This window comes from Pogoniulus pusillus, chromosome 22 (genome assembly GCF_015220805.1).
Source record: "Pogoniulus pusillus isolate bPogPus1 chromosome 22, bPogPus1.pri, whole genome shotgun sequence".
Classification (NCBI taxonomy): domain Eukaryota; kingdom Metazoa; phylum Chordata; class Aves; order Piciformes; family Lybiidae; genus Pogoniulus; species Pogoniulus pusillus.
Genome location: NC_087285.1, coordinates 14,548,219 through 14,620,307, shown reverse-complemented (window position 1 = coordinate 14,620,307; position 72,089 = coordinate 14,548,219). Strand labels below are relative to the sequence as shown.

At 44.3% G+C, this 72,089-nt stretch overlaps 1 long non-coding RNA gene across 2 annotated transcripts; it reads right to left on the bottom strand.

The window, feature by feature from the left end:
- Nucleotides 1–63,507: 63,507 nt before the first annotated feature.
- On the bottom strand, nucleotides 63,508–68,179 carry LOC135185008 (uncharacterized). Of its 2 annotated transcripts, none has more exons than XR_010306321.1 (3): nucleotides 68,092–68,179; nucleotides 63,865–64,099; nucleotides 63,508–63,702 (listed from the first exon to the last, which is right to left on the bottom strand). It is a non-coding gene; the product is annotated as an uncharacterized LOC135185008 (long non-coding RNA). The 2 variants fall into 2 exon arrangements; XR_010306322.1 differs by lacking the exon at nucleotides 68,092–68,179 and adding an exon at nucleotides 67,852–67,944.
- Between the last annotated feature and the right edge of the window lie 3,910 nt (nucleotides 68,180–72,089).

The window sequence follows — 72,089 nt, the reverse complement described above, 5'->3', positions numbered from 1 at the left end:
GCCTATCACTGAACTATCAAGTTTAATGATGAAGAAAGGGATAGAAATGCACTTTTGACTGAGCTCCTTATCAAAAGGCCATGATCTTTGTCAAGATTGACAACGCTTGTATTCATGGGATTTATTTATGCATGCTGATATGTATAGTCTGGGGACAAGCTTCTTCCACGGCTACTTCCTTGAAGACAGATGTCAGTGCTGTTGAGAGAAAGGTGATGGTGTGGCCTGCAATACTCTGACATGCTGTCCATCTTGTCATCTTGAATATTCCTATGCTGAAATAGCTCCATACAAGGCACAACCAGAGAGCTACGCTGTTATGCCTGTTTATGGTCTGTACTGTGGTCCTTTGAAGTGAAGATGCAGCCATTTTCAAGCAGAAGTTGGTATAGCCACTGACCTAATGTTGTTCTAAAACCTTTTGCCATTTCAAGTAGGTCATTACAACCCAGGAGCCAAAGGCCAGTAGGGGTTAACATCAGCCTGACACCTTGTTTCAGGATCACTGATATTTAAAAATAGCAGAGGACCAGAAAACTAGAGCTTGTAGAGGTAAAACAAAGAAGGGTAAGTCTGTCCCCTGAAAGAATTCCCCACACCCATGAGCAGAGAGTAATGTGTTTGAAAGGTTTAGACTTCCAGAGAAGGATGATGAAGCTGGTGAGAGGCCTGGAACACAAACCCTGTGAGGAGAGGCTGAGGGAGCTGGGAGCATTTAGCCTGGAGAAGAGGAGGCTCAGGAGTGACCTCATTGCTCTCTACAACTACCTGAAGGGAGGCTGTAGCCAGGTGGGGGTTGGTCTCTTCTGCCAGGCAACCAGTAACAGAAGAAGGGGACACAGTCTCAAGTTGTGCTAGGGGAGGTCTAGGCTGAATGTTAGGAGGAAGTTGTTGGCAGAGAGAGTGATTGGCATTGGAATGGGCTGCCCAGGGAGGTGGTGGAGTCACTGTCATTGGAGGTGTTCAAGAGAAGACTGGATGAGGCACTTAGTGCCATGGTCTAGTTGACTGGCTAGGGCTGGGTGCTAGGTTGGCCTGGATGATGTTGGAGGTCTCTTCCAACCCAGTTGATTCTATGATTCTATCTTTGCTAAGTTATTTCCTATCTTACTATCTACAGAGGAGCATTAGCCTGACTATTATGAAAATACTTTTGACAGAGTGGCCAGGCACTGGAATGCCCTGCCCAGGAAGGTGGTTGAGTTACCAACCCTGGATGTGTTTACAAGTAAATGGATCCAGTGCTTGAGGATATGGTTTAGAGCGAACCTTGTAGAGCAGTTATTGATTGGACTCAGTGATCCTGAGAGTCTTTTCTAACCCGAGCATTTCTGTGATTCTGTGAGCACTGAACATTATCATGGCCTGCTCTAAAAACCCTTGTCAATGGCAGCTGCCCATAGTTACTTCCAAAACTGTTTAGTCCCAGCCAGAAGTTAACGTGGCTGTCGATGGACAGGACTGGCTATGGCTGGTTAGCTACTAAACAGATGGACAATCTGCAGTCTATGAGGCATGAAGACTGACTAAAGAAAGCACATATTCTGTGAGAAGAAATGCTTTGGGTCTGAAGCTGAAGAGATTTCTGACTAACTCACAGCCAAGTATAAGAGCTCAGCCTTTAGCTCAGTACCACCTAAACACGTTTGTATCCACCCTAATATACATGCATAAACACAAGTTGTAGAAAGACCTTTCCCTGAAGCATGACAACAGCTTAATGTCATAATTTTGCTATTAGTGTAAATATGAGATTAAATTCCCATCTCTCCTTTGATTTCCCTCTCCCCCAAGGTTTCTAATGTACCTGCTAGCAATAGCTGTAGTTAAGCTAATGAAGCCCACCAGCAGAAGCTCTAAAGCAAATCACCCACACTAAGCTATCTTGTGATATTTCAAGGCCCTTTAATACTTCTCTGCTAAATATGCATGGAGACTTCTGACAAAAGCTGCCATCAGGAGAAAGTAATGGCTAACCAAGGCAGAATTCATTATTTCAAGCCTATAATGATCCAACTGCAGGCCAGTGCCACTGCTGTGCACAAAGCCACTTTCAGCCTGGCTGTTAGGAGTGACTTGGCTCCATCTTGGCAAGGTACAGTGGTTCCTGGAACAGCCTCCATGACATACTGCTCAAAATATGAATTCATTGGCCTAAATTGGTTGGATACCAGAGTGAGTAGCTTCAGAAAAGAAGGAAGGCAGATAGGGGTTTTATTATGGCCCCGTGGAAGCAAATTGAATTCAGTCTCAGCAGGTACCACTAGATGTAATGGTCTGGGTTGTTTTGTTTATACTGCTGGAGGGAAGTGCTTTACCCTCTCTGGCCATTAATCAGGTTTAAAGAGCCCATTTCATTAGTTACTCTGCTATACAGATTTTTCCCCTCTTGCAGAGTATTTTAAATAATATGAATCAACATTCAACTTGAAAACACTGAAACACTGGGCAGGAAAATTTCAAATAAGTGCATGAAAGGATATAAAAAGGAGGATCAATTTAACTGGAAAATGCATTACTCATGTAAGTCCTAAACAACTGCTGAGTGTGGAAAGGCTGATAAAAACAAACAAATCAATAGAATTAATTAACCACCATGCAGTGTGGTCTAGCAGAAGGACCACAAGGATGGGAATAAATCCCCTTGTGATTTCAGCCTGTACTCCAGGACTGAATAAGTAGTATTTAGGCCTCAATTTCTTTTTAAAGCTGTCTGAAGGATTTAGGTGTTCACATCAATAGCACTTAGTTCCTTAGAAGCCTTCCCTTCCCTGCCACAGATAAGGGTATCACTCCATCATCGTGCTTCCAAAGTGTGCCCAAGGCAGGCAGTGAAAAATCAAAGACATCAAGGGCCGAGGATTTGAACTGTGTTCCAGTGGAGGCAATGGCAATCTCCTACCTCCCCATTAAACAGGAGCAGAATGAGTTCCATCTTCAGCTCTGAAAATGTAATCTTCAAAATTACTATTGCTTGGTTCACAATTTTCACCAAGAAAAGCATCTAGTTGCAGGGAAATCCTGGTATCCTGCAGGATTTAGTGCTTGCACCCCTTGTAAAATCCCTTTTTAGATGAAGCTTGCTTTGTATTTCGTATCCCTAAAAGTGTCCAGTTTCTATGAGGTTGGCAAGGTAGTACTGAACTTACCAAAACCCCTCCCTGACAAAGCCTGCCCAGCATTGGCAGAGCAACTCATTACATAGCAGCTACGACACTGTTCTTTTGTAGAGCGCATGGATATCCAGGGGAAGAGGCATCACAGCTGACTTAAAAGCTGCAACAGACTTGCCTATTCTACTGACTTACTCCTGGGTTCTTTTACACTAATTTGACAGAATTTTCATCTGGATTTTTAAAGCCTTTGCAGCTTTAGGCATAAACTTCCAGAGAGTACAAAAGCATGACCTGTCATAGCGGTGCACTTGAGAAGCAGACTAGTGAAAGATCTCATCTACTAAGCACTGTCCTATTCATCTCTCCTTCTTTCAATCCCATCTTTTAAAGCAGCCCTATTTCCTCACCACCAATAAATCCATTTCCAAAGTGCTATATTCTTCATGCTGTGTTTATTCAGCTTGGCTTAAAATGCAATTTCCCCAGAGCTGGGATTGGAGCTTAAGGTCTAACGCTGGGCAGATCTAGCATGCTGTAATGTCTTCTAATGTATACCAAAGTGCATGCACAGAGCCGAGGTCCGACAGAGGCTGTAAGCGACTGAGCCGATAAAGCATCAGACAATTTGCAAGCTTGGCAGCAGATTACTCCTACATTAATCACCTCAAGATACCCCATTTACAGTCCAAGTTCTGTGTGTTTGTGCTGTTCTTTTGATATCCTGGATGGTTTTTTTCACTAGTCAGTCCTTTGCACTTTGATAAAACAATCTGTAATCATCTCCCCAAGTCCTCTAGCTTGACCCCAACTGGCTGATTCCTGCAAATAAATAGAGGCTTTACATTTAATCTCTGCCTTGTCCTGCTTTTTTTCCAGAAAAGAAGCACAGATCTTTTTTTCCAGACAACAGGAGATGTCTAGAGCAGCTCTGGGTGTACAAGGCTGTACAAGGCATTGTATGATGCCATGATTCTATGAAAGCAGTGATGCTACATGAGGCTGAGTGATCTCACATGACAGGTTTGCAGCTGTATCATAGAGCAAATCAGACAGAATTTTCTAGATTCTTTTTTCAAAGCTAGCTTTGCTCAAGATCTTGCTGGGATAACCTTTAAGCTAAATCATCTGATGCACTGCAGCATTTCACCACTATAGGAAGGTAAGAATCCAGTTGTACATGCCAGAGAGCCTAACTTATGCCTGCTGAAGGTAACTAGAAAGATGGGCCGTGGTGTATATTGAGCCAAATCTTAGACCTGTCTAAAATCCTAGTAAGCTTATGTCTTGTGTGCAGCTCTGCTTTAAACTGTTGGCTTTTTACATGGGATGACAGCTTGACTTACAGGTGGTTGTTCAGCAATTCACTCGTATTTTGAGCCTTTATCTTTGAAATATACCAAAGCCAGATTCTGCTTTCTAACAGAGTAGACTCATCTCTGTGAGCTGTTAACCTCATAAATGCAGTTTACACTGATTTGAGTAGAGATATGCCAGATAATCCATAGTCCCATGGCCTAAGAGCATCCCTAAAACATCCAAAGCTCCAGCAGTGGAGTCTTGCAACCTTCGTTCTGGATGCCTAACACCATATAATAAACTCATTTTGCTTCATTCTGAGTTGTGCCTAATCTCCGTTCCTAGCCAGTAATGCAGATACCTATTTGTGATTTTTTTTTGCATACATAAATGAATGCTGCTGATTAGTGTGATCAAGGCTGCAGGAAAGTGGGTGGTATGAAAGGACTGCTTTCTTCAAAGCCGTGTAAAACATTTCTTCCCCTGACGGTCATTAAATCTAAAAGGTGGGAGTGCTGGTGCTCAAAAAGCCTAAGCAGGGTTCAAGCCTGTGCAAAAGTAAAAGGAAAAAAATGCTTGTTTTGGCACTGAAAGATCTCATCTGGGTTTTGAAATGAGAATTTCTGCAAAGGGGCATCCGTGGCATAAAGCAAAAGGGTTGGAGTGCATTTTCAAGTCTAAAGAAAGCAATGGTTGCAGAAACACACAGAGGATGTCTATGCCGTCCTTTGGAGAATGTCCTGGGGCTCGTCACCCAGACAGTGGCTGTCCTGGTGTCACTGCCTGCAGACAGCAGTGTTCCTGAGGTTTTATGAGGATATCACATACCTGGAAGCCTAGTAGTATTCATTTATTAAGTTGTTTGGTGGGATGTCAGCTTGTCTGGAGCATGGTGTTCTCAGCCACCCTGCAAAGTGCCTGCTCCCAGGCAGATAGCTTATGGAGTGCACCAAGCTCATGGCAATTTACACTTGCATACCTTCACTTGAAGAGATTAAGGACTGTAACACTCTGGTTTGGTTATGAATAGATATTGAGTGTCTTTGTAAGGAACAGGAACTGTTACCACAGTTAGCACTTTATCCAAATGATTTATGTTTGAAAGTTTACATAAAATAAAGAGTTTAACCTGGCTTTTATTAATGTTTCTCTAGAGTTAAAATGGTGTTGGACACAGAAAGATGGGAACATGTATGTGCTTTTAACTTTTCCTACGTGCCTGCTTATATTCTAAACCCTACTGATAGCCACAATCTCTCCAGCTCATATCTTTGTTCACTCCTCTCTTCCTGATGAGCCTTGTGCTCCCAGATCAGGCTGCCCAGTGTGACTAAGATGCTCCTTGAATGCCATGCAAAGCTGGTACTTCTCATCTTGCAATTACAGAGTATACTTAGAGAATTAGGGGATATCACCAGGCCAAGGCTGATTTCTGGATTCACACCGTCTGTGCCCTTTACAAGGAACAGATGAGCAAGGGCTGCTTGAGTTTTGGCTGGCTAAAGGTGAAGAGAGATCTGCAGAGATTCAGGCAGATGCTCAGTCAGTGATTATTTTTTTTTTCCCAGTAGATGGGTCAAGAAGGCCTATTGAGTTGGAACTTTCACATCTTGCACATGAAGTTAATCCTATTCCGAGGGCGTAAGTGAGGGAGGAAGAATCTTCTAATCAGAGGTAACTGAAGTGAATGTGGCAATGGGAGCAGCCTTCAAAGGCTGACAGAACTGCAGACCGCACATTGAGTGGTCTGTTGGACTTTCATCTTTCTGGTCTCTCTGCAGCTATTTTGAAGCAAAGCAAAAGGGTCACAGGAGCTGTACTGAGCTCTGACTTCACTGACAGCCTAATCCTCTAGTACCTTTTTCCCTTCTGCTATGGTGACACTTGCCCTACCCCAGTCCATATATGAGTCAAAGGTAAATGAATGCATTTGATAAAAAAACTTCAGTGATCTTCTCCAAGCTAAAGATCAAAGGTAACTCTGCTTGCAGCACTGAACTGCTAATCTTGAACAAAACTATACCAGCATCAACAATGGGATTAATTAGCCTCCTTCTGAAGCCTTTCAGACACAAATGTACAGCCAGTTCACTGTAATTTCAGCTTTTCCTATTCCTTCCCAATGCCTTGTCAATCCTGCACCCCTTCTGAAAAAGGTATGCTATTTTCATATCAACTCCAGCTCTATTTTGAGAGAGGGGAAGGAATAGGTAAGCAGGCTGAGCAACCAGGCTGTGTAAAGCACAGATAACAGAACAGGCTTTCAACAGTCTCCTTTCAAGCTTTTGTGAAAACCAGAGATAACAGCTGAGCAAACTCTTTGCAGGAAATTTGTAGCGTGCAGGGATGGAGTGTGCTGTTTCTCCATGATGGGATGTCAGGAGAGGTGCTCCCTGGATGACTGTGCCCATAATAGACAGGGCTATCCACTCAGCTTTGCCTCTGGATTTTTTCCCCTGAGTGGTTTCCCAAAAGCAATTTCTTCAAAGACTTTACTTAGCCATGTCCTTCAAGAGGCTATAGCAGTTGTCTAAACCAGCTACTGGAATCATTAACTGGTTTATAGACAAAACATTGGTTAACATGAATGTTCATGCAAAGCCACACAATTTACCCCCTCCCCCCCCATTTTTCTAGTGCTTGTGATGAAAACTGTCATTTATTAAAAGAACATTCATTCCTGAGTGTTCTCCAATACTGAGTCTCTGTGTGCACGAGGCAGGAGCTCAACAGCTGAGTTTTACACATTCCCACACAGATGAATGGTGTAAACTACAAAACACACACAACTGCATGCAGAATTGACCCAGTTTCAAATGTGAAGCCCAGGAGTCATGTTCAGATTTAAATCTGAAACATGAAGTGTGGCATTTTCTTAGTTCACTTTATCCAGGCAATGAAGTGGAGGGACAGGGAGTCAGGGCTGAAGGTTTTTCTTGGGGGAGGGAGTGGGGAGAGGGAAGTGATACAGGAGATGCCTGTCCTATCTCTCTCTGAAAACCTACTTTGAAGTGGCTTCACTTCTTTCCCCGAAATACACCTTCCCATGAGACCTATGTAATAAGCAGAGGAGCAGCACAATGGATGCTCATCTCCAGAGACATCTGTTCAGATCCTATCTTGAAATCATAATTTAAAAAACCTTGTTCATGTTATCCTAGTACCCATGTGTGCTTCATAAAAACAGCAGACGACTTGCAGTCTGTTCAAGCAACCCTTGTGCCTGCAATGAGATAGGGCAGAATTAGGGCAGGCACGATAAGGTTTGCTAGCATGCTGGCAGAGCTAGTGCTATTTACTTGCTGATAGACCCCTGACATGAATAAATAGTTTTCTATTGCTCCCTTTTGTAGGTTAATACTGCAGCTTTTCCTTTAGCCATTTTTTCATGCAGCCTGAAAGTCCTTAATATCTTTAAACTCTCCTTCTCTTTGCTTTTGGGGAGTTTAACAGAGCACAGTGGTGTAAGCCTTGTTTTCAGAGAAATTAGTTAAGAAACGGGGGGGGGGGGGGGAAGATTACTAGTTGAAGTCCAAAATCTTGGAGCTTCAGAAAGACAGAAAAAGAGGGAATCACATTTGAGAATCACATTTCTCAAGGTTATACCAAGTGCACTAAAGGAAAAACAAACTGGCTAATGAATAGTACTTCTCCACTTGACATTGGAATTTCTCCATTAGAACTGAGGTAACTTTAACATCAGTGCCCACATTAAGCATCATTGTCATGAGTGAGGCTTTTACTCTTTGTACATGGAAGCTTTAGAATTTACAAGTCGCTTTCGTACAAAATAACCTCATTCAGTCTCTCTCCATACTTGCACTCAATTGCCAAAGCACTGGTGAGTATATAGCAGAGATCTGTGTGAGGATCTGCATCCTGGCCTTAAGACAGCTTTGACCTGAGGCAGCTGAGGTTGTGCAGCCTGCAGAAGAGGAGGCTCAGGGGTGACCTCATTGCTGTCTACTACTACCTGAAGGAAGGCTGTAGCCAGGTGGGGTTGGTCTCTTCCCAGGCAACCAGCAACAGAACAGGGGGACACAGTCTCAAGTTGTGCCAGGGGAGGTCTAGGCTGGATGTTAGGAGGAAGTTGTTGGCAGAGAGAGTGATTGGCATTGGAAGGGGCTGCCCAGGGAGGTGGTGGAGTCTCCATGCCTGTAGGTGTTCAAGAAAAGACTAGATGAGGCCATGTTTTAGCTGATTGGATGGGGCTGGGTGATAGGTTGAACTGGATAATCTCTTCCAACCTGGTTGATTCTATGATTCTATGATCTGAAAGGGAGATTCACCTTATTTAGGAAAAGTATCTCGCAGTGGCAAAGGCAGCAAATGCAAATTGCTGCTGTCCTTATTTGTCCTGCTCTGTTTAAAAGTCCCTTCTATAGCACTCACCTTTGCCATCTTTCAGAGTAGCATCAGCACTGAACTTGGTCTAGCAACCCTTAAAAATGAATACTAACTGACTTAAGTGTGAAGGTATATATAATTCTATTGCACTGCTCTGGCAAAGTAAATGTAAGCACAACAGGTTTATCCCCATTAGGTAAGTCACTTAAGTTCATTCTTAAGTGTTATGTTTAATGAGCTCTAATCACTTTGCAAAAGCTTCCTGTGTATATCTGGGTGAGCCAAAAATAAATCCAGCAGATACTGCCTTTTTGCTAGTTTGCTTTAAAGCTGGTGCTTTGAGAGCACTATGTTTCTCACTACTGACTCTGCTGTTTTCACAGTGTGCCTGTTTAATAACCAACTGTAGAATTAGATATGTCATCAGTCCAGCAAAGCCTGTTCTGCACCTCATAAAATATCAGCCTCCTGTTGAAAGTACTTTGTGCAGAATGATTTCTATGGAAGTAGTAATCTTGTGATCCTGGATGCTGAAGAAAGTAAAGGAAGCAGAGAGGCAATAAAATGTCTTAACCCTGCAACTATGTGGCCTTGTGGCTCAGAGGCACAGGAGCTGCTTGTGGGAACCAGGTGACACTCGGGTCCCCAGACCTGAACAGAGTTTCATGCTCTATCTCAGTAAGATTCCATATGCACAATATAAAGATTTTGAAGGACTTTTTATATTTAATTTTAAATAATTACTGGGGAAAGGTCATATGTAACTGTGACAGAGCTTATAAACTTGAGATAAATGTCTTGTACAGACAATCTGAGTGATAAACCAAGCTAAGCCCTGTAGAGAAGATACTGTGCCCAGTCTCTGAAACTTGAGGAACACCTTGACCCCTCTGCAAACAGGAACAAGTTAGTTAACTTCTGCATTGAAGTTATCTGCTATTCCTGGGAAGCCTTTTTCTATCTTGCTAGTGTTTCAAAGTTACTTTATGTAGAAGGCAGGCAGGCTGAGGAGGAGGAAAAAAGTCAAGTGATATAAAGAACGCAGGTGATATGATTCAAACAGCAGGTTAAGCACTCTTGCAATAAGATTTGGGATGACATGAGCTGGGCAGAGTTGTTTGTGCTTCTATTAATGCAATCTGCTCTTTGATCCTGACCTGGTATGATGAGAATTTCACCTATAAGTGTAATACCATAGATACTGTACAGATTTAGATTAATCCTGGTGGTGAGGGTCAAGTGAGAGCCCTTCTGAAAAGATGAGACCTGAATGATGGGCAGAATCAGGCGTTCTCAGCAAGGACTGAGAGAAGTGAAGCTTTGATCAATGTCTGCTAACGAGGTATTGTTGGCATCAGCTCCCATAGCCTGATGGCTGCCTGGAAGAGCTATGCCAATTCAGATTTCAGTGAGGAAGTTTCCTACTGACTTGAGGGACCTCGCTGGTGTTTCAGAAATCTGTTTGAAAGCTAGCTGGTGCCATGGAAACATTTGTGTACTTATTGTAGCTACTGCAAAGGGATGAAGGCCTTCCATTTTTTTCCTTTTCTTATTGCAATGCTGATTCAATCAGCAGACTCTGCTGCAAAGCACTTAGTCCAGTCAACAGCCTCTGAAACCCAAGGTGGTCGTTGGGTGCACTCAGAGTTGGCCAAAGCACACTGGGCCCATGCAGATGTGGCTGCCCCATCTAACTTCTTTAGAAAGCAATTGTATTTGCATATCAAAAAAATAATTGTGCTTAATGAGAATGACAGATACTTATTACTCCTCATTTCAAACACAGGACTAATTGTCTGCTGTCCCTAGTAAGCAATTTAAGAAATGCTGGTGTAGGAAGACTTAGATAATGAAGCTCTTTTCATCTGACACTTACATGTAATTTGCTTTCACATCAACTCCCCTGGGAGGTGGCACAAGCTGTGACAGTGCAGAGAATATTTTAATGGTTTTGGCAAGGAGTCAAAGCAGAAAACTTCCTACATTTTAGTCCTAGGGCCCCAGTGGCTAATATTTCAAAACAACAGGGAGTCAAGGGGATGTGAAATGCCGCGTAGCAAACTGAGGTCACTGTGATCAAAAGGAGCTGGTGGGAACAGATTTGCACATCTTAAATACCTGCTCATTATGCTCTTTTACTGTAATAAAAAAAAATATAGAGAGAGAGGGAAGCTGTAGGAATTGCTGGCTTTTCATAGAATCATAGAATCAACCAGGTTGGAAGTGACCTCCAAGATCATTCAGTCCAACCTAGCACCCAGCCCAATCCAGTCAACTAGACCATGGCACCAAGTGCCTCATCCAGTCTTTTCTTGAACACCTCAAGGGACGGTGCCTCCACCACCTCCCTGGGCAGCCCATTCCAATGGGAAATCACTCTCTCTGTGAAGAACTTCTTCCTAACATCCAGCCTATATTTTGATTGACTCCATCCTAGCTCCAGGAGAAAAGAAAACTACTTCCTTCAATGTGTCAATAGATAGGTTGTTACTTTGCCATATTTTTTTATATTAAGATATGTTTTCACAGAGCCCCATTACAGAAGTCATCAAGCTTTTCCATGGCTGCTTAGGCCAAGCTGGGATTTAAAGGGAGTGTGAGTTGATATTAAACAGTACAATCTCAAAACACAATCACTTTGTCTCTACTAGAAAATATACATTTTCCCCTGTTGAAAGACATCTAAGTGTTGTCCAGCTAAGATGGAGTAAGAGTGGTGCTTAGTAAATGACTAACCTTACTTGGCTTCAGACCTTCAAGCATGCCTTGTAGGAGTATGGAAGAGATGGACCTGGTCCTTAGCGAAGGCTTTGAGAAGGGCAGGCATTTGCTGCTAAGGCTTTTGTGTTGGATGATTTCTGTGACCAATGTGAAATAAGAGATAGTTGGTCAGTTTTAGCTTCTTAGCTTTGTGGTAGCAAAACACAAGCAATAGGAATTAATCTCTAAAACTGTGCTATGCCATCTTCCCTTGTTACAGTGCACCTTACAAGCTCTAAGATCAGCTAATTTCATTCAACCCTTACTCTGCAGCTGCTGTTAAATTGAGTCCCTGAAGAGAATGTAAGTTTGGAGGTATAAGAGGGCAGAAGAGAGAATATTTCTCTAATTGTTATTATCTGCCACTCGGAGTCACTAGAGTAGAGGAGTAATTAGGGAATTGTGATGTATTTCAGTAGAAGCATCACTTCCCTCCCTCCCCTCTCCTTCTTGTTTTGGTGGGATCCATATTTCAGAGTTTGTCACATTTATAAGCTGCAGGAAGAATCTCATATGCAATAATCCCAACCTAATCATATCTTAACTAAGCCCTTTCTACTGAGATTTATGATGACTGAAAGAAGGAAATAGTAAATAACCATAATAGCAGTCACAGTAAGACTGTGGGTCTGTACTTCATGACTTCTGTAGCTAGCACCCCTTTTGCAGCTGGTCTGGGAATAATTGATTCTTTTTTTGCTGCTACCCAGGAGGCAAAGCTCCCAGTGCACTGCAGCAAAACAACTGATTTGGGATCCCCAAAACATATGTTCTGGTTATACCACGGTAGGGAAGAGTGCCAGCATTGTCCTGAAAGAACAGATCACATGAGAAAGCTGAAGGGTACAGCTTGACTGGCGGCTCCCCAACAGGCAGAGACTGCACAGGAAACTAGGGGGGGTGGGGAAGGAGTACAATTTGGGCAGCCTGATAAATAGAGTGTGCAATCATTTGGGCTTAAAACATGAAGCTGATACAACCACTCATTTAAACAGGCAGGAAAATGCCTCCATGAGCCTGTACTACACAGTCTGTTCGACTCAAGGGATCAGGTGAAAAACTTACACTGCACTGACCTCAAAGCAAACTACTTTTATTGGGAAATCACAGTTTTGGACCAGCAGTCTTTGTCCAACAACCTTTCCTCAAAGTGCAGGCTGAAGGATGCCAGCAGAGGTGAAGGAATGACTTGGGGGCAGGAGAACAACAAGTAATGCAGCATGTTAAGGATCTGTCAGCCACACTTAGTTTCTCAGAATGAGAAGAAGGAATATAGTCATAAATAAACATTTTAATAGACATTTTGTCATCATGTAGTTCTACTTGCAGAACATATGTTCTGTATGCATTGCTCTAGGCAACTTAAGCATGTGGATGCTATTTTATCCTTCTTTTTAGATCAGAATGTAAGGTGCCATCTCACATGGGATGATGGTTGATGATCACCTGCCAACTTGCAGGTCAAACCATGGGAAGGGAACAGTCAAAAGGACTGGACTGTTTCCACTTGCAGGTGTTGACTAGCTGTATTTCTGAACTTGAGCTCTTTTATTCTAAGAAGAACAATGAAAGAAACCACTTGTGTCATTTTCTTTTCCTCCATCATATCTGAAAAGCATCAGTTACGTTCATGAACTGAGAGACTCCTCGCATAACTGCTTCACTTGGGGAAAACAGCACATTCCAGAACCAAACTGGGAAAGTTTGATTTATTTTTTTTCCCCAAGAATTAATTAGCCTCAGTTTCCCTCACTACTGCCTCCAGGAACAAATAGATTAGGCAGAGCTACCACACAAATGCCTTTTATCTTGTTACACATTGCTCTTTGCAGCTGCCTGCTAGATTCGTGCTGCTGAAAGCTGAACTTTTTATCTTCCAGTTGGTAAGAATTAGTGCTTTTCTGCTCTCAGGCTGCACAAGAACTCTTTTCTCCAGGCTACCTTAGAAAGACTGAACTTCCACAGTATCAGTATGTAGCACTGATAAATTCACTATCTATGGTTTTCCATCTGTTAGCTGCTCCTCAGTCTGGATATCCTGCTTGGTGTTTGAAATTCATTGGAGAGAATCTTGCAGTGAGCAGACTTCAAATCATTACTGCTTTGCTTCTTGAGTTTGATGCAAGAAATAAGGACAGGTCAAGAAATAAAGACAGCTTCTCATGCTTAAACATTTGATACAACAGAAAACCACTAAACACATACAGTGGCACAAGGCCTCATTCTTTAGCACTTGTATGGTAATGTGAAGCACTTGCTATGTCTCTGACACAGCCCTACCTCTCCTTTAAACAAAGTATGGGTTAGTCTGGTACTTCTCTGAGAGGTCCTCTTTGTTCCTGTTATTTAAGCAACACCTCAAAGGGTGCTGCTTAAACAGGGAAATAGATGACAACAGTATCAGAAGTCAGAGCAGAACAAGTCAGGATGGCCACACTTCAGTGAAACTTGCTGTCTGTCCAGGTTCAGTAACATCCTAGGGATCCTCATATTTCTATGTTCTCCTCCTTGGAGCTGGATCAAGGTATATACATGTACATTAAAGCTCCTTTGAATGTGGTGTGCCTATTTACCCTGAGCTCCAGGAGGTGCAGAGCAGCACACAGAGACAGGCTTGAGGTTGTCCACATTCTAATCTACTTGCTGAAGTCCACAGAAAGGGCTTGTTCAGCTGCTGGACACTGGCAGACCCTAACTGTCTTTTGGCTCCTTGGGAGAAGAGGTTAAAGCAGCTCAGACTCATCAGGGCTACATGATTGGAGGGATATTTCTTTGGGAAATGTTCTGCTGCATTGGAATATGAGTGAAAAACATTGTCTGGAGTGGGAGGATCTCTGTAGGTATTATCTCATTTTTGGACAGCAGACCCAAAGAGCTGGGGTGGATCAGATGGGCTGATGCCCTAGAAGCCCTCTGAGAAAATGATCTGACTGAAAAAGCACTGTATTCAGAGTGTTCAGTTGTTACTCTGAAATCCTGCTGCTTGCTTCATAGATGGTCCTGCTGTTCATCTTTCCTTTGTGGTTTTCCCTTTAGCTTTTCTTCTAAGATCTGATGTAAAGTCGATAGCAATTTTCCTGTTGAATCTAATAGGGCTTTATATCAGCACTTAATTGATTTTACTACCCCTTTTCCTAAAGCAGCCACACACACAGAGTAGTAAATATAGCTGATAATTTAATCATGCCCCCAGATCACCACATCTAGATTCTTTAAGATCTGAGGGATGTCATGCAGGAAATGTGAGGTTTCAGTTTCCTCTGACCTGGGTGAGTCCATTTCCTTGCCAAAAGCAATTAAAAGTTGACTGTTTGTGGTTTTGCCAGATTTCTCCTGGATTTGTCTGCTGAATGCAGCAACCCTACCTGACTATATTGGTCGTGGGACATGTAGATTAACAAAGTGAGAAGGTGAAGCATGCACGAGCCTTAATATTAATCTGCCTGGCCAATATGAGTGGCTTCATGCAGATCTCTTGCTTATGATTTCTTCTTATTGTTCTTATGCCATCCCTGGAGATATTCAAGAGAAGCCTGGATGAGGCACTTAGTGCCATGGTCTAGTTTATTGAATAGGGCTAGGTGATGGGTTGGCCTGAAACATGTCCAGAGAAGGGTGATGAAGCTGGTGAGAGGCCTGGAACACAAACCCTGTGAGGAGAGGCTGAGGGAGCTGGGGGTGTGCAGCCTGGAGAAGAGGAGGCTCAGGGCAGAGCTCATTGTTGTCTACAACTACCTGAAGGGAGGCTGTAGCCAGGTGGGGGTTGGTCTCTTCTCCCAGCAAGCAGCAACAAAACAAGGGGACACAGTCTCAAGCTGTGCCAGGGCAGGTCTAGGCTGGATGTTAGGTGGAAGTTGTTGCCAGAGAGAGTGAATGGCATTGGAATGGACTGCCCAGGGAGATGGTGGAGTCACTGTCCCTGGAGGTGTTCAAGAAAAGCCTGGATGAAGCACTTAGTGCCATGGTCTGGTTGATTGGACAGGGCTGGTTGCTAGGTTGGACTGGATGATCTTGGAGGTCTCTTCCAACCTGTTTGATTCTATGATTCCATGATTCTATGATCTTGGATGTCTCTTCCAATCAGGCTGATTCTATGTTTCTATTCTATGGATCACTTTTTTTTGGGGGGTGAGGGCATGGGGCTGTGGGAGAGCATTCCCACCTACTTCTGCTCTAAAAATGTTAAATCAGCAGCATAGCTTTCTGGAACTGTATTTTATATTTTTTACTTTATTTCTCCCCAAATCAATATGCCTTTGCAGCTAAGTCTTATTTCCAGGTGATAAGCAGACAGTAGCTGCAAAGCTGTTGTATTGAATGATGCTTAGGGGTTTTGATAAGGTGGCACAGCTTTGGGTTGGTTTGGGGTTTTTTTTTTTTGAGAGAGAGCAGTGAAATCCTGAAAACCCTGAGGTGATTTTCTGTCAAACAATAATTGAGATTCAGACTTTGTAGTGGAACCAACAGGTTTTTTGCTGAATATTTGAACTGAATAGGTATTTATTTTTATGCAGAAAAGGTGCTGTGCAACTCCTCATTGCAAAACTACATAAAACATTCTCATACCATCAGGTTATACTGGTGGACACTGCCCACCATTTGGGAACCTAAAGCCTTCTCAGTGGTGATTAATCCTTCAGTTTCTGATTAACTGAGTAGCTACCATTTGGGGAAAAAACCCTCATGGAAAAAGAGAGAGAAATTAGAAGGGGCAGGAGGAAAGAATAAATAATAAAATGTCAGGCTGGTGTGAGAAACTCCCTGGGGAGCTGGCAAACATTTCTGCAATTAGTGGTGTGAAAAGGGTAGATTTGTTAGCATTTTCCATGCGTTGTTAAAAGCAGCAGAAACAAGAGCTGCCCTCTGCTCTGTCTCCTGACAGGGGTAGTTTCCTTACATTTGGCTTGTTGTGTTTCCCAGCTGGTCACTCTATCTGACAGACTGGCTTTGTTTCAAGCCTGGCTGGGAAAGGTGTCCTGGACACTCACTCTGAGCATCAGCTTTTAAAAAGTTTTCCTCCCCAGACACCTGTTTGGCAGCCATGGCTGAGAGGAGATCACCTCTGCCCCAGCCCAGATAAGCTAATCCCCTGTTTGCCCAGCAGAGCTGGACCTTGGTGATGGCTGCAGGTGCCTTGAGAGATGGTTGTCCCACACCTTTTCTGTCTCTTCTGTATATTACATTAATCCTTCACAAGCTTGCCCTCAGCAAACTCACACAGAGATAGGATATGTTGGTGAGCAGTAATCTTCCCTCCTGCTCTCATAGCCAATTTGGTCTGTCTGCATTATCTCCATCCTGCAAACAGGGATGTTAATACCCACTCCTAGAAACAAGGCTGGCCATATGTACCTGCCTCCAGTGCATCTTTCCTTGTGCCAGAGCTGAACCTGCTCCAGATATATTCTCAGTCCCCTTTTCCCCTGATAACAGGCCAAGCACCAGACTCTCTGCACTCATTGCAGCCTTCTGATCCTCCACACCATAAATAATTAGATTTAGTTTTCAGTCCTCAGCACAAGGCATGCAATATTGTACCTACTGCACTCCACGTTGCCCTTTTCCTTCAGTCTGGAGTGCTCTGAAGCACAGCTAATGAGAACTTAATAATGACACCATCTGGGCACTAAACCACATCTTCTCACACAATTTGTCCCTCTAACAGTGCTGGTATAAGAAAGTGATACATGCACAAATATGATATAACACAGAATTGCTTTACTGCTGGAGCTTGTTGTGCTGGTACAAAGAACATGCTGGAGTGCAGCTAGCTGCTGCCACACCGGGTTCTGCACTGGTATGCCAGTAAACAGGCTACACAAAGCACAGGCATCTTAAGCTATAGGGAGTAGCTGTCTAGGAAAAGCCTCTCTGTATTTCTGCAAGGCAACAACAAAGAGCTGTCTCTGGACTCCACTGCACTCATGTAGCCTCTATGGACATCATCTGTAAGGAAAACAACTCAAATCCAGTCCTTCCTTTGGAAAAATACCACCTGGTGCAATAGAAGGGTCTGTTCTAGCCTCACACTTCAGATCCCCTACACAGCTTTGCAAAGTGGGTCCCAAATTCTCACTGGATAAATTGGGAGGGAGGAAGATGTGAAATTCAGGTTTACCAAAAGATGGAGCTAGAGGCTTCCTTCCCCAAGAAAGATGCTACCCAGCTGGCACCCTGGGTACCTACTTCTGAGCCCTAAAGCAGCTCTGGAGTCCTGCTTGCAACAGATAGTGCTAGAAAGCTTCATATTTCCAAGCTGCCAGGCTCTAAGGAGCAATTCTGTTAAAACCAAGTGCTGGCAGCCATAGAGCCATTGTATTTGTACTTTAGCAAGACAGGGCAAGACATGTTTGGCCTCCTGGATATATATATACATATACATATACATGTTAGAATTCAGATTTATTCAAGCAGGAGGGGAAAGCATCCTTTGTGCATTTTTTTTTCAATGGAAGCACAATCCCAAAAAATAATTAGGTGAGTTCAGCTTGAGGAGGAACTGTAATTTGCTTGCAGCTCAGCAGTTAAAGTACAAACTGGTTTATTATGCAAAATGAAAAGACACTACTGGAATAACCCTGTACAATTAGGTCTATATTGCTGCCAAAACAATGTTTTCTTGATTAGCCCCACAGATGTCCTAAAGTAGGTGTAAGGAGCATTCCTCCAGTGTAAGGAGCATTCAGAGATGTAGGTGAGACAAGGCAAGTGGCTCCTTATTGTATCACAGCATCACAGTATCACCAAGGTTGGAAGAGACCTCATAGATCATCAAGTCCAACCCTTGCATTGAACTTTGCATGCCACTGGTTTGGTGGATTTGGGGTTTTTTGGTTTGGATTGGGGTTTTGTTTTGTGTTTTTGCTACTCTTCAGAGAGGAATAAATTTTACTTGTCACAGCCCAGCTCCTCCATCTTCAAAGCACCTTGACAGTCTAGGAAATCCGACTGAATTTCTTCTGAAGTTGGCCAGCTTTGCCTTCTCCCTGTGTAATGTGATTTATCTGGCCAAGGTAGAGATGGATTGACAAAACTGCTGTGTGGAAGAGGGAAGCTTTCTATATCAATGCTTTTTCAATATAGATCTTACAAGCTGACAACAGGGCTTAATCTTGGAATAAGCAAAGTTAAGTTTCAAACAGTTGCAGTTCATCTTAGTTCACAGGCTTGGAGTCACATGTTTTACAGGCAGGCTGTATTATAACAAACTAGTAAAGCTAGCAGCTTGAATTTTCAGGGCTGTTGGCTGTGATACATGCTCTAATACATTGCTAGGTTGTTGGCTCCATGTGCAGACCTTAAAGGCAAGAATGTACATAAGCCCTTGCAAGATCAGATCTTGTTAGGCCTCCAGCTCCAGTTGTGCTAGGAACTGAGTATCTACTGCTTAAGCTGCCTTTAAAATCCTATCACTTTCTGCATTCTCTATTAACATGCTGAGACAAAACTGACAACAAGATATATTTGCACTGAACTGTTTCTTCCACGTTATATGTGTTTGCACTGAGAGCAGTGGAGTCTTTCTTAATGTGGCCACTGTGTTCTTCTCTAGGTGCAAATATCATTGCTGTACTGGTGCAGGCAAAGATGGAAAGAAAAGTTGGTGTCAACCTTAATTCTATATTTCTCAAAGGCTTAAATTGGTTTAAGATAGACCTTTCACACCACTGGGATGACTTTTGGATTTCAGCCTTCAGGGAGAAGAGGTCAGCCTGAGTTTTACAACAAGTAATTTATTTGAAAGAATGTTGTCAGGGTTCAGAGGCCCAGAACTTGAAATATTCTTCTGTTTGCAAAGTTCACATAATTCTTTGTGTGCTGTTTCTACCAGAGCTTGTCTTCCTAAAAATAAACCAGCAGATGTAGCCCAATATGTCTGAGCTCCTCTAAAATACACGGAGAGTATGCAGTATCTGAGGCATATTACTATGAAGAACTGGGAACAGTGTTAAACTTTAAAGTGTTTATAGGCATATGAGCATTAAAATCTGGCAGCCTGTGAACCTTCACACTGGCATCCTGGCCTGCATCAGGAACAGTGTGGCCAGTAGGACAAGGGAGGTTATTCTTCCCCTGTACTTAACACTGGTCAGGCCATACCTTGAGTACTGTGTCCACTTCTGGGCCACTCAACTCAAGAGAGATGTTGAGGTGCTGGAACGTGTCCAGAGAAGGGCAACGAAGCTGGTGAGAGGCCTGGAACACAAACCCTGTGAGGAGAGGCTGAGAGAGCTGGGGTTGTGCAGCCTGGAGAAGAGGAGGCTCAGGGTTGACCTCATTGCTGTCTACAACTACCTGAAGGGAGGCTGTAGCCAGGTGGGGTTGGTCTCTTCTGCCAGGCAAGCAGCAACAGAACAAGGGGACACAGTCTCAAGTTGTGCCAGGGGAAGTCTATGCTGGATGTTAGGAGGAAGTTTTTCACAGAGAGAGTGATTGGCATTGGAATGGGCTGCCCAGGGAGGTGGTGGAGTCACTGTCCCTGGAGGTGTTCAAGAAAATACTGGATGAGGCACTTAGTGCCATGGTCTAGTTGACTGGATAGGGCTGGGGGACAGGCTGGACCGGATGATGTTGGAGGTCTCTTCCAACCTGGTTGATTCTATTCTATTCTCATGTGAAGATACTTCAAGCTGAGCCTCTCTGCTGATACTTGTGGACTTGAATCATAAGTGCCTGCACAAGCACTAGATGTGTGGTGTGCAGACACGTTCACTAACTGCACGGTTTGGAAGGATATTCACAATTTCTTTTAGTTTTTATCTGGTAAGCTTAGTCATGTTCACTGGCAGAATACTCAGGAAGAGAACTTTTCCCTTTCTATTAAATGTCAGGAAGCAAAGACCGCAGTAAATGTCTCATTGACTGCTCGCAGACACAGCATTGAATGAGAACTGGTCACTGCTCAGGCAAACCAGCTAACAAAGTGTGTGGCAAATTTAGTGATGCCATCTACTCCACAGAGGGTAATGGCTAAGAGTTGAACTCTAAAGCAGTGTGGACAGTAAACTGAAAGTAGGGACAATTTAAGGGTGGCTGTGAAGTATTCTGTGGGCAGCCCTGGCAGCCCAATGTAATTGGGGAAGCTGCGTGGTCACGGGTAGGAGGAAATTACTGCCTGGCAAAAATGTGATGTGCCCCCACACTGAATCTGGAAAGAGTTGAAGAAAACAAGCCTGACCTTCTGGGACACATAATAAAGGGAGATAAACACTTAAGGAGGAAAACACATTTGGAAAAAAAAAAAAAAAAGAAGTGAATAAAGAGCATCTGTGATAGCAACAGTGCTATTTCTGGTGGAAATGTAATAAGCCACAAGATGGAATGTGTATCATCTTTGCACTATGAAGCAGGCTGAGATTGCTTCCAAGGTACAGCAGAGAGATTTGCACAAGCACATGAGTAAAAGCAACGTTGTCTGAGCTCCATGCTCAATTTCTGCTATTCAGTACATAAAATTATCTAAATCCTATCTTGCAGTTGACAGACACCAGGGTGAGGTCAGTTCATCACAGTGGAGCAGCGGAGGAAGGGAAGGGTTACACTGATATATACAGCTCAGACAAGAGCAGATTTGCCAGGCTTTCAGCTGATCATTGCTTCTCCTAGCTCAGGATGTTAAAAGCAGCTCTGTGTGGGCGACTGTGTGGGAGGCACATGAAGAGATGGAGACCTTGCCTGGCTAGACTGCAAGGCAGAGGGCCACCATGAAGTTGAGTAAGGCTCTGCTTTGCTTCCAGGGAGTGGAACCACTACAGTGACTAACTGCAGGGTCCTGGATTGCAATTCAAACTCAACTATGTTAAAGACAATTTTTTGTAGGAGGACGGTGATCGACCAATGAGTTTGGGCAGAGAAATTTTAAAAAGAAGAAGGATCAAGTGTGAAAAAGGACTGAGGTCTGCAAGGATGCAGAGGGGTAAAAATACCCCAGATAGGTGATGAAAACACATATTCACCTGAAATTTGCATTGTTGAATCTGATCATCTCACAGCTAGGGATGAAAAGACTCTGAAATCATTACACAATCCATTCTCCTGCCTCAAAGCAAGATCAGTTACACCTCTGTCACTCCTGGCAGATTTATGTTTGTTGCTGAAGGTCATTCAGCAACAGATCCTTCACAGTCTCTGCAGGAAGGCTTCTCTGCAGCTTTACTACCTATTGAAAGCTTTTCTTAATACCTAACCTAAACCATACTGCAGTGATTTGAGTCAATTCTCGTTGGCTAGCACAAACACAAACAAAGTCTCCCTCTGTCACTGTAGCATCTTCAGTATTTGAAGACTGTAGCAATCTCTCCTTTATGCACATCAATCTTTTGTTTGAGATGTGAATTTTCTAGAACATACTTGGTTGTCTCTGCGCTCTCTCCACCCAATCCATTTCTTTTATCTGAAGTCTAGCATGAAAACTGTGTGTGAACACTGATTACTTCAGCTACAACTCTTTCAGGAGTGACTAGAAATAGTTTAGCATTCTCACAGACTCTTTGATCTGCGTGTCCCTTATTGAGGTTGGTTTGTTCTACCACGGTGAAAACTATTGTATTGTTGGGATCACCTATGGCTTCCCAGTTCCTTCCCAGCAGAGCAGCTCTCTGCTCTGCTGTGCCTCTTGAACAGTGTGTTCTAGAAAGAGAAAAATGTGCAACTTGTCACTTAGGGGTGAGGATGAAACACCTTCTTTGCATCTGCAGGCACTTTTCTTCACTAAAACCTGAGTCTTCTTCCATCAGATGTTCATGGCATCACCCAGAATATCTCTAGTGACTAATTGAAGCAGGTTCTGCAAGAAATATGTAACTACTTTAAAGCTAAGAAATAGGCCTCCCACTGATTAGCTGAGTTTTGTGGTGGTAGCAGTTATCCCAGCAGGAGACAATTAAAGCCATTCCTGTGGGTATGTACTGTGGTGAGGTGGGAGGAGGATTCCTCTAATGCAGCTGCATCCATGGGCACCTAGGGATGGGTGCAGGAGACTCCAGTTCCCTCTTTAGTTGGTGGAGAGAAAAAAAGCTTTTATGGAGGGAAGTTCCAGGTATTTTAGAATTGGAAAAGCATTTACTTTGGAAAAGATCCTCAAGACTGAGTCCAACTGCTAACCCAGCACCACCAAGCCCACACTAACCCGTGTTCCTCAGCACCACATCTACACTTTTTCTGAGGCCTTCCAGGGATGATAACTTCACCACTTCCCTCAGTAGCCTCTTTCAGGGTTTGGCAACCCTTTTAGGGAAAATTTGCTTTGTGATCATAGAATCACAAATTCAACCAGGTTAGAAGAGACCTCCAAGATCATCCAGTCCAACCTAGCAACCAGCCCTAGCCAATCAACCAGACCATGGCACTAAGTGCCTCATCCAGGCTTTTCTTGAGCACCTCCAGGGATGACGACTCCACCACCTCCCTGGGCAGCCCATTCCAATGCCAATCACTCTCTCTGTGCAGAACTTCCTCCTGGCATCCAGCCTAGACCTCCCCTGGCACAACTTGAGACTGTGTTCCCTTGTTCTGTTGCTGGTTGCCTGGCAGAAGAGACTGACCCCCACCTGGCTACAACCTCCTTTCAGGTAGTTGTAGACAGCAACGAGATCTGCCCTGATCCTTCTCTTCTGCAGGCTGCACACCCCCAGGTCCCTCAGCCTCTCTTCATAGGGCTCCCTTCCAGGCCTCTCACCAGATTTGTTGCCTTTCTCCCCTGGCACAACTTGAGGCTATTTCCTCTTGTACTGCTCATTACTTGAGGGAAAAGGCTGACACAACCTCACTCTAACCTTCCTTTGGGTAGTTGTGGACAGCAATAAGGTCTCCCCACAGAGCAAGGTTAAGCAAAATTAGGGCATAATAAAAAAAAAAAAGGAGTATGAAGGGTTAAGAAGGAAAGGGGGAAGGAGTCCTTTGTCTAGGTATTAAAGGTTTAACCCAGTAAATCTCCCTCTTTCCTCTTATTTCTGGGATAAAAATAAGAGCACTTGGAAAGCTTAAGGGCTGGATTTGAGAAGACAGCCATGAATGTAAGGAATCTCAGAGACAACTGGGGTCTATAGAAATTCCTGAGCTGCTTTTTCTTAAGAACAAACAAACAAACAAAAACCCCCAAAAACTCACCAAAAAGCCAAAAAAACCCACAAACAAACAAAAAAACCACTTGAGCAGAGCCTTATGATGTGTCTGCATTTTTAGATGACTGCAGTTTTCAGAAATGCCCCTATAGTGAGAGCTCTGTTTGCTTAACTTCAGCCAAATCTTTCACTGGCAGGAGCAAACGAGACATTGGTTCTGTGCTTGTTGTGCAGATGCTTTCTGTGATCACCAGGAGTACCTGGGGGAAGTGGTCTTTCCAAGGCTGAAATTGGTGTCCAAGGGTAATTAAGCCTCTGGAAGAGCCTGCCTCTTCTCATAACCATTATAGGGAATCTGTGCCCCTAGCTGAGATGAAGGAGATAGTAGGTTTTCTGTAGGTGAAAATGAATGCTACCATTCCATGAGTACCTACAGCTTATCTGGAGGTCAGCTCTAAAGTCTTGTTCTGCAAAATTCCTCTTAATCTAGCTTTCAGGTTTGAAGTGGGGCTTAAAGACTAGCAAACCTGAATTCCCTCAGACTACCAGAAAGCCCAAACAGATGGAATCATGTCCCAGACTTCTAAATGGGAACCATTACCAGCTCCAGAATGACTTGGCTTTGAATTCAAAACTCATGAAAACTAGATGAGGGTTCCCAAATGTAGTGTTGATTTCATTGCTTTCCCAAGTGGATCCTGTAGAGAATCTGTGTTGGTTTTTTTTCTATAAAGTCTGCATGTCTGCAGTCTCTGCAAAGTTCAGATGTGAGCAGAGCAAACTGAGCATGGGCTGTGCAAAATTCTTGATGCACCATGCTTCTCCACATGGATCACTACAATATAAAGGCAGAGCAAAGTGATGATTGCCCTAAGCACTCTTGCCTTTCAGAAGTGTTTTCCCTAATATCTGCTTCTCCTGCAAAGGATCTTGGATTGGGATCTCCTCTATGGACTTTCACACCGTAGCTGACAAGCACAAGAGAAAGTCCCCGCGATGTGTCTGGGGATGTGTTTTGCCCCCTGGAGAAGGGATGTCAAGCTGTATTCTTAGCTTCATGGTGTTCAGCAGCAGCATGAAAGATCCAGGAATCAGGCTCTGCCTGGCAGGGCTCACTAATGTTTGCATGGATTGGACAGATTGGAATATAGCTTTGCAGCTGTATTAGATGGTCTTAAGGACTAACTTTCCCATTACAGTGAGAAAATGAAGCTGCTCAAGAGACATTCACAGAATGTATACCAAGGAGCTGTTCTCAAACTCAATTTTATGGCCAGAAATGAATTTGGATCAGGTTCCTGTTAAGACAGGAAACACTTTGCTTATTGCAAGGAGAAAAAAGAAAAAGGGGAGGGGAGGAGGGAGAAAAAAAAGCATGCCTGTTCCATAATGTACTTTGGGTTATTTGCATTTTATGCCAGCAATAAAACACAGCAGATTTACAGGGAATCTGCCAACCTGTTTATTGGGCTAAAAATCTGACTTCCCCCTGCTGCTTTGTAATAAGCAATAAATGAACAAACATTGTTCCCCAAGCTGTGCCCATGCCAGCCACTACAACCCAGGATGCTTCTCTGCAGGGAGAGGCTGAATAAGAAAGAGCCTTCTTTGTCTAGATCAGATGTGCTGGCGAATGTAATTTTGGCCAGAACATTAGCAGGAACTAGTGACAGCTTCAGTGCCCTCACCTAGAGAAGTTACTCACTCTCAGGACATTTGAGGTGATAGTGAGAGGGTAACCTGGGTTAGTCACCTCATCTGGTCTGCTGGGCTGTTGTGGTGGTAGGCCTGATAGGCTAAAAATGGGCTTATACAGCATCAGTAAGTTTGCAGATGACACCAAGCTAGGAGCAGGTGTTGATCTGTTGGAAGGCAGGAGAGCCCTGCAGAGGGACCTGGACAGGCTGGATGGGTGGGCAGAGGCCAATGGGATGAGATGTAACAAGGCCAAGTGCAGGGTTCTGCACTTTGGCCACAACAACCCCAAGCAGTGCTACAGGCTGAGGACTGAGTGGCTGAGAGCAGCCAGGAGGAAAGGGACCTGGGGGTAGATAGAATCATAGAATCAACCAGGTTGGAAGAGACCTCCAAGATCATCCAGTCCAACCTATCTTCAGCCTACTGTCTATCAGTACTCTCAGGTCCCTTTCCTCCTGGCTGCTCTCCAGCCACTCAGTCCCCAGTCTGTAGTGCTGCTTGGGGTTGTTGTGGCCAAAGTGCAGAACCCTGCACTTGTCCTCGTTAAATGTCATCCCATTGGCCTCTGTCCACCTATCCAGTAGGCTGAACATGAGCCAGCAGTGTGCCCAGGTGGCCAAGAGAGCCAATGTCATCCTGGCTTGGATCAGGAACAGTGTGGCCAGTAGGACAAGAGAAGTTATTCTTCCCCTGTACTCAACACTGGTCAGGTCACACCTTGAGTCCTGTGTCCAGTTCTGGGCCCCTCAATTCAAGAGAGATGTTGAGGTGCTGGAAGGTGACCAGAGAAGGGCAACAAAGCTGGTGAGGGACCTGGAACACAAACCCTATGAGAAAAGGCTGAGGGAGCTGGGGGTGTGCAGCCTGCAGAAGAGGAGGCTCAGGGCTGACCTCATTGCTCTCTACAACTACCTCAAAGGACATTGTAGCCAGGTGGTGGGTGGCCTCTTCTCCCAGGCAACCAGCAATAGAACAAGGGGACACAGTCTCAAGTTGTGCTGGGGTAGGTATAGGCTGGATGTTAGGAGGAAGTTGTTGGCAGAGAGAGTGATTGGCATTGGAATGGGCTGCCCAGGGAGGTGGTGGAGGCACCATTCCTGGAGGTCTTCAAGCAAAGCCTGGATGAGGCACTTAGTGCCATGGTCTAGTTGACTGGATAGAGCTGGGTGATAGGTTGGACTGGATGATGTTGGAGGTCTCTTCCAACCTGCTTGATTCTATGATTCCATGATTCAAGTTAGTAAATCAAACTGCAGGTAGCCTCTGTGACTGAAGTTCGGTCCTAAGGACATGCACATGAGAAAACATTGAGGATATAAAAGAAAGATGGGAAGTAAATTAGTCTGAACAATCTGTCAGGCACAAGGTGCAAATACTACAATAATGTCCTGTTCAAAAGGTGCATGCTGCTTGGGTCAGGATCAGTGCAAGCAATGAGGTTCATTTGCACATACTGCATGAAAGGTAGCTCAGACTTACCCTGCAGTCTGAGTCAGAGGCACAAGTAATTGAACTAAAAATAGTTCAAGGAGTCTGTAAAAGGTAGTCTGTGGTTGCCATGTAGCTGAAAGGCAAGTGTTAAGTGAATGGGACATTTTAACATCAGCTGCTCTTACATCCTGCAAGGTCTGCTGAAAATGAATGCAATGGCAGTGCAAATATCACAGCTTGATGTCCTATCTCCCTGTGTCCTGGTTCTGAGCATCACACAGATGCATGGATAAATCAGTATAAACACCAACAAAACAATTGCTTTCATGAAAACTACTAAGGTATTGCTAGGACAGGCTGTTCTGTTCATGTGTCCTCAGAAACATAGAACAATACAGAAATGGAGAAAACAATGTGGAGAAGTTTCTGTGCTTGCATCACGGAGAGGGGGAAGGAAAGAGTGAAATGTGTGGAGATAATCCTTTGAGAGATAGGAGAGTCTGAGACACCACACAGAAAGCAGTCACACACTAACTGAGCAACATAATTGTCTCCAGCAATAAAGGCAATATATGAAAAGGGACTGAAGAATGGTGACAGACAAATGAAAGTGCAAAACAAACCCAGAAAACAAAACAAAGATTGAGTCAGCCAGTGTGGGTGTGCACGCAGGTGTCTGTGTTTGCATGCACAAATATAGAACAGGAAGATGCTGATCAAATAGAAAAGACTTAAAATCTGCACAGCATTCTGAAGCTGGAGGGATAAAAAAGCAATTGAAATGAGAATGTAAGTGGAGGAAGCTGTAAATTAAAGGATAAAAGGGGAGGAATAACAATTGGAAATTACAACAGTTTCAGCATTTTTGTGAACTCCAGTGACAAGGGAGAAGAGAAGCTGTGAAATCTTAAAACCGAGAGTTTTAGGACAATACTTGGAAGCTCTTTTGCCTCAGAGAGGCATGAAGGGACTGTAGAACTCCCTGGGATAGGGAATGCAACTTCGGGGCACCCTCTGGCCCTCATGGCTCAGCTGTTTTCATGCAGGTTAGTTCTGCTAGCGGAAGGCTAAAGGCAAAGATGAGTGTGCTAAGTGTCACCAGCTCGTCTTCAAAGCTCCTTGCTGGTCAATTAACCTCCCAAACTATTATACTGCTGTCTGTTGATACACTGTAAGTATTGTGCTGGTGGTGTTTGGACATACAAAAACTTTGTTCCATCTGAAGAGTTTTTCCATGAGAAGGTTTGGAGCCTTAAAATTTTGTTGATTTGTGGTCAACTGCTTGCACTTGCCCTTCCCAAGCACATCAGAAGGTATTTATGCTGTTTCCCCAGGAAATGGAATGAGAGCATATCCCCAACTGGTCTTTTTTCTTTGCTCCTGGGATGAAACAGAAGTGCCTGTTACAGAAAGGCACTTTGGGTCACTTGCAAAACTACTGTGATCCATAAAGCTCAGAAATGTCTGTGGCCTGCTGAATAGCAGGGTAAGTTGAGGAAGACAACACAGCCCTTCAGGGGTGGTCTTCTACCTGACTGCTGTCTCTGTGGTGAGTGGCTCCATCTCTCTGGTCCCTTTGCAGGCTAGTTGAGTGTAATGCAGCCTGAAAAGGAGCCTGTGTCACACTGGGATCTGTGCAAGAATTACAGGACTAAGCAACTGCATGAACATCTCTGCTCTCATGAGCACATTTTCTTCAGGTTGGATGCTCTGTCAGGAACTGCTCAGTATCAGCTTGGCCTAATTCATCTGTTTAGGCTGTTGATACGAGTTAGAGATTGGATCTGTTACATGACTCAACTCTTCAGGAGCTGACAGACACAGCAGTTCCCCAACTCCCTGAATTATTTTCAGATGCCTTAACAGTGTTCAAGCACAATACAAATTGTGACACAGGAAATCTCTTTACAAAACACTGAACCCAGCCTCCTCCTAGTCTATTACATATCCTGTCTCCACAGAATACCCTTTGAGACAACATAAATCATCCCAGGAAGCTTATTCATGCGCCTATCTCTGATTCAGAGGAGCAGCCTGAACACCTGAATTAACACAAATGTTTGGCATCTTCTCACTGCTTTTCACTGTGCCAGATCTCTCAAAGCAGAACTGGAAGTGACCTGTGTCTAAGGGAAGGACACACACTTGCATGGACAAAATCAGGATGAAGCTCAGTAGAATGCTTGTCTGTTCCCACTTCTGTGCTGAGGCTCACTGTCACCTTGCTTTTGGCAGCACAGCCTTACATCGGGCTACGCTGCAAAACAGGTCACTGAAATGATCCAGGCTAAAAATAACCTGCCAAGAAAAAGAAGGAATTGCTCTTACTCTGATCATTTTCAGCAATGTGGTCTCCTAAGAAGCAGCTTCTTGATGGGGTAGGGCACGCAGGAGAGAAGCTTTTAGGTCTGCTTGTTACCAAAGTGAGCTTTTCTGTGTGACTGCACTCTGAGCAACCACCACTTAGTGTGCAGCAACACCATCCACAAGACCTTTTTTGTCACTGCATGGTTAATTAAGTGACCTTCTGAAGCTCAACAGGATGTGAGAGGATGACTCATCTATAGCCTCACTAATTTCAGTTCTCAGAGTGATCTGGAGAAAAACTGCCCTGGTTCCCACAGCACCAGAAAATTGGCATCTCCTTACGTCCTTCCATCTTTCTGTCTGGATTCACTCGTGAAGCTAAGGTCTTGTAAAAGCAAAGCCATTAGGTCTCTCATAGCATGGTTTCCAGCAATGAAGCTGTACTACTGAGCCTGCATTTTGCATTGTTACATTCCACATGTAATTTCAGGGGTTTATGGAGTTCTTCTTTATTTCTTTTCCTGAAATGCCCTGAAAGAAAATCTATATCCTGCCTTCCATCCAGCAGATACTGAATTTCAATGGAGAGTTAAGTGATTCACGTCCTCTCTACTGAGTATAAAACACTGGGGATCTGTCTGACACAATATAATCAAACTGGGGACCATCAGTAAGATGTCCAGAGGGATTTCTCAAGCGTTAGACATCTTTTGGCACCTCCATTGCTCAGGCACCTTTGATCATCCTACCAAGCAATCCTGAAGCATTAGGCATAAAACCAACTTAAAAGTTGGATCTTTGTTTCTCTGTGGGTATCAATCACTAGTTTGCTTCTTTTGTACAGCAAAAGTTCCCAGCATTTTCTGCTATTCTTCTTGCTGTTTGTGGAGTTTGCTGAAAGGCCATCCAGAGGAAAAAAAGAAGAGCCCACCCTCTGCACTAAGCAGTACTTGGGTTTAAATAAATGCCTACCTAAAAGTGAAAAATGTAGACTAGGTAGGTAATGAAGTCCTTGCAGCAGCTGGATAATTGTACTTGTCTCAAAAACAAAGGGAAAAATAAGCATATGTGATGAATGGCTCAGTGCAAATCCCAGGCTATCATTTATTGAAGTTAATAGCAACCAAATGTTAGCAAGATGGCTTGAAAGGAACAAGGGTAGGAACGCCTGCCAGAGTTTAGATATCCATCAAACAAATGTGTGTGGTTAGTGGGAAGTGTCACAAAAGAAGAATAGGTGATGACATGCAAGGTGTAAGGTAGAAGTCACCATGAGCCTCTGATTTAGTACTTATGCAACACACCAACCCCCACCCCTCCGGCAGCTACAAACCAATATATTTTGTTGCCTTTCAACGCTGCATTCTACAGCCCTTTTTGGTGCAACTTGCTCATTTAACAGGCCAGGCTGGAGTACCATCCACATACAAATGGAGAATGAAGGTTTTGTGCTGTGCCTAAGGGCTCCTGACTCTGGTTGCATAATGGTAGAAGCCTTGGGAAAATTGTATGTACACGTTCACCTTCACAGTCCTTGGTTCATCCATTCTATCACAGTATCACAGTATTATTAGGATTGGAAGAGACCTCACAGATCATCAAGTCCAACCCTTTACCACACAGCTCAAGGCCAGACCATGGCACCAAGTGCCACGTCCAATCCTGCCTTGAACAGCTCCAGGGACGGCGATTCCACCACCTCCCCGGGCAGCCCATTCCAGTGTCCAATGACTCTCTCAGTGAAGAACTTTCTCCTCACCTCCAGCCTAAATCTCCCCTGGCGCAGCCTGAGGCTGTGTCCTCTTGTTCTGGTGCTGGCCACCTGAGAGAAGAGAGCAACCTCCTCCTGGCCACAACCACCCCTCGGGTAGTTGTAGACAGCAATAAGGTCACCCCTGAGCCTCCTCTTCTCCAGGCTAACCAATCCCAGCTCCCTCAGCCTCTCCTCGTAGGGCACAGTTCTCCAGCATTGCCTGTCCCTCTGCGCTCTCAGTGCTGCCACATTGCCCATCTGCCTCTTTTCCACAGTGAGATCTCCCAATTTCTTGTCCCACTGTATGATCCATGTTTGTGTGGCCTTCCATAGAGGTGTCTGCCTTGACAGATCATAGAATCATTCTTGTCCCACTGTATGATCCATGTTTGTGTGGCCTTCCACAGAGGTGTCTGCCTTGACAGATCATGTTTTAAAGACCCATAGAGTCTTCTGTGGAATTGGGGGTGGTGGTGAGAGTGAGCAAATAAACAGCACTCAATGAAGTGGAGGTTTTGGAGGTGGTTTTTAGGATATGGTCTGAGCACTGCCAGACTTCTCTTTGCACCTTGAGTTTTGTAGGCTAGATCTGAAATGAGGAAAATACAGAGGTGGAGCCAGGTTCCCTGATCTGTCTGAGGTGCAGCACAGCCAAGAGCACAGAACGGACATTGCTCTGTACATCGTTTTTAGGACGTGACATTAGGTATTCTCTCTCTCCCAGAAGAAGCTGCCTCAGCTTTCTTACCAAAACAACTTGTCCTGTTTGTCATTTCACCACCAGCCTGGTCCTGGGAGCTCCATTATAATTCTGACATTGTTCATCGTGGCAAAGAATCTTGCTGGAGATTTTGCTGGGGATTTACAAAGCCAGAGGAAAAGCTTTGCTTTTTCATTGTGTGTTGATGAGCACAGCTTTGAAATACTCCTAAGATCTAGAGTTTAGATTCAGATCCAGAAGTCCAGATGCTTATCTGAATTGACTTTAAATCGACTGTATTAATTTCCTCCCTGCAAGCAATGAAGAGATACACAGTGCAGGGGTGGGGGGGGGGGGGGGGGGGGGGGGGTGTGGAAGGAAGGAAGGCCAAAAGATGTGACCCAGGGAAAGTTTTCCTGAGGTTAAAAATGATTAGATTTGGCTAGTACTCATTTTTCACCTCCCACTTTAAACTTCTTGAGGGAGGGCAGCTGGTGTCAGCCAGATCCTTTCAGACTTCACATCGTGCTGTAACTAAGCAGCCATCCACTTCAATGGTAAGGGATGATAATTGCAGGTCCTAGGCGGCAGACTGACGTCAGCTCTTCAGAGGAGGATGCTGACTGCTTAATGATTATCAGTAGACACTGTTTAGCTTCTGCTCAGAAAATCCAAAAATGCCCTTTATTTTCTTTCTGGTGATAATTTATAGACATTTCCTTTTTTATTCAAGAAAAAAGAGGCCCTGGGAAGAGTAATAACTTCAAGTTTGCTTGTGTGGCAAAGAGAACAAGGTGACATATAGGTCTAATTACAAGTCCCTTGCTAGGAGAAGATTGATTTCTGTTGCACGTTCAGCATGGTATGGGCAGTCCCATTCTGATTCCTAGCAGAGCCTCTTTATTTTGCTTTAAGCTATAGTTTATAAATCTCTCAGAAAAGCTTAGAAAGATGCATTTCTCTCCTTTATGCTGCTCCTTTCCTTTCATTTAAGGTTTCTGGAGTGTTCCCAGGCAGGCTGGGAGCAGAAAGTTTTTTCATAGAACCATGGAATCAGTGATGTGAGTCCTATCTCCATGTATGTTTCTGAGGCCCTGCTGTTACAATGTTGTAACTGGGGACATTTGCACATATGAATTCAGAGTTAACTCCCCTTTCCTTAAATCCTTGAAGCAGAGGAAACAGACCTGTAAGACTTGTTCTGGTGCTGCATCATTCCTATATTCCTGCCTTCTTTCCACCAACAGATTCCTTTACAGAGAGGTCATGAAGAAGCCAGCTGAAACAAATCTGACAGTGGGATGTTTTCTGTCTCTTTGTAGTCTATTTGCGATGCCAGTGGAGCATAGAGGACAGAAAATTATGGAGCATACATCTCTCAAACGTGGTCTCTATTCATCATGATGTAGCTCTGCAGAACTCAGGTATTATACCTGGGCATGAATTTGGTCCATTTGCCAGTACTTGCTGAGGGAATTGATTTAAATTGCACCTTGAGGTGGAAACTAGAAAAGACCACAGAAAATTACAGGATGAAATAGAGATGGGATGTCATCTAGAGGGACCTAGACAAGCTGAAGAGGTTGGCCCAGGTAGACCTCATGAGATTCAACAAGAGCAAGTGCAGGGTTCTGCAGATGGGCTGGAACAATCCTCACTATCAATACAGACTAGGGGATGAGGTGCTAGAGAGCAGCCCTGTGGAAAAGGACTTCAGGGTGGTGATGGAAAAGAAGCTGGATATATAAGCAGACAGTGTGAGCTTGCAGCCAAGAAGGCAAATCACATCCTGGGCTACATCAAAAGATGCATTAACAGCAGAACCAGAGAGGAGATTCTGCCACTTTGCACACAGCAGTGTGCCCAGGTGGCCAGGAGAGCTAATGGCATCCTGGCCTGGATCAGGAACAGTGTGGCCAGTAGGACAAGGGAGGTTATTCTTCCCTTATACTCAACACTGGTCAGGCCACACCTTGAGTGTTGTGTCCAGTTCTGGGCTTCTCAAGTCAAGAGAGATGTTGAGATACTGGAACATGTTCAGAGAATGGCAACAAAGCTGGTGAGGGGCCTGGAGCACAGCCCTGTGAGGAGAGGCTGAGGGAGCTGGGGGTGTGCAGCCTGGAGAAGAGAAGGCTCAGGGCAGAGCTCATTGCTGTCTACAACTACCTGAAGGGAGGCTGTAGCCAGGTGGGGTTGGTCTCTTCTGCCAGGCAAGCAGCAACAGAACAAGGGGACACAGTCTCAAGTTGTGCCAGGGGAGATCTAGGCTGTATGTTAGGAGGAAGTTGTTGGCAGAGAGAGTGATTAGAATTGGAATGGGCTGCCCAGGGAGGTGGTGGAGTCACCATCCCTGAAGGTGTTCAAGAAAAGCCTGGCTGGGGCACTTAGTGCCATGGTCTATTTGGTTGGATAGGGCTGGGTGCTAGGTTGGCCTGGACGATGCTGGAGGTCTTCTTCCAACCTGTCTGATTCTATAATTCTATGATTCTATGGAACAAGTCCAGAAGACATCCACAAAAAAATATCAAGGGGTTGGAACAACCTGATCTAGTTGAGGATGCTCCTGCTGACCGCAAGGGGGCGCTGGACTAGACAACCTTCGCAGGTCCCTTCCAACCCAAACCATTCTACAATTCCATGATTCTATGATCCTATGAGAAAGCTACCAAGCGTTCCAGAACTGTGCTTTGCTTTCGTTATTGTGGTATGCAGCAAAATGCATTTCCTAGTTCTCCAGAGCGTTGCAGTAATTTGTCTTAATAAGCATGATTTAGGGGATTGTTTCTAGCCTTTCGAATTTAGCACAAGGTTAATGCACATAAATGTATGATGGCATATAGAGAAACTATAATTGTCTTTAAGATGAAGTGCTCTAGCAGCAGGGAATAAGTAAGAAATTGGCTGTGTAGGTGGACTTATTTCTATCGTCAAGATAAAATATAATAATATGCTGAACTTCAGGACTGCTGAGATGTTATTCACAGGAGACTCAGGAGCAGGAAAGGAGGCTTTGGAAGTCTCTTTGAAAATGCTTTTTCTGATATGTTTGAATGAAGGATGGCTTATTTTTATGATTGTGGCTCTTTAAAAGTTAACATTTGACAGCCAGCAGAGTTGCCTGTGTCTTAGGACAGAACTGGGCAACCTCAAACTTGCCTTTGAAAGCCAGACTTGTCTGTACTGGAAAGGTGGTAGTGAGGTAAAGGAATGTGTGAACATACCTGCAAGAGTCTTTCAAGCTCTTCTGCTCTTTTTAGGACAGAGTTGCTCTCTGCTCTGTGAGCTACATGTGCATGTGAATGCCCTTTCCCCAATGGCTCTGGGAGCCCTTTACATCAAAATCTGGCCTTTGGCCTTGATGTTTTCTGGTCTCCATTCATAGCAGTCCCACACTCCACCTGAGCCTGGCAAATCCCTCCTTGCTCTCTCTTCTTCAGCAGCACCCAGAGTCTCCTGGAGAATTATAAACTTCTTCACATTATACTTTATTGTAATACACTGGTGTGTGACTGCCTCTAGCCTTCCAAAAACAGGTCTTAGGCTAAACATCCCTGCTCTCCGGATGGTTTTATCCTTCTCTTTCATTCTGTCCTTCCTTTTTTTTCAGTGTTGGTATATGTTTATATGCTCCCCCCATACATACTGTGCACACACAAATGCATACTACTCAATACTATTGTCTCAACTAAAGATTTGGAAGCCAGGTGATGCCATGCAATCCAATGCAAGGGATCCAGACTGTATGGTGGAAGATGTTCTTCAAGCATGTTGGGATTGTAACAGCCATGCTGCAGCTGCTCAACTGCTTTGCTTTGGGAGCACTGGAATAGTGTTGCAAGCCACTTAGGAGCTTTATATCCACATGTTACCACAGATGCATCAAACTGCAGAGCTTTCATCCTAGCAAAGGAAGATCATGGATGTGGCAAAGGAGGTGAGGACCCAGTGAGACTTGTCTTGTCCTGTGTTTGTTGCCTGATGCAACTGGATTAAATCTAAAAGCCAGTCTCTTCCTGCCAGACCCCTAAACTCCTCTGACTACTGTCTGCTTTGCATTAGCCTGAGTAGTTTTCCTGCTTCCTTCACGGTGTGATGCATGGTTTTGCATGTCATTGTTCCCCTCTGAAACACCAACGGTGTTACCATGGCTGCTCCATCTCTGTGATAACGTGAGAGGTGTCAGCCTCCACAAGCTCCATACACAGTTTGTTTAGTGGCAGGAAAGAAACAGCATTTCTGCTTTCCTTTGCAAGTGGCTGGAAAGTCTCCATGGAAACATTTGTTGTTCCACAGCATCAATTCTTTAGACCACCCTCTTCCTTCATTCTGACCATTTGCAAGGGAATTTATGGGTGCTGTGTGATTTCCTGGTGCTTTGAGCTGAGCGGGTGGCTTACACAGCAAGGCTCTCCCAAGAAATTTACTTAGTGTTTCTCCCTCTTCTGATGGGCAGAGCAAAAGCAGTCATTTTTGCTTTTCCAGCACTGCAGCAGCTACCCAAGCTATGGCACAGCATCACATTTGTATGGATAGATTTACATTACACAGATAAAATGATAATCCCCATTACAGGCAGCTAATTATTTTATTTTTTTTTTTAGGTTCTAACTAGAAATAAAAGGACTGAGACTGACTGAAGCAAAAAAAAAACAACAAAACAGCATGTTAGGTTCTATCAGATCTTCCTCTGTGAGTCTGCTCTGAAGGACAGCAGCCTCTTTGAAGAGTATATTAGAGCCATGCCATGTTTAAGCTGCTGAAGTGATGTCTGAGGAACACTTAATGCCACTGGGAAGCATATTATGCGATAGAAGAGGAGGTGAGAAGTCAGGGAGAAACACAGGTGTGCCAGGACTAGATATTTATTGCTATTACTTTCTCCAGTAGTTGCATATTGCACAAGCACACATGTGTTTGTGAGCATGACCATGCATGTATGTCCATGCTCACGAGTTGCATCTTTAATCGTTCCTTACTTAAAAGCTCCTGGCTGCAGAGGTGCAGCCTGGTAGCAGATGTATGTTTGTGTATCTCACAGATGTCTCACAGCCCAACCAGAAACAATCATGCTATTCAGAGAATCTTCCCTGCACAGGACCATAGAACCACAGAATGCATCAGGTTGGAAGGGACTTCTAGAGGTCATCTAGTCCAATGTCTCAGGCAGTAAGCAGGCACATCCCCAGCTAGCTCTGATTGCTCGAGGTCCCATCACGCCTGACCCTGAATATTTCCAGAGATGAAGCCTACACTGCTTCCCTGGGCACCCTGTGCCAGTGTTCCACCATCCTTATGGTAAAGAACTTCCTCCTAACATCCAATCTGAGTCTGCTCTTCTCCAGTTTAAAGCCATTGTCCCGTGTTCTAATGATACAAGCCTTTGTAAACGGTCCCTCCCCAGCTTTCTTTTAGGCCCCTTTCAGGTACTGGAAGGCTGTCATAAGGTCTTCCCCCAGCCTTCTCTTCTCCAGGCTGAAAACCCCAACTCCCTCAGCCTGGGTAAGGGCAGCAAATAGTTTTCTTGCAGATGAGGCACATGGAAGTGCCTCTGAAACAGGATGCAGAGCAATTTACATTCTGGGGTGAAAGGGAGGCTACAAATTATTGCTTATTCAGATTAAAATTTTTCTCAAGTTGTTATCTTCTCTTCATTGCCTCAGAGATCTCCTGTACTGAGTGAAAGAGCCAGCCTTGTTTCTTCCTAAATCTCTGGACTTGCTCCCACAAAAAGAGCTGCAGTGCTAAGCACATGGAGATCTATAAGGTTAATACAGTGGGCTCGATTTACGCGCATCACTCCCAGCACTATTACTGAATAATAAGGGTGTGAAAGGTGCAGAGCAGTACAGGGGGGGAGGTATCCTCAAAGCATGGTGGGTTTCGGTGTGGGCTGACCAGCCACTGCAGCTGGTGGGTTATTAAGCATTCTGCAGGGGCTGTTTGTGGGAGGAGGCTGGCAGGGCTGCGAGCGGAAATGTCAGCCTGGAAGCAAGCACTAACCTACTTCCACCAGAGAGGCTGAGAATAACCTGGGTGCACACTCCCTGATAGCTCCTTCAGTTTGTAAGCCGTGGCTGAAGAGGAGATTTATTTTCTGTGGGTCTGAAAGGGTGGCTGAATATTCCTAGGGAGAGTTGTGTGTTTTGAGGCTGCAGCTCCCCTGCTGTATTTCATGTTTACAGTTTATGATACACTGAATCCTTCGGAGCCTTGTTCTCAGCCCCGCAATGGAAATGTCAGGAAATCCATTGCAGTGTGTGCTGTCTTCTGATTTTTCCAACCACTTGCTAATGCTTTCAATAAGGTCTAAATCACAGCTCTCATGGAGAGTGTTTGCTCTCAGCTATGTCATGTGTGGCCATGAGTTTTTCTCCCTCACACTAAGCTGCCCTAATGTCAGCCTTTGCCTTGGGTCCAACCAAAGCTTGCATGCCCAGCAGCAAGCATCAGAAAGCGAAGGCATGGGTTTTAGTAAATATGCTTCCTGTTCATCCCCTGCAGACCCCTCATGAGTATATTTTATCCTAGTTCCAGGCTGGAGTGTCCTGGTCCTTTCAGTTGTTCATAATCTCCACTCTTTTAAAGAGAAATAAGGAGTGTGTGGTAGTTTTACACATCCCCATCGGTACTTTCCTGTTACTTACAAATACCTTTACAAATTGATACTGCAGTGACAGGCTTAGATAAGTAATGGATTTATTCCTTTAGGTGAGTAAATCATGTGTCATACTTACCCTCCTTCTCCATGCAGCAAAGGAGACTTCATCAAAATTTAAACAGGCTCCAGCTCTCTCCAGAAAAATAACCTAGTGAAGGAAATGGTAATCCTGATGTAGGCTTTCCCTACTGCAGTCAGGTTCCAGTGCCTCAGTTGTCTGCTGTTCCATGGATCACTTGCTCATATTTCTCCCTAGAACAGATTTGTTCAGGATCTAGGAGATAGGTGTCACAGATATGTTTTAATTTGAAAGAGAAATATGGAAATAGACCTGGGAGAGAGAGAGAGGAGGAAAATTGTGTGTTCCTAGAGGGATTTAAAAGACATGTACATGCGGAACTCAAGTACGTGGTTTAGTGATGGGTTTGGAAGTGCAGGGTTAACAGCTGGGTTTGATGATCTTAAAGGTCTTTTTCAACCTAAATGATTCTATGATTCCATGTATTTTTGCTGGTTTATTGCACTGCCTGGGAGTTTCTTCTCCCGCAGCAGAATGTCGTTGGAATAATGAGGCAGTGTGTCACTTAACTCTGCGGTGACTGGATCAGCAGGGATTGCAAGAGATAAGTAATTCTATTTGATTTTGTATCCAGGAATGATAATTTACATTCTCTTCCACCTTAGAGAGAAAAAGGCAGTCTGGACTATAATTAGGGCTGGGTTTTTTTCTTCCCCCTGTCTCCTCTGGTCCTCCATTTCTCTTATTATCAGGGAACGGTGGCAGCAGCAGCAGCAGCCTTAAAAGCAGGGAGTTATGACAGCTGACTCTTCTTGGAACAATTTGGGCTGTTAGAAGGGAAAAAGAAACATCTCTAAAACACAAGTGCCTAAAAAAGCAATTAGATCACAAAACTGTACGAAGCAGGAAAATGACAGCAAAGGGCTGGGAACCACCCCCGAGCTGGGAGTTTGCTATCTGCATGTTCAACTTCTGGGCTTAGTCTTTTGCTGGTAAAACATGAATTGGATTGATTTATGTCATCTGAGGGTCTGTCCCTGACTTCTGTCTGTAGATAAAGAAATGCCCACACAAATAGCTAATTAAGTACAGGAGGAGTGTTTTGCATAAGAACACATTAATGGCTTTGGAGCAAACGCCCCCATTGAATTTCACAGAGTGAGATCTCAATCAATGGTTTAAAACAGTCCATCCTGAAGCAATATGGGTTTGTAGCATCATACATGAATGTTCAGTGCCTACTTTTATTGCAGAATGGACTGGACGAATTTGAGCTGCCAATTAATAAAGCTACCCCTAGCAAGGGACCCAAGTCTTAGATTGCAAACAACAAAAAAGAGCCACTTTGACTGAGGTAAGAAATCTGCCTTTGATTGAGATAATCACATCTGCTGTGATTTGATTTCTGCTTAGCACAGGAAGGTTGTTTTATTAATCTCCACCCTTATTCTTTCAATTACCTTCAGCTCTTTGCAGAGGGTTTTCTTATTGTTTGCACATGCTGATTAGGTAAATCTATTTTCCAAGTCACACAAGGTACAGCCACATGGTTTTTCCAGCTCACAGGCATGTGTCCTGGTGTTGAGAAAAGAAAGCTCAGATCTATCCATGATTTTCAGGTGAGTTCCTTTCAGCTTGGTCCTATATTTTCTGTTTAAGCAGAGTATAAACAGCTGCATGACTTATGTATGCTTACAAAATACATTAATATATGAAGCCAGAGTTTCACACTTCTGTTCACCTCCTGACCAGTGTATGATCAAATGTTTCTGTGCAAATCAGTTATAGAAAAGTCATTTATTTCTTCAAACTAAAGTTAGTAAAGGCTCTGTGTTGCCTCTGTAGCCTTCATTCTTTTGGTGTAGTACTATTTGTCTGTTCAGTATGAAAGTTGTTATGTGGGAGACCTCACACTGAAAAAATCAGTGGCTTCCCATAACATCCCATTTATATTCTACTGAAATCAACCAGAAAAAAAAATATATTTCAAGAGCAACTTTGTTTTCAAATAGCTCCAGATGCAAAAGGCTCTGTGGCTTTATGTCAGGACTGTAAAAAAAATGAATAGAGCACAGTGAATTAATTTTGCTAATGAGCTTTGCAACCACATGATGCACTTAGGCATCTTCACACAATTAAACCACAGAACTAGGCAAGCAGATCCCAAGTGCCACGCTTTGTTAGAGCACTTCAGGACCCTCCAAAGTGTTATGCCTTCCTTTCCCTTTAATTTCTTTCCATCACAAAGACGAGAAACCTACAGATCAGGGGCTCAAACGACTGCAAAATCGCGAGGTGTTAGCTGCAGCAGTATTTTTGTAGCTCTCCTTTATTCTGCTAGCCAGACAAGAAAGGTAAAGCAGTAGCATTTTATAGTGAAAATTTCCACACGGTTCTCAGATCTTTTTAGCAGCCCTTGAATAAAATGTTTACACTCTAAACAGAATGCAGTAAATGATCCACAAGACTTATCATGACAACCTGCCTATCCCTCCTGAACCGTTGTATTTCTAGCCCATTCGTTGCTAACATCTGCTGCTGCTGCCCCTCTAGCCCATATTTACCCAGTTATAGTTACTCTCTTTTCAGCCTTAAAATATTTCCTGTTGATTTACATCAATTTCTCTTTCTGGCTGCTGCATTTCATAGAATCATAGAATCATAGAATCAAGCAGGTTGGAAGAGACCTCCAAGATCAGCCAGTCCAACCTATCACCCAGCCCTAACCAATCAACCAGACCATGGCACTAAGTGCCTCATCCAGTCTTTTCTTGAAGACCCCCAGGGACAGTGCCTCCACCACCTCCCTGGGCAGCCCATTCCAATGCCAATCACTCTCTCTGTGAAGAACTTCCTCCTAACATCCAGCCTAGACCTACCCTGGCACAACTTGAGTCTGTGTCCCCTTGTTCTATTGCTGGTTACCTGGGAGAAGAGGCCACCCCCCACCTGGCTACAATGTCCCTTCAGGTAGTTGTAGACAGTAATAAGATCACCCCTGAGCCTCCTCTTCTCCAGGCTAAACAGCCCCAGCTCCCTCAACCTCTCCTCATAGGATTTGTGCTCCAGGCCCCTCACCAGCTTTGTTGCCCTTCTCTGGACATGTTCCAGCACCTCAACATCCTTCTTGAATTAAGGGGCCCAGAACTGGACACAGTACTCAAGGTGTGACCTGACCAGTGCTGAGTACAGGGGAAGAATAACCTCCCTTGACCTACTGGCCATTTTCTGGTTTCCCTTTTGCAAAGAGAACAAAGCCAAACAAATAGAATACAAAACCAAACCAACCAACCAACCAAAAGTAACTGATTTTCTTTGGCCACAACTGGGAACAGGTAAGTGTGAATAAGCCCTGCACAAAGGGCTGTGACCAGATGAAAGCATGAGTAAGAGGTGTTCATGCTTCCCCAAAGCTCTTCAACTAGCAGCTGGCAGCCCTGCAAAGCTTGAGAGGTGTCATTCCTGCGCCCTCCCACAACTTCTGCTGGCCTTCAGTGCTCCAGCTTTTGCTACCCTGCATGGGGAGTGAAACTCAGCCCTAGCCAGAACTCTGCCTGCTTAACAGCAGCTCACAAATTCTGTGAAGTGTAGTCATCGTTAGGCTAGTATTCAGGAAGAGTAAGGGTAAGCCTGAAGAGCAAGCCAGTGGCTTACAGAAGGCAGGTTCTGACCTTAGATCTCTCAAAGTAAAGGGGTTTATATGAACCTACTGTATAGTCAAGCTGCTTTCAACAGAAAAAAAACCTAAAAAGGCAGCCAACAAGGAAATAAATCTAAGCTCTGTGGAATTAAATGTCTACCAGGAATCATCTCTAATGCTAATCTTTTATCAGGGACTTGCATCTGTTCTTTCTTTCACTGTGGTTTTCTTCAGCAGAGGTCAGCCATGTAGGCAGTTTTACAGATAGGAGAGAGTGATTGCCACCAGGGTAAAATAGCAACTCTATTTTTGTAAGCCAGGGAAGTGTGGCTGATTGCAAGCAACTTCATCATCAAATTTCAAACACTAGACTGGGACTTGAGAAGCTTGGTTTCTCAGGAGCCTGGTTTCTCAGCTCAGCCACAGACTTCCAGGGTGAATTTGGGCAACTCAATAGTGTGAAATCATTGCCTCATGCCTCAGTTTCCTGCTCCAGATAATGAAGCATGGCAGAGCTCTGTTGATGCTGTGCTATGGCTGCATACAAGGGTATCGACCTCAGAGGCCAGCACAAGGCAGTTCCTTGGAAAGTGCAGTCTCCATCAGTTCTGTGAGAAATCCTTTTCAGACAAACTTACCAGGAAAAGTCTGCAGCAATTTCTGTAACACTCGGGGTCCCAGTCTGTAGGACAGAGAGACTTACACTCTTCAAAGGTTTGCCTCCTAAAAACCAGGCAGGAAATAGACCTGCTATTCTGTCCAGCCTTCAAAGGTTTGCCTCCTAAAAACCAAGCAGGAAACAGACCTGCTATTCTGTCCAGTCTCCCTCCTGCCTCTCTACCAGCTGGTGAAGTGGTCAGCTAATTTATTTTGTGTTGCTTTCCATTTGGAGTGGTGGATTGATGCCTGAAAGTGTTTTAATGGCACTGTTGACCTTGATAATAAAACTGTCTAGCTTGGTTTGTATTGGTAATGGCATCCAATACCCCCTGAGTCACAGAGAAGCTGCGAGTCTAATAACATCACCAGTGAGAAGTCCCATGGAAAGGCATTAGTGGTGAGGCCCATATCCAGTGTCTCATCAGCACTGTGTGTGATTTGCCTCTTCATTAGCAGATATTTAAGGTTCCAGTGATGCCCGGAACCATTGCCACGCTCTCTCTTGCAACTTGCTGCATGCTCAACAGCATATGACACTGACAGCTGCAACTGCTACTAGCTGCTATCTCAGGGCTGTGTGTAATTTGGAGAACAATTTATGTAATTCTGGAACCTAAAAATATGCCTGCACAAGCGCAGTGCATTAATATGCAGTATTCCAACAGACATGGAAATGGCTGCAGCTCTCCCAGTGTGTTTTGAAATGGGGATTCTCAATGCCTCTTCTTCATCTGATGGGGCTGACATTTGTGAGAGACATTTAGGGACACAGAGCAAGTGATAATTATCCTCAACATGCATCATGGGCTTTTTGTCAAACGATTAGAGAGGTGCCTTCCAGAATAATTAGCTTTCTGAAATGGCTGAGCCCTCATCTGCTGCATGTTGACTACAAGGGATGTGAAGATTAAGTGAGAAGACTGCAGGTTCCCACCCCAGAGCTCACCTGTCCACCCATTTCCATCCTCAGCCATGCTGTTAATGTTCTCAAGTGTGCAGTGCCACCCACCCGGCTCTGCTCCATTAAATAATAGCACTTGCTTTTCCTGTCTCCTTGGTGATGTAAAGGGAATACTTGTGACCTTTTTGTTTCTGTGTAACAAACATCCTTGCAGATCATGGCAGAACAGGCTGTCACAAAATAAGCTTCCATGAGTTACCAGGAGGAGGGTAGCTGCTGAAATATGTGAGCTAACTCCCTTCAGGGACAATATGGGCGTGCATCCCAGAGGGACCTGCCTGAGGTTGTGATGACTTTGAGTTATCCAATGCAATGGCTGTTGCAAGGGGAGTGAAATGTTGTATTATGTCTAGCAGTGGTTTTTCTTCTGCCTACCAGTGGGACCCAGCAGTGTGCTTGCTTGGGATGCTTGAAGAGAAAGCTACACTGAGCTCTCTATAATTTTAGTCTTCTGCATTTCCTACTGTGAAGTCTAGAGGACTGTGAAAGATACAGCCAAAGAGTAGCAGCAAATCACAGAAACTCCTGCTCTTTTCAGTCAAAAACAAGCATCAAGAGATATGTACTCTCTTGGCCTGTATTTGCTTGACTGGGCTGCTAAATTTCCCAGCTTGGTTTCATCAGGAATGTGCTTCTGCATCCAAAACTGCCACAGCCATTCAGCCATGCAGTTTTGTCAACTTAATTGAGCTGCACTCATGATAAAACTGAAAGTGATGGCTCTGCTGTTGGTGAAACTTCTGGGAATGTCCTAATTGTGTAACTGATTCCAGTGAAACTCAGAATATTCATAAAACCAAAATTAGGCTTAATACCAGTAGGTACCAACCCTATTTATTTACTGCCTGATTTGGGCTAAAGCTTGTCTCCCTTGGTCTGATAAGGCAGAGCCCAGCAGAGCAGGCACTGCACTCATTGTGCTCCCACAAGTGATCAAACCTCCACGTTTTACCATCACTCAGTCTCCAGTGACTACTACAGTAGGACAAATTGTTTACCACCTTCTCACAGACTAATATTTCACTGAGAATAGCAAATATTTGGCTTAGGATAATAGCATATTAATTTTTTTTTTCTAGCTTTAACATTTCCTACGTTTCTTTGTCCTCAGTCTCCTTAGAAACCACTCCTCTGGCAAAATCAGAAGTTGATTCACCCCAGTGAGAGGACATGCTGTTAACGAGTCTGGTGGGGTATAAGAGGGACACATCTGAAACTGATGTCATAACAAGCTCCTCTAGGAAGGACAAGGAGTTGCCTTTCCTTGGATTAACCTCTTTTGCTCTGTATTCTAATCATTTTCATTTCCTGGTCCTCAAATCATAAAAATGTTTTCTCCTCCCATCCTTAGTTGCCTTAGGTAACTTTTTTCCAAGTCAGTGGATCTACACAGATGTCAAAACACCACGAGAAGTCGATCACACATCTTAGTGATTGCTCTTCCCACCCTCGCTTTGTTAGCCACAGACTTCTGCCCATGCTGTATTAGCTGCATTCATTTTGTGCCATCACTGAAAGCCACATCCGTCGAAGCTGCACTTTATTGCAAACATTTGTTTTCTTCCCTGCTAGCACAGCCAGACTGACTCTCATCCCACTTACACTGGTTTTACAGCACATAATGACAGCAATCACAATAACTGTTCCTCATTTACTGGCTTGACATAATACTCACACCAGTAAAATATCATTGAAACTACTACATTGGTGTCCTGAAAAGTGTTTGACATTCTATATTTAAGATAAATTTTAACATGTTCTCCCTTGATTTCTTTTTTTTTTTTTCCCTTTATAAAGACAGAACTGCCTGGGATGAAATATATTCCAATTCAGCTATCTTTTTTTTTTCAGTTCTATCCAATCATACATGGACAAACCAAGTTGGCGTGTTCAATAAAAAGGTAAGACTGATAGATTTCAAGCAGACTCACTGTGCAGGCACAATTGATCTGAGCATTTGCAGCTTATCTGATGTACTGAGGATGGATTGAATCCTGTGTGTATGAGCAGATTATTTCTAAAAGCAGTCTTGGACCACCTAAAGCTATAAAGTTGTTATGTCTGCACGTACCCTCTACTCTTCAGTTTCATATAAGGTCTCTTGGATGCTGCTTTCCCAGCTCTGACAGCAATGGGTGCATCTGTTGCACAAAGGAAGACTTCTGTCAGGGCAGGCAGTGATGAGAGTAATTACAAGCCTCTTGGCTATCCTTGTTTCTCACCAAAAACCACCCCAAATACTGTGATACTGTTGTACTTGCTGTAACTCCAAACTCTTCTCAGGTATGTGGTGTTCACTGAAAGAATAAACAGCTGCCACTCCAAGCTTGCCAAAATCTCCTTTGCAGACCAATACTTCTGCAGTTTTTCCAAGGTGCATTTCCCATGAGTAAACATTACATCTCAAATCAGGAGCAAATACAGCACAAGAAAAAGGGAATGTCAGAATCTGGTTTTGCCTTGGCAGGGAATGATTTCACAGCTTTCTCATACCACCTCAAAAAGGACAGACAATTTTTCTCTCCCATTTCCCCTCTGGAAACAAATGAGTGGGCTAGGAACTATGTACTGAAATGAAAAAGAGTTTGCTCTAAGCACATGCACTGTTACAATCAGCCTCGGGTTTTGTAGTGAATGGTTTAGACTGCAGTAAACTGAAGACCATTCAAGAAGATTAATATATGCTCAGAATATCCTCTTGAAAAACTGACTTCTCTTTAATCCTCCTTGTTAGAATTCTTTCCTGCCCCAAAAAGCATGTATGAAGCAAGAAAACAAGGCAATATTTGGCTGAATCCTGCAGTCTCTCCACATCCCCAGCTGCAAACAAGAAGCTCTGTGCATGCAAATGGGAGAAGGACATTGCCCAGTCATCAGGTGAATCTTCCAGACAATATGGACTTTAGGCTCAATATGCCAAGCACTTGAACATGCAATTAACTCACAGCTTTTCCTTAAGTCCAACTTCAGTGCTGAAGAGCATTGCTGAGTTAGAGCAGACATGTGTTACAACTTAAGAACGTGACTGAGAGAAGAATTTCTGCTCAGTCTCATAACACTGAGATTAACAGGAGATCAGTCAGTGATTCTCCAAGGAGGTGGACTGGATTCCTTGATCTGAAGTCAGAAAATGTAATAGGCTCCTTGGGTGGACAAGACTCTTTAGCAAAGAGATGTAGAGATGGTAAGGTTTGATATGGGACCTCAAACAATGTCAAAGAGAATGAGGACAAATACAAATTTCGAATGAGCTCTAAAGTCTGTTGAATAGTTTGTTCAATTTATTTGTGTTTGGATTCTTTCCATTGTCCTTTGTTTCCTGTATGTGGTTGTGATGCAACCAGGAATAAATCAGGAACATTTGCAGTGAGAGTCATCCAGAATTTCCATTTAAAATGATCCACTTTGTTACAGTCATTAGCCTTGTAAGTGGAACAAAGCACACAACATTGACAATAGTTGCTAGTGATCACTTCACTTCCTAATCAGGCTGCTCCTTCAAGCATCCTAATTTATTTTAGTAATGATTATAGGGCAGATGCTGCACAGATTTGCACCTCTAGGAACTCCAGTGAAATAGAGAAGCAGAAAAATTTGACCAATATACCTAACCCTGATGTATCCTGAGTAGTTTGAGGTAAATGAGGTATAAATAAGACTTTACTTTCAGAGGCTTATTGATTTCAGATTTGAATTCACTAACATATCAATTGCTGTGAAGTAGGTGTATCTCTCTGGTACTGAGGAGTTCCTGGGAGAGGGGTGGTCAGTGCCAAGCTCCTCCCAGAATGGCACTGACAAGCACGTAATTGCTTCAAGTTCTCCATAGGAGCAAATAATCCCCAAGGTTATTTTGCACCTTTAAATCAAAGCACCCATTCACCTCAGAGGAAAAAAAAACCTTATCTTCCTTGAGAAGAATAATAATGAGAGGCCAGTGAGGGGACTAAATTGTTAATTTCGTAGCAGAAACACTTATATTTTTAATTAAAATACAGGTCCAGTTAAATCCCAACTGAGCATTAATGATCTTCACCTTTTATTACTCAGATTCAGTTCAGCTAGCCCCTTTGGTGTGCTCCTTGCCATCCTCATCCTGGGGTTCCATCAGACAGACTTTGGGGTAATTTGGTTTTTTGTGAAAGAGCAAAGCAATCTATGTAGGGACAACAAATTGGTGTTGATGCCAGCAAACACATGAACATAAAGACATAATTGGGTGCCACTGGAGATATTAGGAGGTGTCTTTTCTCCACACCCTTAACACTTAGTTTCTTCCAGAACTCACTGAATTGTTGAGATCTCTGCAGTAACCTTTTATCTAGATGGAGTCGAGGAAGGAGTAGTGACTCTGAGTAGTTTTTATTCTGAGTGAAAACCATCAGCTGAATCTGTGTACAGGACAGGCTACTGCACTGCTGTGCTGTGCTCCCCCCTTTCCCTTGGTCTCTGGGTCCCTGTGTTGTTTAGCTGCATGCTTTGCCGGTTTGGGAATCACACAAAGGAGCTGAGGAGGAATCTAAAAATGTTTCTATTTCATCAAATGAAAAAGAAAATTGAGATCATCAAGCTTGGAGCAGAGAGAATATTTCCAAATACTGTGATTTCTTTCATGCAGCCTATGGGATGCTATCATCTTCCAAAAGCTCAACTCCTTCATGATCTGGCAAAATAAATCTTTCTGCTGATTCGTAGTGGTGTAGAGCTTCTGACTCACAGCTGAGCAGTTCTGGTCTCAGATTTATGCTGATTGGTTTATTCGTGTCTGCAAGACAGAAAAAATGTGGTTTGAGACTCACCATCTCTCTTAGACCAAGAGACCAAGAACTGTAAATAGCCAACTTCATGACCAAAATATTTCCTCTTTCTAAGCTCTTAGGTCTTTGTTACTGTTGCCCATTTCCTCTTCTATAGTTATAATCTACCTGTGGTATCACACCTTTGGAAGAGCTATCTGAAAGTAAACAAGTGATATTTGAGGGGAAAGCAAAGAAAGGCACAAATCTCTTGTCTTAAGATTGGAGCTGATTCCCAACAGCAGAATGTAAAGCTCAAGGAGGAGAAATGCAGACAAGAGTTAACATGTGCAGGGACAGAGAGTTCAGGAACAACTTTACATTCCACCCTCAGTTCTGCTCTGCTGGAGTGGATTTGAAGTTGCCATGTGTATGGCATATTCATCTGTCCCACCAGTTTCTTTGTCACCAGGAGAGTAAATGCTTGCATATCCAACAGGGCAAGGATGCATCCATCAGTAGCTGCAAAACACATGAGGAGACAATATAGACTGTATGTGTTACCAGGGAGTTAAGATCCTTTGTTCCTGAAGATGACTCAAAGCGGAAGAATTAATTCTCTGCCAAATTCCTCCTAGAAGCTTCGAAAAGACAGTCAAGGCAGATTTTCTTCAGTCACCATTCAGGCCTGCTCCTGCCATGTCCAGCAGTGGTAGCAGCCCTCCTGCAGCCAGCAGCGAGGGGACGCAGGCAGCAGCGAGGGGACGCAGCCCTCCGTCTGCATAAAGCAGAGCTGCCCGAGGTGCAGTGCCCCGCGGAGGACGGAGCAGTGCCCAGTTTAGCATTTCCTTCTGCTCACAGGTTCTGCAGAAAGGCAAAAGCTGCAAGATCTCGATGAGACCGAAATATTAATTCTCTGTTATTGCATCAAGTTTGACTAACAAGCCGCATGAATAAATCTGCAGTCTTAGTTTCTGCCAGCGCTAAGTTTCTATGGCAACAACAACCCGTCTCATCTTTAGGAATTTCATTAGCAAGGAAGGAAAATGAAACACATACACATCTCGCCCCGAATGAAAAAAAGATTTGTCAAATTAACAGAACCATCTCCATCCCCCACCTCATTTTTTCTTTGAGGAAAAATCTGCTTGGATTCTTTTTCTCTTTGTCCTTTGTAAAAGTGTTTACAAAAATTCACATAATCGTCTTAGTGAAAAAAAAAAAACAACACTCTGCAAATGCTTTTGTACATCCATACTGGAGAGGGAGTGATCATGAGCATGCAGACTGGAGATGCACCAAGGGAGTGAACGTGGCTGTGGCAGCGCATTCAGCATTCAGATGAGTCCGTTTGCATACACACAGAGATCTCAGCACTGCCTCCTTTCTCCGCATTTGGAAATGGGAAAGAGTGCTGGGAGTGGGAGACCTTGGATGTGCTCATAGTGGAGGTGCCTGATGATATAAACACTTAAGGGAGGACTAGGCAACGTTTGGAAAGTTCTAATGCAGCTTTATGTGTTTGTGTATGCCTGTGCTTCTGCTTACAGAAAGCCTCTGCGCTCGATATTCCTGATGTGGGAATTGAGTTTGCTGGATTTCAAAAGCGTGGCTGTGCTTTTGCCTCCTCTCACCTTGTGCTGCCCTATACCCCTGCGACAAATAAAATAAATGCCATTTGAAAAGTCAATTCAATCAAATTGCTTTAGAAAACAAAGCCCCACGAGCACACACACACAAAAAAGAAGAAAGTGATGCACACCCTCTGCTGTGCAAAATAGGACGGTGCTTGCATTGCCCCACCACCCTCTCCTCCGAGTAGTTTTGCTACCAACTTTAAGCAGTAGGAGGAGGGGACTGTGGAGCAGTTGCGTGCCTCGGTTTGAGGACTTTTGTTCTGGCCCCGATTAAGAGGGTAAAAAGTGTTCCCCTTAACACAATATTGAGGTCTCGACTTGTGCTCAGCTTCTCTTGTGGCACAGTGCAGGGAGACGCAGAGAGCTCAGAGCGCTGAGTACAGTGTAGGGGTGCTGCTACTCCACCTTAGCTCTGGTTGCTTGTTCCAGTGCTGCAGAGGCAGCACCAGGGTAGTGCTGAAAAGGACGGTATGAGAGATGACACAGTGAGGGAAGAGCCAGCTAACCTCGGAGAGGATGGGGCAGGAGCAAAGGAGCCCAGGCTGTTAACTTAAGGGAGAATTTGGGGGCAGGGAGGACATGATTTAATCTGATGGTTGTTCTTTCAGTTCATCTGGAGTTAACACTGCAATGTGAACAAAATGTTCTGTTACAGCTTGCACCAGTGTAAAGCAAATAGCCGTTAGAGAACCCTTTATGAACCTTTTCTGTTGACTCACCAGTACATGAGTACACCAGATTCACTGGGAGGAAGCCCCACATAAATGACATGAAACTATGGTTAAAAGAGTGCTCTGCCTGTTCTACCATTTTTATTTGCAACCAGATAAAATCTGCAACTAGGAAACCCCCAGGGGCTGTTTTATTTCAGAAGTACTGACTGTAGTGCCTTTTTCACCTCAGCTTTACAGTCAGCATTTCTGCTGACAGCAAGTGAAGCAATCTCCCAATTATGTCAGTGTAAGTGGATGCAGAAGCATACCTGCCACCACCATACAGCCACACTTAGATTATTTTCCCCACTTTGCCCAGAAATGGCCAATCAAGACTTTTACAATCACAATTCATTCCACACTCCCTGGTGGGCTATATAATTCAGCCACTCAGAGGCAGTATCACAAAACATAGCTAACATATCAAATAACAACATGAATTTTGTATAGTGAATTACAACTATTCACAAACGGCTGTTAGTGAGCAATCTCCAGCCCAATTTCATTATTCATGGAAGAAATCTATAAGCCATTCTGAATAACAAATATATCTGAGAATTTTGTGAACCATCCAGAACCGATGTGGGAGCTGGGAAGGGAAGCAATGTTAGTGGAATAAATTATTTGCTGTGAAATTGGTTGGTTGGTTCTTTACAGCACACCCCTGGGGACTACTAGCCTGATACTTAAAAATCAACTAATGCATATTCCAAACAGGGAACAACAGTATTTATGCAGCTGCATCAGTGAAGAATGCAGAGTGGTGCAGGTAAACAAATTCTTTGCTCAGAATTTGCCCACTGGCAAGAGATGAGTTCTGGGGAAAGGCATTAGCATTTTCTTCTTTGATTTGTCTCCTAGCTGTCCTCCTGGATGATTCATGGTTTCTCATGTCCACAATAAAATCCAGGTAGCTTTAAACAAAATGTCATAAGTGTATAAAGTCCTACACCCTTCTCCCCCTCTCCTAAGGGTCTGCAGAAAGGCACTTGACGGTGGAAGTTGTATACGTGTTTGTAGCGAGGGAAAGAGGGGACAAAGCAGTGGGGTGCACACATTGTCTCTCCTCATTTCTAGCTGTCAGCCTGGCCCTAGCAGCAATTCTGTTGTGTGAGTGCAGTGCAAAGGTAGTTTCAGGACATGTGCCCAGTCTAGTGATCCATCCTGATCATCTGCCAAATTAATAAGTGCTGGATGTCCTGCTACAGCTTGATTTCATTGGGCACTACTGCACACTCCTGCCTGTGGAGGTCCAAAACTGGTCTCTTGGTATGGACATGGTGGTTTATCATCACCAATAGAATGGGACTTGCAAAGAGGACCAGAATCCACACTTCCTTGATAGTGTTAATGCACCCTGATAACTGCAACAGGCTTTGGATTTGAACCTAAAGGTGAAGACTGGGTTCTCAGGCAAATCTGCCAGAAGGGAATAAACATTGAAATTGCCTTAACTTGCCCAACCAAACTCCAAAGTACTAAACTGAGAACATCCCCTCAGTTGGTGAGAAGGATTCTCATTGCCATTTGCCTTGAAGAGAACTTTCTGATGAAAAACTGATGTTCTTGTTCTCTCAATAGTTTATGATGAATTTCCTCCCCAGAATTAAAAAAAAAAAAAAGATCTGATTGCATCAGATTAGCTCAAATTAAATCAAGACAGAAAATGTCACAATGCACTTCAGCCCAAGGGTCACAAGAGCCACGTTACATAAACACAGGTATTTATGGACATGTACACGAGGTAGCTGCTGGTTCCAAATCCACCAGTTCTGTAAGTGTACAGTTAACCTAAAAATAAAGCATAAGATATCAAATACTGATTAAACCTTTCAATTAAAAATAAACCACACACACAGAGAGTTTACTGCTTTAAAAGGTTCATGGTTTACATCATGAATAGGCAAAGGTACATCAAAGAAAGTTATCTGGTTGTTGATGACTTTTGATGTGAGCAGCATTTAGATGTTTCAAGTGTGTTATTTGACAATCTCTTTTAAGAGACCTTATGTGACTCTGTTTTTAAGAAAGGCTTCCATGGCTGTAGCTGCAGTATTGAGCCAAAGAACAGTAAAATACTCTATTGTCATGTATTCTGGTCAAACTATTGCAGCTCTGGAAGGGATGCAGAAGGTGAGTTTAGTTTTATTTTTCAAACTGAGTGGCCAGATCCCCTTTGCACTCTTGATTCATCCTTGCTACATGACTCATTCTAATTGCATTTGTCAGTGTCGTTGCAGATGCTATACAAATATCCACAGAGAGCTTGCTGGGGAGCTGAAGTGGCTGGCATCCTTCATGCAGGAGGAGTAGTGCCTCTTCTCTCTTGGTGCCCTAAGAGAATCCTAGTGCTGTTTTAACGATGGTTTTGTGACACAAGTTTCCTGTGCCCACCAAGGAGAAAAACACTGGCAGCAATTAAGACAACTTGGGTCAGCTGCACTTGGATCCACCCTACATTTCACCACCCAAAGAACCCCACAGTGCAAGGGCATGGTATGAATAATGAGGATGTTTCCCATTAGGGAAAGTGTTTTCCATTGTCATTGCAGGCACTGCCCTATTGTCTACATGTCCACCAGGCATTTTGCAAAATTCTCTACTCAAACCAGCCTTGCATTCATGTGATTACCATAAACCCACCCACTCTTGCACCAGCCTTCTGCTGGGAAGCTCCTGCTGTGGGATTTTCATGTCATTTTCAAGGGTCTGATGCCCACATTGCTGACTCTCTTTGAACACCTTCAAGGCTGAGACTTTGGAGGGACAATTAAAAAAAAGAATCCCCAAGTGGGTAATTTCACATGTTTGGGCAATTTCTTTTACAAACTCGTTTTTTTAAATATCAGTAGAGAAATTATTTCATAGGCTTTATCCATTAGAGCTGAGTTGCAACAGGGCAATTTCTTCCACGCTGCCACTGTTTTGCCATGCAGCTCTCAACCAAAACAGCAATTCTTCCTTGTTCATAGACATCTTCTTGTGTCCTTGTGCTCACTTTCCTTGGCTGCATGTTTGCAGGTTTCAGCATCCTTAGTGAACATCTTTGTAGCCTGCTTTTTTATATCAGTCCCAGCTAAGAGAAGTCTCCATGTACTATGTGTGATATAATGGTGAGAAATACTCCATGTCTCAAAGACTCTGCAGGCTAGATAGGTCAGGCAGGTGGAAATTGAGGGGAAAGGGAGTATCATCCTCACGTCACAGATGAGAAAAGGAGTCACTGAATGAAAAGGTGATATGATCAGGGAAGAGATTTAGCTGAGCTCTGAGCAGCATTAAACTGGGCACCGTTTTATAACTATCTTTAAAACATTACCAGGCAACTAGGAAAAAAACCTAGAGGCAGAAATGACAATGCATAGATGTTCTGGAATAAATCTTGCCCTTGTTTGCTTCGTTCTCTTCACTCTTCTCTGGACTTCAAATGTCACTCAAGAGCAAGCTTCTATTGTTAGGCAAAAATCCCTGATACTTCACAAAGCAGTTTCCCCTCTTTCTGTAATAAAAGGAGGAATGTGAAGGTAGGAACCTAATTATGAGCACTCAAAAAAACTTGGACTAGCTGATTTGCACTTAGCCCCTTTGACAACAGCAACTGAACAGTATACTTGAGCTGTAATTATTATTATCAGTCTCTTCACAGTGACAACAAATAATTATGTTTTAAAAGCATGAAAACAGCATTAACCCTTTCCTCAGGCATCCTCTGTCTAAAGTGGAAGTTGGTTGGCGTTGCAGCTCAGAACACCACTTGTGGACCTGCTGGTTCTCATTCTTTTCTCTCTCACTAAAACACCCTGAACAGGATTCAGAGTGCAGTTTTCAGTAGTGACTAGGGAGCTGGAGTTCCTTAGCTCAGCAGAGTCCAGGTTTCAGAAGGAGGTTGCTCAAGTGGTTTAGTTTTTTTTTAATAGCAATTGTTACTTTTTTTAGATATTTCATAGAATCATAGAATCAACCAGGTTGGAGGAGACCTCCAGCATCATCCAGTCCAACCTAGCACCCAGCCCTAGCCAATCAACTAGACCATGGCATTAAGTGTCCCATCCAGGCTTTGCTTGAACACCTCCAAGGACAACGACTCCATCACTTCCCTGGGCAGCCCATTCCAATGCCAATCACTCTCTCTGCCAACAACTTCCTCCTAACGTCCAGCCTAGACCTCCCATGGTGAAACTTGAGACTGTGTCCCCTTGTTCTGTTGCCTGGCAGAAGAGACCAACCCCACCTGGCTACAGCCTCCCTTCAGGTAGTTGCAGACAGCAATGAGGTCTGCCCTGAGTCTCCTCTTCTCCAGGCTAAATGCTTCCAGCTCCCTCAGCCTCTCCTCAAAGGGCTGTGTTCCAGGCCCCTCATCAGCATTGTTGCCCTTTTCTGGACACGTTCCAGTATCTCAACATCTCTCTTGCATTGAGGAGCCCACAACTGGAAATGGGTGCCCATTTCTGGTGAGATCCTTGGCTTCAGAATGAAAGGATTCATTGAAAAATTGACATAGATGTGTGTTTCATCATCAACCAAGCCTATCTTAAACTCATCCAATCTCACATAAGGTAAGAGTTCTGACAGTGACATCAGCAGAACTTTCAGTTCAAGCTTCCTGCCAGGCCAGAAATTCATCACAGACCCATCACCAGCCCAAGACTGTGGTTGTCTCCTCTGTAGTTCTATCCTAACCTGAAACATCCAGTGTGATTTTCTTCTTGTCCCTCAGCTTTGAAATCTCACCATCCCACAGTGGATGGAGCCTGGGCAGGTGCTTGTTTTCCTGGGATATTGATCCAGCTGTAGCACAGTGAGAGCACAAGAGAGTGGAAAGAAAAAGCCAGATGTAGGAAACCACTCACTGCCTGGTATGCAGCACTTGTTCCTGTAGGCAGCACAAGACAGAGTGGAGTGTGACTGTTGAAGAGTGGACTAGGGCACTGTGGCTTAATCCACAGCTTTGTTTGTACATCTATTTGTGTTCCAAGACTGGCATAGGTTTAGCTGGGTAGTGACAGAGCACTGCAACAGACTACCCAGCAAGGCTGTGGAGTCTCCTTCCCTGGGCACTTCCAAAACCCCTCTTCGATGCTTTATTGTGCAACCTGGTCTAGGCAAACCTGCTTTAGTAGGGTGTTGGACTGGATGATCCTCAGAGGTCACTTACAAGTCCTACAATTTTTTTGATTCTGTAGAGGAGGCTCTAGCCCCTCTCTTGGGACTTCTCAATGCTGCTTTCAGCTCTACCTGACCCTCTTCAATGCTGGGGCTCTCAGCAGCTGTGTTACCCTGTGGCGGCTGAAGTGTTTCAGCCCTGTTAACCCAGACTTAGCCTTAAGAGTATTTAGAAGCAAACCCAAAGATGCACATTCAGAAGCACACACTTCTTTCAGTTTAAAAAGTCTCACTACCTTCGGTGCATGGGAAAAAACTATCAAGGCTGTTTGAACAGAGAACACAAAGAACGTGGAGTAATCAAGAGCATCTTTATTCTTCCAGCTAGGTAGCTAGAAACCTGGAAGCTGTGATCCCCTCATCTTCCCCAGCCCTGGGACTGAACCCTCCTAAGACAGCAGTGCCTCCTGGCAGGTATCCCTGGTGGCTGTCTGTGGCTGTGTCTTGGCACAAAACATCAACTTCAGTAATGCCAAGCCTCCCAAGAGGGGATGAAGTGCAGCAGCTAGGGGAAAGAATGCAACTATCAGCACACAATTTTTAATCAGATCAGTACCTGTCCACTGTCTGTAGGAAATGTTTGTAGTCATTCCGTATTAAATACCAATGACAAACTGTTTTCTAGGCATAAACCTCTGCCTTTCTTCTCTAGAATGCCAAGACAATTATTTGTAGCATTTTTCCCCCTCTTGCTTTCTTTGCTTTTCTCAAAGCTTCTCTCTCACAGACATGGACACTCCTCATTTCTAACGCCTTTGGAGTGGCAGGACTTGATAAATGGAGAGTTGCACTATTAAATAACAAGCTCAAATGCAGGGAGGGGAGGAAGTCCTCCCCACTGCTCAGTAGTGCTTTGATTCAAACCAAAGCAAAGAAGAAAAGGCAGGAAAATTTGCAATTTCAAAGCAGACCCATCTGTTGTTATCTTACCCTATTTCCCTGAGCCATCTCCTGCTACATTTCAAAGAAGAGGAGGTTAGGAGAAGTGTGACAGCCATGCCAGTGCTGATCAGCTGGATCTCAGCTGTATCAAGGCTCAGCAGGTGGACAGAAGGACCCTCACACCTCTGATTTTCTCATGCTTTCTGGCTGTGCCATTTTCTACATCAGCTCTGACTCTCCTAAGGGAGGTACTTCTACAGTCCATGATTCCTAAGGAGATGATTTGGAAATCTGCACCAGCCAGGACACACCAGGAGAGATTTGTTATGACCAGCTCTGGTAGTGTCCTTTGTGACAGTGACAGTAAACGTGTCTGTGGTCCTTACTGACAGTCACCAAGAGCTTCATGACAAGAAGTGCAGGACTCCAGAGAAAGTGTTAAGAGAACACCACATAAATGGCACTTTTTGTGGCTCTGAGCTAGACCATTCACAACTATCAAGCAAAGGCCAGATTTTGGTCTTTCCACCTAGGGGAAGAAGAAGAAGAGGGAGAAAAAGTCCAAAGCCAAAGCTCCTATTACAGGCACTGAAACAGTTAACAGCAAATCTCTACCAGCAAATTGCACTGCTGGCTCTAACTGGGCCACACTGGCCACTGTAAAATTGGACAGAAAATGAGTTTTGCCCAGGAGCAAACACTTGTTTGCTTAATTCCAATTCTATTGTGAACTCCTTCCTGGTGGGTTCTTAGGAGGCTATTGTTGGAATTGAGTAGAGTAATCAGGACCTGGCTCTAGAAGAAACAATCTAGGTAATCACACCTGCCTTTGCAGAGACTGAAATGAGTCACCCTTACATGAGTAACTGAGCAATGCACAGATAGACTTTTGATAGGAAGTATCACATTGCTCTTGTTTTTAGTGTGGGAAGGACACACCATCTCAATTGGATTATACTTATGCCCTAAGAAGCTCGCATACATAATCAAGCTACAGCCATGACTGATTCATCCTACCTCCAGCTATTTCTTTTTAGTCTGGAGTTTGCTGGGTTTGGTAAGTGTTCCTTTTATTTTACTATGCTTGCCATAAAATGGTGCTCTGGAGAGTATTTCATAATAGCTAGTGATTTCTCAGTGTGTGGAGGGTTGGTGCATACATGCAGAGACACACACAGCAACCAGCAAACACTGATCTTCTGCAAAGCAGTGCACGGAGGAAGAGCAGCCTAAGCATAGCAGTCTCTAATTTAGTTTCTAACAGAAGCATCCCAGAGAAATCAGCTCTGGGGGAGCCTACTAGCAACATTGTCATGACTCCACAGAGAGCTAACTTCTTCTCTTAAGTATGTCAATGGTTCTGTCACATTTTTAAGAGATGAAACATGCCCATGGGCTTTTAAGGGACAAAAGTCTTGGGGAATGCAGGAGGGGCAGGACTGATGTGAAGTCACCTTCCATATACCTATGAGTCATGTGCATCAGAGAGACCTGGCCAAAAGGGAGAGCGAACACATGCCCCAGGGCTTGCTGAAGAAGTGCTCTTGTAGACATTTCAGACAGGTTGCTGAAAGCAGGCAGCAGCCATTTCTTGCCTGTGCAGTCTCCTTCCTGCTCCTGATACATCCACACCCACCCAAGCAGGGAAGGGAACGTAAATCAAAACACTGGAGCGGTGCGACAGGTCTGTATCTGCAGCGTTTGCCTTTGCGTGGTGCTGTAGACAAGTGCTGAGACAGCTGAGTAATTGCATCATTCACATTCTGCCTTATTTTACCTCTAGATGTTCATTTTAACGTAAAGTGTGTGCACATAGGAAGACAAAAGCTTTTAACCCATAATATCCTGATAGCAGGAATTATCAAGACTGCTCAGGAAAAAATACATGCTACAACTGACAACACAGTGGTGAGCTGTGAAAGCAGCCCTGAAATGATGGGACATGAATAATCAGGGACAATAAAGCAGATGGATGGAGGTATAGACATGCAGATAAACAGATAAATGAGGGTCTGTACCTCCAGATGCAGTTAGGCAATTAACTCTCAAAGAAACCGAAAGGAGTAATTTAAATGAATACCTTGGAGGATCTAAGTTTATATCAATATTAAGAACTGTAGTGAAATTTGGCATGAAATCCTCACCTTATTAAAGATAATAAGGGCCAGGTTCCTCTCAGAGTCATCACTCTGTTCATCACTCTGAGATGCATATCTTGGTGCTTGCTGGGCACTACCAGCTCTCCCAAAATTGATTGGCACTGACCATCTGGGCCAGATTTTCAAAGGAATTTTGTGTCCTTTGAGACAGAGAGCAGATTGCATGTCACAGTTCTCCTGGAGGGTTTTGAGATGGTTTGAATATCTGGCCACCAGTGACACAAGAGGAGCAGCTGGTTGCTGAGCACTTACAAACGTGATTCTAAGCCTGTGCAAAACCCTGGATCAGGCATTCAGGGATGTGTGCAATCCACCTCATTTTTTCACTTGGAGTTGGTTGCAAACCTCTTTGTCACCACAAAGAAATAGGTTTAGTTTTTGACATCAGTACCCACATGCCTACCTCTCTTGCCTGTCTGTCCAACAAGCAGCCTATTCTCTGATTACAGTGTGTCTTCTCTTTGAGATCACCCTCTAGCCTCATTTCTCATCTTCTTCCCAATGAAAACAATAAAGTTAGTTGCAAGAAAAGCCTTTGAACTGAGTGATTTCATCTATTTACAAATCAGGGGATCTTGCATGAAGGCACAACCCTAAACAAGTCGGATTGTTTCTTCCCCCAGATTACTGGTTTACAGAGAAGGGGTGGGTGGTGGTGAAATTTACATCCAGAGAGAAAGCAGGAGAAGGTTATTGGGGGTGGGAGGGAGAAAGGAAGGTAAACTAGGCACAGAACGGGCCAGCTATTTTTCCTCTCTCAAAAATCCCTGCCAATATGCTAGCTGTGCCATCTGGCATCCGTGATAAATTTGACTATGTGTAACTGCAAGCTGCAGAGAGTTTTAGAGAGGCTGGGAAATTTTTCTGTCTAGGTTCTTCTGTAGCCATTATCACTGTAATGGTTTAATACAGGAAAGCAACATTTTTGTTCTCCATGCTCACCTGGAATGAAAAGCTCCTTACTGGTTTGGGTTTTTTTTTCACTCTGGTTTGTTTCATTCGAACAGCAAAGCAAAGGTGATGTCAGTTCTCTTCCCATCCTCCATGAATATTTAATGTAATTTTAAAAGTAGATGTTTTTAGCAAGACAGAGAGCACAAAATTAATCTATTTCTAAACAAATTTCCTGCCACAGATTTGTAAATGAAGCAAGAATTTTAAACTTTCCATTTACATTTCGACTTTTGTCCAATTCTTTTGCTTCACATTTTCTTTACACATTCCATTTTGACCAATGACTCTTTGTCAGTTTCAGATTTGCAACCATTTAAGCTACTTTCTTCTTTTCATGTCTTTTTTTTTTTCTTTTGCATTTCTGGAATATGAGATCTTTTTTTTGTCAGTGAAGAAAAGCAGAAGCAAAGAACAAGTATTCAAAAGAAGCCTTGCCAAACCCTTTTTCCATATGTATGGTGCTGCTTTCTTTTTACTTCCTACAATTTACATTAACCCAGATGGGTAAAGACTTTATTGATCATTAGGTCAGGTGAAGGAGGCAGATGGGATACCATTTAGGGATTCCTGTACCCTAGAGAAGAGCTGGACCCCATAAAGCCCCTGCACACTTTATAGCTGGCTGGGGATGCTTTAATTCACTGTTTGGCCATGATCATTCACCACCTCTGTGCCCTCAGAGCACGCTGCATTCAGGTCATGCCTCTTCCTATCCTAGCACATCTCTCTGTGCCGGAGTCAAGTGGATAGTGGTGAGCACATTAGTTCTGCACCACCTACCAGTCTCTGCCATGCCAGAAAAATTATCACTGAGCTGACTCTGGATGCCTTCCAGGTCTTGTGGACAAAGGGGCAGGACACTGGGGAGACTGTGGCATCCCAGGACACAACACAGAGACAAACCAGGACATGCTGCTTTATGAGCCACGAGAAAGCTCTTGCAGTGTCCCACTGACCCTGTTCCTTTTGCAATTCCCTCCCCAAATTACGGAAACATGGGGAGCTGGGGGTGCTGCTGTAACGTGCAGTCCATTTAATTCTTCCCCTACTTGGAATAAAATGCCCTGCAGCCTCGATCCTGTGAGTGCTTTTGTTCACATGTTCCTGCTGCTCTTGGGAAGTGCAGGAACATGTATGTGACCCCTGGGCTGGAGCATGGGCATGAGCAGAGCAGCTGAAAGAGGGAAAATCCAGCCTGAGCATGCAGACAGACCCAGGAGTGAAATGAAGAGCAGCACGTGGGCAGAAGCTCTGTGTGGACTGTCTGAATTAACAATGGGAAAAGAACAAATAACCATGTGCAGTGCAAATAATAGGATAGCCAGGGAGGAGGGATGTGTTAGCAATGCATCTATAGCTGTCTGGCTGCTCCTGTGCCAGAAACGCTATCACACCAACAGCCTCTCACCTCTGCCTGCCAAGTGCCAGTCTGGTTGCTCTTTGGCTTACTTTGGTGAAGGGAGTCGAGCTACTTTAAATAGTAAATCACTGCTAGCTTCACTTGTTTTGACTGAAGGTCATTAAGGAGTGACCACACCAGAAACTCAACCACAGCTGAAGGGCAGTGAGGACCTGGTGGCAGATGGACACTTTCTTTTCCAGACTTCACAGCTGATGCCAGAAGATGACCTGTGTTCACAGGGTCAGTCCCAGCTTCTCAGAAAGGTGGCTCAGATCCAAGCCTGCATTTTACTCAAATCTTCAGTGTTAATACATAGAGAAACAAACAGTAAATGCTTTACTTTAAAATGGTTTTTTGCATTGAAAAGAGATATGAAACTGAGGAGGGAGGTCCATATCTTCCAGGGGAGCAATGGCTGTGCCATGGAGGAGGTGAAAGAGCAATGAAGCCAAGTTGGATATGTCAGGCAGAGTGCCAGCAACCATCAGGCTGGAGTAAACAATGCAGCAGCTTTGTGCATGCAGACACCTCTTTAGACTTTGATCCTGGTGCTGCAACCAACTGTGCAGGACAGGTCAGCCAGTGCAACGCGAGAACAGCTGCTGACTTCAACCCTGGCCACCAGTCTCTCCCAAAGAGCTGAAGGAAAGTCGTGATAATTGTATGGAGCTGACCACACACTACTGCATGAGCTCCATGGCTGTATCTGGCTGCTTGTGCAAAAGCCTGTGCCCATGGGCAGTGCGGGAAGCAGGCAGGTCCTTAGCTGCATCTTTAAGGGCATATATTTGAAGCACAAGTGTAGCCTCTGTTCCTGAACTCTCATAGCAAACTCTTAGCCTTGGGGAATGCACTCAGAAATCATCAGACAACCTCTGTGGGGAAAAAGTCAGTATCTAGTTCAAACAATGTCACTGTCTCCCCGCTGATAAAACAGACACATAAGTCAGGACTGGTTTAACAACCTCCTCTCTCAGAAGTTCCCAACCATCAAATTTCAAGGGTTGTTTCTTTGATCTCAGAAGCATTAGAAAGGTGGTTTTCTTTTCTTGGGTGTTCTTTTTTCCTTTCCTTTTCCCTTTTTATTTTAATTTCACTAGCATGCCATGGTACAATATACCTAACCCTGCCTAGTGCAGAAGGCTTCTGCTACTCTGATTTGTTTTTGTTTCTAGCCAGTCTCTAATTATTCTGGTCTCGCTGAAGGGGGAAGGGACCATTGTCAGCTCAAGCATCTTGCTAAGGGAAAATGAGACCTCTAAGAGGAAGAAAGGAAATTGGTACAGTTTGTGATTGTTTCTATTCTTCAATCACTCAGGAAATAAATTGCTGTAGAAAAGGGAGGGGGAAAAAATAGTCTTAGAACATCCAAAGCAGAAGAGAGCCAATAAAGGCACTGCATTCTTTGAACAGCAGCCCCTTTTCCTCAGCCCATTTCCACTCTTTCTCATTAGTTCAGATAACTCTCGTACCGCTAATTCATTAAGCTCTGCCAGGATTATTGCCCTTCAAACAGCTGCTGAGAAAATAGAAATAATCTCCTCGTCACTGATTGAGCCCATGATTGCCACTGCCAACAATACATCTCCTGCCGGCGCCGTAAGGAGGTGCCAGGTCTCAGCCCCGGGTGGCTGTTTGATGTTCAGGAGAACAGAGGGAGCGAGAGCAGGAAACCTGATTTGGGCTGAGTTTTATGGCTTGCATTTATTTCATAGACAATTGGCAGCCCTGATTTAAGTGGGAATCTCTCTTTCACTGAAAGGAAGGAGCAGTCTCTCCTGACAGTATTGGGAAAGGTTTCTCAAGGTGTGAGGTTTAAATGGATCTTGGGCAGTAGGGATTTGGAGCAGTTTCCCACCCACCCACCCCACCTCCCCCCAGCATGTCACAGGTGCAATAACTGCAGGTTTCATTTTGCTGTTTTGGAGATGGCTATGTTCCAGCAGTGATTTCTCACTCCCTCTTACTCCAGGAGGCTTTGGTCCCTAGTAGACAGCTTATCAGCAGTCAGGGGGAGGTTTGCCAGGTGGTTTGCATTCACCTTCAAACTGAAGACATTGTTAAATGCCAATATGGGGACAAGAAGTTTTTAAATGCCACTTTAAAAGCTTTGTTTCTTTCTCTTCTTTCTAAAGACCTGAATGAAAAAGTCTTTCCCCACATACATGGCAGTGAGAGTGGTCTGAGCTACAATGGATCATAGAATCAACCAGGTTGGAAGAGACCTCCAAGATCATCCAGTCCAACCTATCACCCAGCCCTATCCAGTCAACCAGACCATGGCACTAAGTGCCTCATCCAGTCTTTTCTTGAACACCTCCAGGGACAGAGACTCCACCACCTCCCTGGGCAGCCCATTCCAAAGGCAAAACCCTCTGTGAAGAATTTCTTGCTTCATATGACTATGGCACATTTTATGGGAAGAAAAGGAGTAGAGAAAAACATAAAGCAACTTCCTTGTCTTAGAATTTATTGCTGGTCTGTACAGAAGTCACTCAATTCCAAAGTCAACACAGAAGAAATTAGGTGATCTATTATACTGGTCTTTTTAAGTTGATGGGACATGGACTATGATGTAACTTATGGAATCCAGCAATGGTTTTCCTTAACAGCCAGCTCTCACTCAGGTTCTGCAGAGCTCAGTTTCTCTGTGGAAAAAAAGAGTAGACAATACACAACACTCCACAGTAGCAGCATAGTTAAGGTCCTTTAAACACATAAGGTGGTCTATAAGAACTTGCATGCTCACAGATTTTATGCAGCAGCCAAGGAACCACCCAGCATTGCTCAGGACTGGGTAACATAAGTGCCTTAGGACAAGGGAGTACAGCTTTTGTGCTCAGGGAGGATGAGAATTGTTACTATGCAAACATTTTTCACTTTTCTATTCTATCTTCTTGTTTCTTCATGATGAGATCATCCAAAGCCAAGCAGCACATAAGGATCTTGTGGCTCTGTAAATGTCTAAAGTCTTTTTTCCAGCTCTTGATAGGTTTTCTGGTGCATTCAGTGCATTTTGTGAAGATGTTTCCAGCTCCTTTTTGGCTGTTGTAGAACACAAGACAAATTATCAAGGATTGAAAATGGTACAGAGTGTCACCCAATATTCCTTAGTCAGGCAGGTATTTCGTTATGATTTCATAGAATCAACCAGGTTGGAAGAGACCTCCAACACCATCCAGGCCAACCGAGCACCCAGTCCTAGCCAATCAACTAGACCACGGCACTAAGAACCTCACCCAGGCTTTTCCTGAACATCTCCAGGAGCAGCTACTCCACCACCTCCCTGGGCAGCCCATTCCAATGCCAATCACTCTCTCTGCCAACAACTTCCTCCTAGCATCCAGCCTAGACCTCCCCCAGCACAACTTGAGACTGTGTCCCCTTGTTCTCTTGCTGGTTGCCTGACAGAAGAGACCAACTTCACCTAGCTACAGCTTCCTTTCAGGTAGTTGCAGACAGCAATGAGGTCACCTCTGAGCCTCTTCTGCAGGCTGCACACCCCCAGTTCCATCAGCCTCTCCTCATAGGGTTTGTGTTCCAGGTCCCTCACCAGCTTCGCTGCCCTTCTCTGGACACATTCCAGTATCTGAACATCTCTCTTGAACTGAGGGGCCCAGAACTGGACACAGTACTGAAGCTGTGGCCTGACCACAGGAAGAATAACCTCCCTTGTCCTGCTGGCCATACTGTTCTGATCCAGGCCAGGATGCCTTCTCTTCTACATAAGGAAGCAGAAACCCACACATTCATATTCACAAGCTTTTTCAGACACATACCAAATAACCCAATGACCAGCAGGTCTAAGCATGTGAAGATTTTCCTCCTTTCCTTCCACCTCTCTCTCCATTCATCACCCATGTCCCAAAAAGATAAAAATAACTCAGCATGCAAGCTGCAATTTGATGTGAGGTTTCCATCAACTACGGGGATGTGTGGAAGGCAGCCAGGTAGCCTAGCAACAGAATGCAGCCATTTGAGGCTAGTTCAGACAAAAGGAGAGAAGGATTGACTTTCCTTGGGGTGGAGGCAGTAGCAGGATAGGAAAGAGCTCTCCCTCCATGCCCAAAAAGCAGAGGCTATGGTTGCAGTTATATCTCCATTCTGCTGCTTTTTGTTCCATGGGACAGGGGGATTGGCAGCTTATTTACATGAATGTCAGGGTGCTGATGTACCACTTGTGTGAGACATGAAAGATGTTAGGAGTAGGGAGGAGAGAGCTACACCTAAAGAAAAATGCCTGCGTTGTCAGAGCATCCTATAATGATCTCTGTATTCTGTGTTCTCAGGCTAGTTTGTCTCTAATCACATCTCTAATACACACAAAGACTCATACAATGACTAAAGGGAATCTTCCACAATTTATGGTCTCAGCCTGCATCCCCATAACCCATAGGCCTTTTGCTGGAAGCTTCAGTGGTGCTTTGTCAAGCCCTTGCAGAGCATCCTGACAGGGCTGCCCTTTCAAATGGGCTGCATGGCAACTATTCAACGCCCCTTAAATCACACCTGACCCTTCTTCCAAATTAACAACTCCTCGAGACTGCAACAGGGGTAGCATTGTCTGCCACCTCAGCCTGAGCACCAGATGAAGGCTGTAGCCTTTCCTCTGACATGGGCTGGTGGCTGACCTTGAGTCAGCTCCTTGGTCTCACCAGCTTTCGGTTTTGCCGTCTGTGAAGGAGGAACAAAGATACTTCTCTCCTTTCATGAAACACTCTGCAAGCTAGACATAAAAAGCACCTATAAAAATGCAAAACATGACTATGATTTATTTAACAGCTTTCCCACCCCAGTCCTCAGCCTCTTTATTGCCACGACTGACAAGTGTGCTGAATGCAGATGCAGACACCGAGTGGGTTTCCCGAGGCAAGCCTCAGCTGCCTCTCACAGAGTGCAGAGGCTGGCTCGAGGCAGCAGGGAAGGAAATTTGCCACATCAGCGAAGGGATGCCCCAGTCCAAATGAGGTACTCCTGTCCCAGGGTATAATTCTGCCTGCAGCTTATCTCTTGGGACTGCAAGGCACAACCTAGAACTAGCCACAACCCAAATCTGCCACAGAAAGGAGAGAGAGAGGTTGACAAAGCAGCACCATGAGAATGGGACAAATTGTGACATGGCACAGAACTTCAAACCAAGGAGAGAGGTCCCTTTCCTAGAGAGAGAGGGCAATTTATCATTTTCACCATCATTTAACATAGACTGCCAAGGGGAAAACTTCACTGTCAGGATCAATAAGAGGCCTTCTTCCCTTTCCATTTTCACTGTGACCAATTTTACTGTAATCTAAATGCAAATCTATTACCAGCCTATAAATGAGAGCCTCAAACTAAAAGGGTAAGAGAAGTCCATGGACAATGAACAGGTGACTGATTCCCTAATGCCCACACTATTAATAACATCCCAGATCAGCAAGTGCACTTTGGAGCTGAATGCTAGTGAACAGGCTGAGAGGTCTTTTAAATGATCTATATGCTCCTCACCAGGGACTCCCTTGCATTGATCTGTAAAGATGGGCATTTCATTTCCATAATTTGTCTCAGACAGGTTTCTTTCTGAGCTCTCTAGGTGTGTTTGCAGTAGCTCTCCTCTGTATTTCAAAAGGCTTTCCAGCCCAGACAGAAGAATTTGTAAAAGGCTTATAGGTGTGTGCACGTGTTTGGTGAGTGGTTTCTGCCACAGCCTCGCACTGCAGGCTGCTGTTTTAAAGGTGAGCATTGTGTTATGTCTGGAGTAGTTCCTGGGTTACAGCTGGATAAGTTCCTTCTCATCACTTTACTACTAACACAGAAGTCCAAGCTCTGTTTTGCTGCAGTGCAAAAAGTGTTTGGTAATTTCCCCAGGTCTCTGAGTTCATGTGTAGCAAATGGTACAAGAAGAAAGGCAGAAGAGGGTTGTTTAAAAATCCTGGTGCCTGCCTCAGCTTACAGAAGGTGATGACAATTCAATAAACCAATGCATTACATGGCACCTGGAGAGGTCATTCAGTGTCTGCAGGTGGGTGCATGTTTTGCTGCAGTGCAAAAGGAGTGTGTTCAGACAAGAGGGGGCAGCCAGCCTTCCTTTGTGGTTTTGTTTGGTTGTTTTTAAGGTGAAGCAGGGGGAAAAGCACCTGCCAAAGGAACAAACCTGGGTTGGGATCAAATAAGCTCACAGGAGGATGGAAATGTTTGTTTAGCTCTCATTTTCTTTATGCTACACCTGGCTGCCAGAGCCACTGCAGAATTTCTACCAATCTTCCCAGGCTATCTGCAGAGGGATGGTGCCTCTGTACTGGGCAGAACACATCTCACATCCTGGGGCCAGTTTTGGGGCCCTCATGCCAAGAAAGACATTGAGGGGCTGGAGTGTGTCCGGGCAAGGAAGCTGATGAAGGGTCTGGAGAACTGGGCTGGTGAGGAGTGGCTGAGGGACATGAAGCTATTTAGTGTGGAATAGAGGAGGCTGAGGGGAGACCTTGCTGCTCCTGAAAGGAGGTTGCAGTGAGGTGAGAGTTGGTCTATTCTCCCTAGCATTAGGTGATAGAATGAGAAAAAATGGCCTGAAATTGTGCCAGGAGAGGTTTAGGTTGGACATGAGGAACAATTTCTTTGCTGCAAGAGCAGTCAGGCATTGGAACAACCTCCCCAGGGAGGTGGTGGGGTCACCATCCCTGGAGGTGCTCAAGCAATGGGCAGCCATGGCACTTCAGGACATAGTTTAATGGCCACGGTGGTGGTGGGTTGAAGGTTGGGCTTGATGATCTCAGAGGGCTTTTCCAACTAGAACAGTACTAGAACAACACAGTTCTACTCACCTCATAAGCTTCTGCTTCAGCCAAGTACTTAAGCTCATCCTCTGTGAGCAGAGAGCAGCAGCTAAACAGAGAGGAGCTCAGCCTAAGCAAAGAAGCCCAACCAGCACCCGTGGGTGACATTAGAGCAACATGATGTCAGAGCAACCATGGAGCCTACTCCTACCTGACCGGGGGGCCACCAGGCCCCCCGGCCTTTAGATCACCTCCACCATTCACCCGGTGCATGCCACAGGGACTCACCAGCGATGATGGGAGGAAGATCCCTCTGCCCAGTTGGGCAAACTTGGAGCTTCTGCCTCTCCTGGGGCTGATTAAATAGGGGAGCAGGCAGGGAGGGCAAAGTGGTCACACCTGGGGTGGGAGGAGACTCCAGCAGCACCCAGGTGCTCTGGGTTTGGGAATAAAAGGGGAAATGAGGGGCAGGAGAGGAGTAGCTACAGTGATGATGATGAGAAGAGGAAGATGGGGATGAAGGAAGGAGATGGAAAGAAAAGGAGGAAGATGGAAGAAAGTAGATGGAGGGGAAAGGGAGGAAAAAAGGGGGGGGAGGAATTTGATAAAATTGAAAACTGGACTGGGGGAGGGTGGGGGAAGGTCCTGCTCTGGTAGGGGAGTTGGCCTAGACCTTTGGAGGTGTCTTCCAGCTCTAACATTCTGTGATGTAAATCTGTCAGTTGAGCTGAAGTTGTTATTTTCCCTCAGGAGCTGCACTCATGGGCTTGTTCTCAGTCCTACCTTGTTCTCCTCTCTCTGCTCCACTGGGTTTTAGCACCACGTGAAACTACTTATAGAACCCCAGAGAGTATGGTATGCAGTCTCCTCAGATCTTCATTACAAAATCACACTACAAATGATTTCATGCTTGGGTCTGCAAGAGAAATATGTTTAGGTCTAATCAGAGGTGTTCTGATAAGGCTGCATTTCCAAAACTGCTTCTCAGTGGTATTTTCACTACTGTCTGTCTCAGGGTTCTACTGCCTGGGACTGTATCAGAAGAGTACTTTCATCACTTAGGGAGTTGTGGGGAAATTTTTTACTCTCTAACTTTGCATTTTTCCCCTCTGCAAATCTCAGGCAGGTAGAAGTAGAGTATCAGGTTTGCAGCTCTGGCTCCCATCTAGTTCCAAACCCAGAAATCTGTCCAGGCCCGTGTAAAACCTGTACCTTGGAGCAGACTCTGCAGACTTGACTTTGAATGGTGGATGAAAAGATTAGCACACCAGCAATGGGAGTCTAAAACTCACAAGCAATAGCAATCTCAGCTCTGCCTCCTACAGTCTTCAAGGCAAAGCAGAGATGCTACTAACACAGAAGTCCAAGCTCTTGTGGACACATGGGACAAGAGTAGGGGATGCTGCTGGGTGACATGTTGTCTTTCCATTCCCACAGAGACCTCGACACTCACCTTCACATCTCTTTTTCCCCTCTTCCTCCCTGGGCTAGTTTGAGCCTAGCTGGGATATTTTGGTGAGAGGAACTAGATTATAGGCTAGGGAAACAAGGGTGATGTCTACTGCACTCATAGGCTTGCTGAGATGCATGAAAACAAGAACACAAACATAGATAACACATTTGCTCTCTCGGGCTCTGGCACCATGCATTTCTCTCTCCCTAACCTGCTGTCTCTGTGACTAATCAGTTGGCTTCCTAACCCCCCTGGCCAATTCTCCAAACTCACCTTGAACATAAGGCAAAGCCTGGGATAAGCTTGTGTGGAAAGGAGGTGGAAGGGTGGTTGGGAGCCCCTCCTGGGCACTCTGGTTTCTGGGAGGGCTGTTGTGTTTCAGTATTACCTTTTTAACTTGCATATTTCTGTATATAGCTGTAGATATTGTAAATACCTGCTTGTAAATTGTGCTAAGATGTAAATATGAAGCTTCATTTTCATTTCTAGCTCAGCTGAGTCTAGTCTGGATGATTTCATAAGAGTGGAGGGGCAGGTAACACCCTAACCATAACACTGCCCAACTCCTCTTTCTCTGCTACCACTGATAAAAGTGCTGCAGTTCTCCATGCCTTTCCTTTGCTCTTCTCTTGGGAGCAGCCATGACTCCCTGAAAAAAACAAATTCACCTCTTCTGACCTGTGGAGTGGCTTCATATATTTCATAAGAAAGGCCCAAAAAAGCACTGAAGCAGACAACCCTGCAGTTTGCTTCACCCTGATTTAACATCAGATTTTAGGTCTGAAATGTCATCAAGTTAAGCATATAATGGTAAACTAGGTCCCAAGGCAGCAAAGCATTTAAGCATGCACTTTAATCATATGAGTAATGTCACTGCCTATGTACAAAAGTGCAGTTTTGGTAGGAAACATGATGGTGATCTTTGCCAGGTTGACTTAGTAGCCTCAGATGTTAGTGTGTAAATAGGAGATTGCATGCATAAATCCTCACTTTTTAGTCTCTTATGGGGGAAATCATTCAAGTGCAGACACAACTGCAGCAGCTGTATGAGGGCTTTGCCCCTGCCAAAGGATCTGAAAGTTGCTAAATACCCAGGTGTTTCACCTTTTACTCTTCATACTAGCATCAACACATTGGTGCCCAAACTAATGTCCTTTAGACGTCCCTTTGTACTGCTGGTCCCTCCATCCTGCTGCAGCAGATGCCAAAGTCTGAAGTGAAGCTGCATTTTCATTCCCAGGGGACACAGGCTGAAATGCATGTCAGTAGTTTGCCTTTTCCCTATTTATTGCTTCAGCAGCCTGTCTGGCATGATTATGCTAGGCTGGTGTTGCAGTTTGGTTAAGTTAAAGAAGATCTGGAGGCTCTATGCATCATTTGCCTCCCAAGAAGGGGACCAGAGTTGCCTGATGTATCTCATCAAGCAGACTGCATGGCACAGAGGGTTTTCCTGATTCTTTCTACATCAGCAGTGTCACCTGCAGCTTAGAGAAACTCCATTGTTTTCTTCAGCCCCTTCACTGATTCACTGAAGAGCTGCACTGTTTTTCAGTACTGCCTCACCAACAGCATTCCCAAGCATCACAGAGGAGCCTACTTTTGTCCTGATCTCACCCACAACCAACAGCAGTGCACAGAGACTTAATTTAGATGGTTTTAACATTCCTGCTTTTGACCTCCACTGTACCAGATTTGCTCTCTGGCTTTGTTTTCTAAGCCCTTGTTGAGCAGCATTGCTTCTCCCTCCTTCAGTCGTAGCCCTTCAGTCACTGGCCTGATAAAGCTGCCCCAAGCTCCATCATCTGCTCACTTCTCTGACACACAGATTAGCCAACAGCCAACAAATAAAGCCACCAGCTCTGCTTTTCTGGAAGGGATTAGTGTGCTTCCAGAAAAATATCAAATCCACAAGCTGGTGCCTTTGTTCTGCTCCACTTCAGACATGTATTTTTGTTGAGCCTTATAAAAAAGTGAAATGGGAAAAAAAAACCACCAAAAACAAATTGAAGGGGGGAAAGGGGAGGGTGAGGGGAGAAGAGATGGATTGCCTTGGTATTGCCTGGCATTCTCTCTCCTCGACTTTATAGAGGATGGAGAGGAAGCAGCAGTGTCAAAACCACAGTGGATTCTCTGGATGGTGCAGCCACTCACCGTGTTGTGAGTCAGATGTTAATAATTATTTAGCAGTTGAGTGTGCAGAGAGTTGGGGGGGGGTGGAAATTGAATTTACATGCATCACTACAGTGGCCTTTAAAAGTCTTAGCATGAAAAATGCATGACTGCCTCTGCATTATTTATTCAGCAATGAATAGAATTTCCCAAAGATCAGACTCACAGGGCAAGACTGACAAATGTGGCAGAATTAAGCACTGTGTCTATCAGCTCAGTAGCAGAGACGAAGGGGAGTAGTGCTTCAACATGTAAGGCATTGCTGCTTTGTTGCATAAATCTGGCTTTAGAAGGATGTGCAGGGTTTACCCTGACCAGCACTCCCTTGCCAGCCTGTGTTTAGCAGGAGAGAGTCTTGTTTTTGCATTCATCACGGATTCACATTGGGTTCATTCCCCCTTTCCACACTGAACAGCCTTTTAACATGAAGTACCTGTGGCAGAATCTAGTTGTTTTGATCCACGGAGCACCATTTTTTTTTCAGGTTTTCCTGTGTTTATTCTGTCATCAGCAAGGCAGATTGAACACAACCTTGAGGCTCTCAGCTGACAAATACCCCCTAACAATTCTCTCCATCTCTCTCTTTTTGCCTTTCCAATTGTAGTTCTTGTTTGAAAATAATTTGGTGCAGTCTCTAGCCCAGCTGCCTCCAGAATACCAATGA